This window comes from Nomascus leucogenys, chromosome 10, assembly GCF_006542625.1.
Source record: "Nomascus leucogenys isolate Asia chromosome 10, Asia_NLE_v1, whole genome shotgun sequence".
In the NCBI taxonomy this organism is placed as follows: domain Eukaryota; kingdom Metazoa; phylum Chordata; class Mammalia; order Primates; family Hylobatidae; genus Nomascus; species Nomascus leucogenys.
Window position 1 is genome coordinate 88,144,479 of NC_044390.1, and position 69,402 is coordinate 88,213,880.

Here is a 69,402-nt window from a genome sequence, read left to right on the forward strand (position 1 = left end):
AAATACATTTGCACCTGGGGCAAGTGCCACACTCATGTCAACTCAGTCTCACCTTGCATGTTTTGTGCCTTGCTGGCTGTATGACCCTGGACAAGTTACTTAACCGTGCAGAGCCTCGATTTCCTCCTCTATAAAATGGGGATAATCTCTGTACCTACTCACAGTTGGTAGCAGAATGCAATGAAGTGAATTTGCCCTTACAGAGCCAGCACTGTTCTTGACACATGGTAATCTTAACATATTTTTTCCTACAGGGAGGCCTGGTGTCAGGCCGGGAGTGGGGTGGAAGGGTCCCAAAATGGATGGAAGCGTCCCAAAATGGCCGTGAGCGTCCTCTGCCCTTGAGAAGAGCTAGCCCAGCTGTCTAGAGCTCCCTGCTGCTGCTGCTCTCGTAAGCAGCAAGCATTTTTGGCTCTCCTGTCTCAGCATGATGCCCCTACAAGGTTCTTTCGGGGGAGGGACCCAATGCTGCACTCCTGATGGCCTCCCTGGCTCCCAGCACCTTCCATCCCAGCTGCTCAGGGCCCCTCACCTGCGCCTCCCCCACTCTCCCCTCTGCCCACTCCCATCGCAGGCCATAGCTCCCTGTCCCTCTCTGCTGCCATGAGGCCTGCACTTTGCAGGGCTGAAGTCCAAAGTTCAGTCCCTTCGCTAAGCACACGGATAAATATGAACCTTGGAGAATTTCCCCAGCTCCAATGTAAACAGAGCAGGCAGGGGCCCTGATTCACGGGCCGCTGGGGCCAGGGTTGGGGGTTGGGGGTGCCCACAGGGCTTGGCTAGTGGGGTTTTGGGGGGGCAGTGGGTGCAAGGAGTTTGGTTTGTGTCTGCCGGCTGGCAGGCAAACGCAACCCACGCGGTGGGGGAGGCTGCTAGCGTGGTGGACCCAGGCCGCGTGGCCCTGTGGCAGCCGAGCCATGGTTTCTAAACTGAGCCAGCTGCAGACGGAGCTCCTGGCGGCCCTGCTCGAGTCAGGGCTGAGCAAAGAGACACTGATCCAGGCACTGGGTGAGCCGGGGCCCTACCTCCTGGCTGGAGAAGGCCCCCTGGACAAGGGGGAGTCCTGCAGCGGCGGTCGAGGGGATCTGGCTGAGCTGCCCAATGGGCTAGGGGAGACTCGGGGCTCCGAGGATGAGACGGACGACGATGGGGAAGACTTCACGCCACCCATCCTCAAAGAGCTGGAGAACCTCAGCCCTGAGGAGGCGGCCCACCAGAAAGCCGTGGTGGAGACCCTTCTGCAGTAAGGAGCCCTTCCCCGTCCCAGCTCCCAGGAAGAGCCTAGAGGGGCCCCTAACGAGCCCCCCTTCTGAGTTGAGTCCCCATGAGCTTTGGCCTTTAGCCTAGTTGCTGGGAAGGGGGACAGGGCCCATGAGAGCCCAGGGGTCCTTGCTTGGAGGTTTGATCCTCCAGCCCCTGAACTGCTCCTCTGCAGAGTCCCAAATCCCATGAGCCGAGGCCTTTAACCCAGTCCTTGGGCAGGGGGGACATTTCCCAGGGGGGTCCAAGACGGGAGAAAAAGCAGGTGAGTTCACAACTCAAATGCCTGGAGAACTGGGCGGGGGGTGGGGTGGAAATTTTTAGCCACTATGATCATTTATACTCTCCAGACCCTAACTCCTGCACTGAGTCCTCAGTGGGTAGGCCCTGGGGGCCAGGAAGCACTGCCAGGGAAGAGGGCCGGAAGCTGGGGTTTGGGGGCTTTCCTGGCCTCCTAGGGACTCATGCATTTAGCCAGGGAAGCCCAGGTCTTTCTTACCTGAGGCAGACAGAGCCTCGAGGTGGGAGCTGCTCCCCTTTCCTGTATGGCCACAGGCACCCCACCTCACCAGCAGGTGCCATTAGAGGCTCCCCATTCTACATCCCTATCCGCTGGCGGACTCCCCGTCTCCTGGAGAACTGGGTGGGTCCTGAGCTCGATGCCTCCCCTCTCCTCAGCAGAGCAGACCTAGTTACTAATTACCCATGTGCTTTATTATTTCTCTTTTGTTTTATAAATTTATAAACGGCAAAAGGCTCTGATAAGGTCTGTGATCATTAACTTGTAGGAATGGTGGCCTGGAAAGATCTGGGCCAACCCACCTCCCAGCTAGTGGGGGTGGGGGATGGGGGTGCGGGGGAGAAGGAAGGATGGCCTGGGGGCTGCAGGGGCCACCCCTCTCCAGCGGCTCCCTGACCTCCACCCTACAGCACCTGCTTGAGGAGGTTCACTACTTCCTGGGCACTGTGCTGAGGTTTCACGGGAATAATTTTCCTTCATGGTGACGAGTCCTGGGCAGAAGCTATGGGTGACTCTGCTTCACAAATGGGGAAACTGGGGCTTAGAGCCGGGAAGGAGCTGGACTAAGTTCACCCAACTGAGGCCCCAAACCTACTCTGTCTGGTGCTCTCCATTGCTATGACCGGGGACCAGAGGCCTGCAGGGGGTGGCCAGGGAGTCAGAGAGAGATCGAGCCCCAGAGATGCTCCAAAGGGGCCCATCTCTTTTCTGTCCAAGGTCCTGATCCCAGCTGGGGTGGGGGAGGGCTGATGAATTCCTGCTTTCCCAGAGGCCTCAGGGAGCCTCCCGAGGGCCTGGACAGGGGGCAGGGGAGCAGTCAGGGCCCCCTGACTTGGCAGGAAGAGGAGGGCAAAGGACTCCAGAGCTGCAGGGGAGGGGCAAAGAGTCAGGCATCCCAGACCCAGGGCAAAGGCAACCCGACGGGGTGGGGCTGGGCCTGACCTGCCCAGGGCCCCAGATGGGATTGGGGGCTTTGGGGTGAGGGTGGAGGCAGGGGATGCTTTCTTACCTGGCTGAGTGAGCTCTCTCGGTCAGCAGCCCCCTTTGGTGGGATGGTGGGGTTGGGGGAGGCTTCATCCACAGCATTTGAAGGGGAAGCAGAGGTCAAAGTGCTTCCTAGGGACCAGCAGAGACCTGGAAGCTGAGGCAGAGAGTGTAGAGAGAGGCCATTGGGGGAGATGGAGAGAGAAGCTGGGAGAAGCAGAACGGAGGAGCCAGGGGGCGGGGGGCTCAGACCCAGCTGGGAGAAGGGGCACGGGAGAGAATGAGGCGCCCCAAGCTTGCAAGGAGGCTGGAGTGCTTCCCGCCTGCCCGGATTGGGTTTTCTTTAATGCTAACAGCATGCTATTTACTTTCCATTTAAATTTGAGATGTTGCTATAAATTATCAACCAGCTCCTTGTTCCTGCAGAGTTTATAACTAACTACCTGGGTTACTTATTGTTCAGGTAACAAAAGGGATCGGAAAACGCCCTGAGTGAAGAAAGTGGGGCCTCCAGCGTCAGGGTCGGGGAAGGAGCCAGGGAGAGAGGGGCGGGGGACCCCTATTGAAGGCCCGGGCCATCGGGGAGGTTGAGGCTGGGAAGACGGTACAGAGGCAGAATGTCTAGTAGAAGCTGTTTCCCGGGAGAAGTCAGTGTCTGGGAAGAAGCCGGGGTGGGTCCTGGGTCCCAGGCCTTCCTGGGGTGCCCCATGTTTGGGGCCACAGCAGGAACCTGAGCTCTTTCTTCAGATCTCCCCCTTAGTTCCCTGAGTGACCTTGGGCAAGTCTGTTCCTCTCCTTCTGCCTCAGTTTCCCACCCTGGCCAAGGAATAAAATCCAAACTCCCTGCCATGGTTTCGTTCCCCTCCCTCCACCCCACCAAATTCCCAGATCTCTTCCCAGGTCTTTCTCTTCCTTGCTGCCTTTGCTGCAGTCATTGTGGCTTTGCTGTTCCTCAGCACCCCAAGCCAATTCCCACCCCAGGGCCTTTGCATTTGCTCTTCCTGCTGCTCAGAACCCCTTTTCAGATCTTCCCATGGCCGGTTCCTTCTCCTTCAGCTCCCTGATTGCTCCATCCAAAAGGGGGCCCCACTCCCCATCACTCTCTTCCACTGCTGTCATTTACTTTCTCCGGTTCCCTGTCATGACTTGTGATCATCTGATTTATCTGTTTGTTTTCTATCTCCTGCCATGAAAACAGAAGCTCTTCAAGGACAAGGCCTGCGTTGCCTTATTTACCACTTGTACCCACATCCTGCCTAGTGGCTGATGCGCAGCAGGAATGAGTGAGTGACTGGGATACTCTGACGCCCTGAAGACATCTGCTGCCCTGTTGGTCAGGGCCCAGCAGCCTGAGACGTGGCCAAGGGACAAACTGGGACCCAGGTTTCCTTCCTGGGTGTCCTCCCGGGTCCTTTCTGTCCCTGATCAGCTCAAATCCCAACCTGTTTCTTTGTTGTTGTTGTTGTTATTTTTGAGACGGAATCTCGCTCTGTCGCCCAGGCTGGACTGCAGTGGCGCGATCTCGGCTCGCTGCAACCTCTGCCTCCCGGGTTCAAGTGATTCTCCCGCCTCAGCCTCCTGAGTAGCTGGGATTACAGGCATGCACCACCATGCCTGGCTGATTTTTTGTATTTTAGTAGAGATGGGGTTTCACTATGTTGGCCAGGCTGTTCTCGAACTCCTGACCTCAGGTGATCCACCCGCCTCGGCCTCCCAAAGTGCTGGGATTACAGGCGTGAGCCACTGCCCCCGGCCTTCAAACCCCAACGTTGAAGTGCTCTGATCCTGCCCATCAGGCAGGATCAGTGCACTGAGACTCAGGAAGCCAGTAGCCAAGGGAGGACAGAGGATCTGACGTCCCCGACAAAAGCCAGACTGCCTGCATCCTAATCCCAGCTCTGCCCCTTTTTAGCTCGAGCACATGATGATTTTATTTTTCTGAGCCTCAGTTTTGTCTGCAGGGTAGAGATGACAATAACCCTTGTCCACAGGGTTAAGTGGCACGGCACATGTAGAGTACACATGTAGTAAGTGCAATACATAGCAGTTATTATTAGTGATCCCATTTTACAGATGAGCAAATTAAGGCTGAGAGAGGCAGTGCCTTACCAAACGAAACTCTTCCAAAAGACTGAAGGCAGGCCAAGACTTAGACCTGCATCCTCCTACCTCACGCTCCATACAGCAACCTCGAGGTCGCACTTTCCCCTCCCCAGTCATTCCTGCTGTTCAACTTGACCATCAACTTACTTCCATACAGTGCTTCAGAGTTCACAAAGGGCTTACAAAATGGGCTAAGCTCATTTTTCTCTCCCCATCTCTGAAGTCTGAAATATCATTAGCCCCATTTCACAGATGAGGAAACTGAGGCACACGAAGGTTAACCAAAGAATCAAGGCCAGATCTAAAGCCCCCACACTGAGAAGTCAGTTCCCCCTCCAGAAGTGGAGAGGAACACCACAACCTTGCATGCCCTGAAACCCCAGGGGCCAGAGGGCAAGAGGCTCAAAGCCTTGGACATCCAATTGATGCCGGAATGGGTAGGAGAGAGAGGAGGAAGATGTGGGTGGGTCTTCACTTCTCCTGCGCTCTGCTGTGTGGGGCCAAGGGTCTCCAGGGCTGCATTGTTAAAATGATGATGATGACAATATTATTGCATAAATTCAGCACTTACTGTGCACCAGGCATTGCCCAAAGTTCATCCTCCCTATGTGAAGCTCATTTAATTTTCCCAGTAGCGGTGTGAGGTAGGGGTGGATTTACCCCACGTTACAGGGCAGATGTGGGTCATGCAAGAGCACGCGTGGCTAGGTTGCAGTGGTGGGATTTGAACCCACGTTGGTTTGACTCAAACCCCTTAGAGTCAAAGCAGGAGATGCCTGGAGACTTGTCCTCTTAGTTCTTTTTTCTTTCTTTTTTTTTTTTTTTTTTTGAGACGGAGTCTTACTCTGTTGCTGGGGCTGGAGTGCAGTGGCACAATCTTGGCTCATTGCAACCTCCGCCTCTCGGGTTCAAGTGATCCTCCTGCCTCAGCCTCCTGAGTAGCTGGGACCACAGGCATATGACACCACACCCAGCTAATTTTTGTATTTTTAGTAGAGAAAGGGTTTCACTATGTTGGCCAGGGTGGTCTCTAACTCCTGACCTCATGTGATCCACCTGCTTCGGCCTCCCAAAGTGCTGGGATTACAGGCATGAACCACCGCGCCCAGCCTTGGCCTCTTAGTTCTGAGCTAGGACAGTTAGAGAAGCTGCCCTCAAAAAGAGTCAGGCCCTTGGAGACTCTGTGTGTGTGTGTGTGTGTGTGTGTGTGTAAGAGACACACAGAGAGACAGACAGAAGAGAGAGAGTGATAGCAAGGGAATGGGGGGTGGGGAGAGAGAGAGAGACATCGATTCAGTAGGTTCTAGCAAAAAGTGGCACAGGTGGCTTCTCCCAGAAAAGAGAAAGACATGCCCTCTTGGTTCTCTGTCTCCTAACTGGCATTTAAAATTCACTTTTTTGTTGTGGATTTTTTGCCCAACTCTACTAGGAATTGTTTAAAAGTGGAACATTCGTATCAGTTGACTTTAACAGTTTGCTTTCCATTTTCACATTCAAAAGCCTGTCTTCTGTTTCTAAGGGTTGCACATGTATTTGTGCAGGGTGGCTGCCCTTTGTTTTATTTTCAAGTTCAGCTTAAATTTGACCTGGCATGGGAGAATGAGAGAGAGAGAGAGAGAGAGAGAGAGAGAGAGAGAAACAGACAGATGTGGAATCAGAGGGACAGGGGCACATAGCAAATCTTTGGTTTGAGCCCAGAAGAGGCTCTCAAAAGGTGAGAGGAAGACTGACCCTATTCTCTTTGTGGGAGAGAGAAAGGAAGGAGGGAGGAAGGGAGGACACGGCACAGGAGGGTGGTGGCTACAGATGGGGGAGGGGAGGCATCGGGCAGCCTGGCTCTAGGATCAGATAAACATGTTTGCCACAGAGCACCAGGCTGGACTTTGTACCGCCCTTTCCCTCTGAGCTCTGACTGGCACTCAGCGAAGCGGGGAGGTGAAGGAGAGAGGATCCTAGGAGCCCCGGAAGGAAGGGAGAGAGAGAAGCTGGGGAGAGGCCTGGTGGGGGGTGGTCCTGGCAACATGAAATGTTTTTGAGTCCCAGCTAGATCACCTTGCACAAGTGACTGAGCCTTTCTGAGCCTCAGTTTTCTCTCTGCAAAATGGGCACAGCGTCTACTTCCTAGGGTTATAAGATGTAAGTGGCCAGCCCTTAGCACGGTAGCTGGCTCAAAGTAAACTTGAGTAAATCTCAAGTAAAATTTCAGAACTTTTTTTTTTTTCAGACAGGGTTTCACTCTGTCGCCAAGGCTGGAGTGCCGTGGCGCGATCACCACTCATTGTAGCCCCGGCCTCTCGGGCTCTAGAGATTCTCTTGTCTCAGCCTTCTGAGTAGCTGGGACTACAGGCTTGTGCCACCACACCTGGCTAATTTCTCTATTTTTTGTAGAAACAGAGTCCCATTATGTTGTCCCAGGCTGGTCTCAAACTCCTGGGCTCAAGGAATTCTCCCACCTCAGCCTCCTGAGAAGCTGGGACTACAGGTGTGCACCACCATGCCTGGCTAATTTTTTTTTTTTTTTTTTTTTTTATAGAGACAGAGTCTCGCTATGTTGTCCAGGCCGGTCTTGAACTACAGGACTCAAGTGATCCTCCCACCTCGGCCTTTCAAAGAGCTGGGATTACCAGCGTGAGCCATCATACCTGGTTTACAATTCAGTTTTAAATATTATATATGCCAAGGTGGGAGGATCGCTTGAGCCCAGGAGTTTGAGACCAGCCTGGCCAACATAGTGAGACCCTGTCTCTACCAAAAAAAAAAAAAAGTACAAAAATTAGCTGGGCATGTTGGCATGTGTCTGTGGTCCCAAGTACTTGGGAGTCTGAGGTGGGAGGACCAGTTGAGCCCAGGAGTCTGAGGCTACAGTGAGCTGTGATCATGCCACTGCACTCCAGCCTGGGAGACAGAGCAAGTAGCCTCTAAAAAGAAAAATAAATAAATAAAAATAAATATTGTCTGGGCGCGGTGGCTCACACCTGTAATCCCAGCACTTTGGGAGGCCAAGGTGGGTGGATCATCTGAGGTCAGGAGTTTGAGACCGGCCTGGCCAACATGGTGAAACCCTGTCTCTACTAAAAATATAAAAATTAGCTGGGTGTGGTAGTGTGCACCCGTAATCCCAGCTACTTGAGAGGCTGAGGCAGGAGAATCGCTTGAAGCTGGGAATCGGAGGTTGTAGTGAGCTGAGCTCGCGCCACTGCACTCCAGCCTGGCCACACAGCAAGGCTTTGTCTCAAAAAAAACTAAATAAAAATAAAATATTATGTATGCATATATAGTATATTATATATTACATAATTTACAAAGTACACAAGGACAACAGAGAAAACTGTCCTTCTCACTCCTGTCCCCAGCACCCCGTTCTCCTCTGGAAGGAACCAGAGTCCCCAGTTCCTTGCGTGCCCTCCGGTATTTTACACGTGCACAGATATGTAGAAATCCTCTTTTACCTCACTTCAAATTTTTCATAAATAGCAGCACAGCAGACACACCAGATAAACTCCGCTCCATCTGGGCACATAGAGCTTCCTCAGTGGGGTTTTTTCAGTGGTTGCATTGAACAGATGCACCTCCATTTAGTTAATCAGTATCCTTTTGCTGGGCTCCTTGGTCGCTTCCAATCTTTTGCTATGGCAAGCAACGTGGCAAGGAATTGCCTTCTACTTGTGCCATTTGTCACCTGTGCCGATATTAGAAGCCTCAAATTCTAGAGGCGAATTGCTCAGTGAGGCAGGGGAGAGCACAGGCTGTGGAATCACGCAGACCCAGGTTCAAATCCCAGTATGCCTGTTTCAGTGCTGCTGTATTGAGCTGTATTTATCTGTAACTTTTTTTGTTTGTTTGTTTTTTGAGACAGAGTCTCGCTCTGTCGCCCAGGCTGGAATGCAGTGGCACAATCTCTGCTCACTGCAACCTCTGCCTCCTAGGTTCAAGCAATTCTCTTGCCTCAGCCTCCCGAGTAGCCAGGATTACAGGCACCTGCCACAATACCTGACTTATTTTTTATTTTTATTTTTTTTGTAGAGATGTGTTTCTCCATGTTGGCCAGGCTGGTCTCGAACTCCCGACCTCAGGAGACCCGCCCACCTTGGCCTCCCAAAGTGCTGGGATTAGAGGCGTGAGTCACTGCACCCAGGCTATCTGTGACATATTGGTAATACAAGTTCAGGAGAGGGAGAGAGAAAGAGGCGGGGATTGAGACAGAGCAGCAGAGGAGGAGAGAAAATTTATATGGCTCAGACAGTCTGATCCCTTCTGTTCCCCCATGGGGAGACCCACAGTGAGCAGAGACATGAGTCGCAGGTGGCATCAGGTCCCTTGAGTCTCTCCGGTGGGAGAATCTCAGCCCACAGAGTAGGATTCCAGTGTTCATATGCATTTTTGGTACTATGAGGCTTCTGAATGTCAACCCTGTCACCTGGGACTCTGTTGAAAAACCAGCCGCAGCCAGGCGCGGTGGCTCACACCTGTAATCCCAGCACTTTGGGAGGCCGAGGCGGGCGGATCACGAGATCAGGAGATTGAGACCATCCTGGCTAACATGGTGAAACCCTGTCTCTACTAAAAATACAAAAAAATTAGCTGGGCATGGTGGCGGGCGCCTGTAGTCCCAGCTACTCAGGAGGCTGAGACAGGAGAATGGCGTGAACCCGGGAGGCGGAGCTTGCAATGAGCCAACATCGCACCACTGCAGTCCAGTGTGGGCGACAGAGTGAGACTCTGTCTCAAAAAAAGAAAAGAAAAGAAAAACCAGCCGCCTGTTCTGGTGCTGTGGGGAAACTGGCCTGGCCATAGCCAAGGGTACAGATTTTCAGGAAGCTTTTTTTTTTTTTTTTTTTTTAAAGATAGAGTCTCACTCTATCACCCAGGCTGGAGTGCAGTGGTGAGATTTAGGCTCACTGCAACCTCCACCTCCCACGTTCAAGCAATTCTCCTGCCTCAGCCCCCCAAGTAGCTGGGATTACAGGCTCCCACCACCATGCCCAGCTAATTTTTGTATTTTTACTAGAGACAGAGTTTCACCATGTTGGCCAGGTTGGTATCGAACTCCTGACCTCAGGTGATCCGCCCACCTCAGGCTCCTAAAGTGCTGGAATTACATACAGGTGGGAGCCACCGCACCCAGCCTCAGGAAGCATTTTAACTTTGTGATTTTTTGCCCGAAAGGCTGTCTTAGAACTGAATCCTTTCAGGTGGATGGGACTCTGCTTGCCCTGTGACCTTGGGCAAGGGATAAAATGATGCAAATTCTGTGGGCCTCAGTGGCTTCTCTCTCTCTATATATATATATGTGTGTGTGTGTGTGTGTGTGTGTGTGTGCGTGTGTATGTGTGTGTACATATATGTGTGTGTATATATGTGTGCGTGTGTGTATACATATGTATATATATATGTTTGTGCCCTAATCACTGGCAGTAAATGCACTTTTTTTCTTTTCTTTTTTTGAGACAGGGTCTTGTGCTGTCACCCAGGCTGGAGTGGGTGTAAAATTGGAGAATCCATATTTCTTTCCTTGTTTCCAGATTCAATGCTTTCCTTTTTCCAGCAAGTCTCCTTCATCCATCCATCCATCATCCATCCACCCACCCATCCACCAATCCATCCATCCATTCATCCAACCAACCATATATCCATCCATCATCCATCCACCCATCTGTCCATCCACTCTACCCTACCATCCATCCACCAGTCCATCCATCTACCAATTCATCCACCCATCTGCTCATCCATCCATTCACCCATCCATCCATCCATTCACCCATCCATCCATTTACCCATCCATCCATCCATCCGTCCGTCCACCCATCCATCCATTCACCCATCCATCCATCTATGCACATATCTTCATCTGTGTTGTGTGTCTGTGTATCCATATTTCTAAACCTTCATCTGTTCCAGTGTCTGTGTCCATAGACCTGTGTCCACATGTTTGTCATGTGTGTGTGTCTAGAAGTCTCTGTCCTCATGACCATGTGTCTGTGTCCCTGTGTCCTGGCATAAATGACCATACCTCCCTGTCCCTGAGTCCAAGTGTAGGCCCCTGGGCTCCATAACTGCTTTCATGTACAGTCCCCACCCTCAGGGCTGACAAGGTTCCAGCACCCAGGACCCCAGCCCCACCTATGGGGAGAGACACCCCTTGCTGAGCAGACCCTGTCCTTGCCCTCCTCCCAGGGAGGACCCGTGGCGTGTGGCAAAGATGGTCAAGTCCTACCTGCAGCAGCACAACATCCCACAGCGGGAGGTGGTCGACACCACTGGCCTCAACCAGTCCCACCTGTCCCAACACCTCAACAAGGGCACTCCCATGAAGACGCAGAAGAGGGCTGCCCTGTACACCTGGTACGTCCGCAAGCAGCGAGAGGTGGCGCAGCGTAAGTAATGACCCTACCCTGTGTCTTCCCTGGGAGGGCCCAGGACTCTCCCCTAACTCATAGGTGGGGGCTGGAAGCTTCACCATCCCCATTACATAGACAGGTAGATGGAAAGGAAGTCAGTGGGATTCAACCGGCATTTATTACCTATTCCGCACCAGGCACTCTGTGGGACGGGAGTAGGCTTGGTCCTGAACATCCAAAGATGAATGAACTGGGTCCCTGCTTTCTTTTACTTTTTCTTTTTTTTTTTTTTTGAGACAGAGTTTTGCTCTTACTGCCCAGGCTGGAGTTCAGTGGCGCGACCTCAGCTCACTGTGACCTCCTCCTCCCAGGTTCAAGCATGGTGGTGTGCCACAATCTCAGCTACTGGGGAGGCTGAGGTGGGAGGACTGTTTGAGCCCAGGGGTTCGGGTCCAACCTGGACAACATGGCAAGGTTCCTCCTCTAAAAAAGAAAGAAAGGAAATATAGGAAAGGGAGGAAGGGAGGATGGAAGGAAGGAAGGAAGGAAGGAAAAGAAAAGAAGGAAAAGAAAGAAAAAGGACGAGAGAAAGAAAGAAAGGCAATACACATTCAGTTTAAAAAAAGGAAGAAAAACAGAGTTTATAAGAAAAATTAGATGCCTTTCCCCTAAAACAGCCACTGGAATTCCCAGACTCTTGTGTATCCTTCCAGAGAGATTTTCTGCACATAGTAGCAATAGATATGTTATTTTCTTGCACTTTTTCTGATTAATGGGAACATACTAGACACACTATTTTACACGTTGTGTTTTGTCTCTTGGCAATAAATCCTGTACATCTTTTCATCTCAGCACTGAGAGATTGATGGATCTCATTTTTATAAGGGCTGCTGGCTGTTATTTGTTTAACTGGCCACCTACTGAAGGACTTTTAGGGATTTTGCAATCTGCAAATACAACCAACTGCAGCAAAAAACATCCTTCTTTATATAAGTGTGTGTTCACATGTGACTATGTCTGTAGGATAAATTCCTAGAAGTGGAATGCTGGAACACAGAGTAGCTGCTTTAAAATCTTGGGTACATATTGGCATAGTTCCTTCCAAAGAAGTTATATCAATTTACACTTCCACCAACAGTAAAAATCACTGTTGAAAAAAAAAATGTATGCAGGCCGGGTGTGGTGGCTCATACCTGTAATCCCAGCACTTTGGGAGGCTGAGGCGGATGGATCACTTGAGGGCAGGAGTTTGAGACCAGCCTGGCCAACATGGTGAAACCCCGTCTTAACTAAAAATACAAAAATGAGCTGGACATAGTGGCACACGCCTGTAATCCCAGCTACTTGGGAGGCCAAGGCAAGGGAATCCCTTGAACCCAGGAGGCAGAGGTTGCAGTGAGCCAAGATCACGCCACTGCACTCCAGCCTGGGTGATAGAGGGAGACTCTGTCAAATAAATAAATGCATGTATGTATGTATGTATGTATGCATGCATGCAATAGACAGCTCTAGTCCTTACTCTATAGCTACCCCTCATCCCAATTATTGGGGTGTTCACACTCTACTGTGCTGTAATACACACTTGGAAAAACAGTACATTTTAATACTATTTTAATTTGTATGAGAAGAAACAATAAAGATTTATTTTGAAAATCTGTTAGAACTAGATTTAGTTTCTGAGAGAAATCGTGTTCTCCTAAAACCATCACTAGATGAAATTTTACAATATTCGATAAAATGCATTAAAAAATTTCTAACAGTTAGAAATGTCATCAAGGACTTCAGCCTAGAGCTGAGAAGAGATGCAAACTGTGGCCCAAATAGCTTTCCCTGGGGGATTTTTAACTTTTAAGGAGAAATTGGAGAATTTGAGATGCAGAGTCAATATATGACTGAAGTATTAGGACTCTTTCAGTAACAGGGGACAGAACCCCAACTCAAATGGATTTAAACAGAAAAGAGAATGTATCAACTGAAGCAATGTGAGGAGTCCAGGGCTGCTTCAGGCATGGCTGGATCAAGGGGCTCAAATGAGGTTCCCACAGCATTTCTTGACTCTTTTCTTTTTTGTTAGCTTCATTCTCAGACTCTCCTCATATAGGCAAAGATGGGTTCTGGAAGCCCTGGGCTGCCGTCCTACCAGCTTAGTAACCTCGGAAGGAAAAGAGCTCTTCTTTTCAGCTACTTTCAGTTGAATGACTCTTTTTATACTTAATAATGTAAACTTTTATTTATTTTATTTTTTGAGATGAGGTCTTGCCATGTTGCCCAGGCTAGTTTTGAACTTCTGGACTCAAGTGATCCCTGCCTCAACCTCTTAAGTAGCTGGAATGGCAGGCACGCACCACCGTGTCTGCTATAACAGAAACTTTTAAATGACGTCTAACATAAAAAGTGCACAAATCCAAAGCATACAGCTCAATGAATTTTCACAAAGTGAACACACGAATACAGATAAAAAATAGAATACTGCCAGCTCCCAGCCTGGTGTGGTTGTACCCACCTGTAATCCCAGCACATTTGGGAGGCAAAGGTGGGAGGATCACTTGAGCCCAAGAGTTCAAGACCAGCCTGGGCAACAGAAGGAGACCCCATCTCTACAAACAATAAAAATAAAAATAAATGAGCCAGGTGTGGTGCACCAGGTGTGTAGTCCTAGCCACTTGTGCCTGCTGCTGCTTCTTGGCACTGAGATGGTGAGGGCCCTGCTGCTGCTGCTGCTGTGCTTCTGATTCAGAATCTACCTTCCTCTCTTCTCATAAAGTGCTGTCCTAGCACTTGTGTGTCCCAGTCCTTCGGTGGCCTGCTCAGGGATAATCCAGTAGACTCGTTTCCAGTAAAGTGATACCAGCCGATGGCGGCTGGCTGGGTCTCTTCCTCTAGCTAACATTTGCATTTTAAGCCTGATTTTCAAGTCTGGAAAGCTGATTATAATTCTGAATCTACTGAGGACATATGGCTAAAGTTTTTGCTCTCCTGCATGACCCTGGAAAAATATGTAAGCTCTCTGAGCCTCAGCTTCCTCATCTGTAAAATGGGGATAGTAAATGTGCCAAATCAGAACAAAGGCTAATGCTTACCTGCAGTCTTGTATTGAGAAGGACGGTGAGATCATATCTTGGGTTGGTAGGAAAGCATTCAGGGATTGATTAGTGATGTTTGCCTTGAACACAGATTAAGAAAGTGATGGCATGTGTGCTGTGTGTTTGTCATCACTGGATTAGATGATTTCTAAGTTCTAGCTGTGAGCTCCTCTGGTTCAGCACCCTGGCAATGAGAAAAAGTCAAGGGCAAGGTCAGGGGAACAGACCTGGGAAGGTGAGAGTGGCCAGTACCCCACTCATGGCTTTCTGTGCCTGCAGAGTTCACCCATGCAGGGCAGGGAGGGCTGATTGAAGAGCCCACAGGTGATGAGCTACCAACCAAGAAGGGGCGGAGGAACCGTTTCAAGTGGGGCCCAGCATCCCAGCAGATCCTGTTCCAGGCCTATGAGAGGCAGAAGAACCCCAGCAAGGAAGAGCGAGAGACGCTGGTGGAGGAGTGCAATAGGTACAGCAGCGGGTGGGAAACAGTGCTGGTTTGGTCTGGGCTGCGGCAAGGCCAGGAAAGGGGAAGGTGACTCTAGGTCCTGTAAAACGCTGTCCAGTCGCCAAGAACTCCTGATGTTGGCTTAGCCTGGCCCAGAAAATTGAGAATACTTGAACCTAAACCCATTCCTCGCAGCCCCCTTGCACCCTGGACACCAAGCAACCCCTTCCATGGATGCTCACCTGATTGATTCCCTCCACAATCCTATGGCTCTTTTGCCCACTTTATTAATGGAGATACTGAGGTCAGAGAGACTGTCACTTGCCCAAGGTCACACAGCAGACCTGGCATTGGAACCCAGATCTACCAGCCTCAAACCCTCCAGCAGAGCTCAACTTCTCAGAACACTCCCCCTCATGCCCAGGACAGGGTTCCTCTGAGCCTGGCCTGGAGGCTTATGGGTGGCTATTTCTGCAGGGCAGAATGTATCCAGAGGGGGGTGTCCCCATCACAGGCACAGGGACTGGGCTCCAACCTCGTCACAGAGGTGCGTGTCTACAACTGGTTTGCCAACCGGCGCAAAGAAGAAGCCTTCCGGCACAAGCTGGCCATGGACACATACAGCGGGCCCCCACCAGGGCCAGGCCCGGGACCTGCGCTGCCCGCTCACAGCTCCCCTGGCCTGCCCCCACCTGCCCTCTCCCCCAGTAAGGTCCACGGTGAGTGGTATGTGGGGACAAGGGACACGTGAGAAGGTGGGAGGGTTGGGGAGGACTGTCCCAGTGACAGCAGTCACCTAAACCTCTTACTCTTAGCACTTCAGTTTGGTCCCATTCCATTCACGCCACTCCTTATCACTCTACTTCACTCTGTTCATTCATCCATTCCACTCTATCTCCATTCCATTCACTCTACTCCTTTCCACTCTATTCAATCCATCCACTACAATTAACCCCATTCCATCCACTCCATTCACCTCCACTCCATCCACTATCTTCGACTCCACTCCATCCATTCTACTCCATCCACTCCACTCAACTCCACTCCATCCACTCCACTCCATCCTTCCATCCAACTTTATCCCATCCACTATATTCAACTCCACTCCATCCACTCTACTCCTACTACCTTCAACTCTACCCCATCCACTCCACTCCATCCATTCCATCCAACTTCATCCCATCTACTACATGCAACTTCACTCCATCCTTCCACCCAACTTCATTCCATCCACTACATTCAACTCCACTCCATCCACTCTACTCCATCTACTACCTTCAACTCTACCCCATCCACTCCACTCCACCCATTCCAGCCAACTTCATCCCATCTACTACATGCAACTCCACACCGTCCACTCCACGTCATATCATTCCACTCAACTCAACCTAAGTTGATTTGGGTTAATTCAATTCAATTCATTCATTTCAGATTGTATCAATTCAATTCATTTCAATTCAACTAAATTCAGTCAAATTCAGTTCAGTTGTCTTCTACTGAGCACCTACTGCATGTCAGGTATAGCACTAGGCAGTGGGGGGAATGGAGCTAATAAATGCAGTCCTAGCCTTCAAGGAACTGGGAGCAGCTGACGCAGGGCTTGGTAAAAGGTAGAAACACAGGCGGATTTGCTGGCTGCATAAAGGCAGACAGGCAGCTGGCCTAAGCAAACCAATGGAGTTTGAAGTGATGAGGGCTACGGAGGCAGGGGAGGGCAGGGCAGTGGGGTGCTGAGGCAGGACACTGCTTCTCTCTCCAGGTGTGCGCTATGGACAGCCTGCAACCAGTGAGACTGCAGAAGTGCCCTCAAGCAGCGGTGGTCCCTTAGTGACAGTGTCTACACCCCTGCACCAAGTGTCCCCCACAGGCCTGGAGCCCAGCCACAGCCTGCTGAGCACAGAAGCCAAGCTGGTGAGCGTCCCTGCTTGTAAGGAAAACCCAACCTCATCTTTCCTTGGCAGGGAGATTCTGCGGCAGTCCCTAGGGAGGCCCTGTGGGGACCCTGGCCCCCCACTCCCCGACTCAGCTTGGCTTCCCCTCGTAGGTCTCAGCAGCTGGGGGCCCCCTCCCCCCTGTCAGCACCCTGACAGCACTGCACAGCTTGGAGCAGACATCCCCAGGCCTCAACCAGCAGCCCCAGAACCTTATCATGGCCTCACTTCCTGGGGTCATGACCATCGGGCCTGGTGAGCCTGCCTCCCTGGGTCCTACGTTCACCAACACAGGTGCCTCCACCCTGGTCATCGGTAAGCTGGTGGGGATGGGTGGGCACCTGGGTGGGAGGCTCATGGGGCAACCACAGAATCCAGGAGCTGGAAGAGCCACTGGGACTCACTCATTCATTCATTCATACAACATGTATTTATCCAGTGCCTACTCTGGACCAGTCACTGTGCTACATCAGTGACACGTGGGTGAACCAGACAGACCAAAATCTCAGCAACTCAAGCAGGGAGGCAGGCACTAAGCAGAATACATCAATTCTGTGACACCTCAGAAGGTGAAGGGTCTATGGGCAAATTACAGCAGGGTAAGGGGGACTGATGTTTTCTAAGTGTTTTATGAAGAAAAATTAAACCCAGAAAGCCCTTATTTGCAGGTACAATTATGCAGAAGCCCAGTACATAAGATAGATAGGGAGCTGCTAGGAGAGGGGAGCAGAGAGCTAACCCCAGGGCCTTTGCACTGCTGTGGGACCCCAGGGCTCCAGGGAACCTCAGTTTGACAACTTTTGAACAAGTCACTGCCTGCCTCTCCCACTAGCCTAGATAAAGAGCTAAAGGCTCAGAGAGGCGGAATGACTTGCCAGAGCCACTTAAATTAGTGGCAGGTCCCAGTGGAGGGCTGTTTCCTGACCACCCTGCCCCCTCCTCCAAACCACGGGCTCTAGGAAGGAGAGGTGGTGCCCTTGGGAGGTCTTGGGCGGGGGTGGGATATAACTGGGGTGCCCAGCTGATTCCCACCCCTTCCACTCCAGGCCTGGCCTCCACGCAGGCACAGAGTGTACCAGTCATCAACAGCATGGGCAGCAGCCTGACCACCCTGCAGCCCGTCCAGTTCTCCCAGCCGCTGCACCCCTCCTACCAGCAGCCACTCATGCCACCTGTGCAGAGCCATGTGACCCAGAGCCCCTTCATGGCCACCATGGCTCAGCTGCAGAGCCCCCACGGTGAGCGCCCTGTGCCCCCCACAGCGGGAGATGATGATAGAGGTTGGCTGTCAATGGATGCAGGGGAAAGGGGTGCCTGGCAGGCACTGCAGTCTGAGTGTGTCTCCGGGACAAGTGTGTTTCCGTGACTGAGGGTGTCTGCAGGCCACAGTGTGTTCCCATGTGAATGCACGTATCCGTGTGTGTGCACATGACTGCTTGTGTGAGCAGATCCCTAGTGCGCGTCTGGGTGTGTATCGGTTGTGCATGCGTTTGTGTGTGCGTGCCTGTGTTTCTCTGAAACTCTTAGGGCCGTACGAATTTCTAAAATCTATTCAGATTTTAGAAAGGTAATCTGGGGCCAGGGGTTGTGGCTCACGCCTGTAATCCCAGTACTTTGGGAGGCCAAGGTGGGCGGATCACTTGAGGTCAGGAGTTCAAGACCAGCTTGGCCAACACGGTGAAACCCCGTCTCTACTAAAAGTACAAAAATTAGCCAGGTGTGGAGGCACGTGCCTGTAGCCCCAGCTACTTGAGAGGCTGAGGCAGGAGAATCGCTTGAACCTGGGAGGCGGAGGTTGCAGTGAGCTGAGATTGTGCCACTGCACTGCAGCCTGGGCAACAGATATGCCAGCTATCACAGAACACTCCCAGCTGGATTTGAGACAGCCCCCTGTGATCAAAGCACTGCTATTTCTGCAGCCAAAGGTAGGATTTCTACAAGGCAGTTTAAACACTCATAACCTCATGTCAGGTTCAGGCTGGGTTTTGCCACCAAATGAGCTCTAGTGCCAATCTTGAGGAAATCTTTTGGTTTCAGACCTTTTTGGAATCTGGGAGTGGGTTAAGAGATTTGGGGCATGTATATGTCTGTGTGTATGTGGTTGGGAGTGTGTGTGTTACATTTTTATCTGAGTCACTGTGAGAATATGTGGTTTATGTGCATTTTCCTAGCGTGTGTGTGTCTCTTGTGGGGTCTATGTGTCTCCTGCGGGGTGGGTGGAGGTGCTGTAGGCAAAACGTGGGGTTATATTTGGAAAGGTGGCCTGGAGATGGAAGTACTGCTGTCCTCTGCCTTGCTCTTTGACAGGAGCCACCTGAACTTAGTACATAGCACCTGTGTTTAGTATAGTAGCACCTGTGCTTAGTACACAGCACCTGAGTTTAGTATAGTAGCACCTGTGCTTAGTACATAGCGCCTGTGTTTAGTACAGTAGCACCTGTGCTTAGTACATAGCGCCTGTGTTTAGTACAGTAGCACCTGTGCTTAGTACGTAGCACCTGTGCTTAGTACAGTAGCCCTGCACCCGCACCTCCCGTTCCCTTTCATACCTGCTGTCTCCAGGTGACAAGAGAAGCTGGAGTTGGTTTCTGGCCTCCTCTAGGCTCCCCTGCTTCAATCCCAGCTGAGCAGTTCCCTGTAATGAGGAGAGGGTCTGTTCCTCTATCCGGAGCCCCCACTTTTCAAAGTCAGCCCTGGATCTCCAACTGCTGCCCAGCCTGGCTGTTCAGCAGGCCCCATGCCCCCCTTTCCCCAGTCTTGAGGCCTGGGACTGGGGCTGTCAGGCACGTCTGCCACGTCTGCCCCTCTCTCCCCTGCGGCCAGCCCTCTACAGCCACAAGCCCGAGGTGGCCCAGTACACCCACACGGGCCTGCTCCCGCAGACTATGCTCATCACCGACACCACCAACCTGAGCGCCCTGGCCAGCCTCACGCCCACCAAGCAGGTAAGGTCCAGGCCTGCTGGCCCTCCCTCGGCCTGTGACAGAGCCCCTCACCCCCACATCCCCCGGGTTCAGGAGGCTGCTCTGCTCCCCCAGGTCTTCACCTCAGACACTGAGGCCTCCAGTGAGTCTGGGCTTCACACGCCGGCCTCTCAGGCCACCACCCTCCACGTCCCCAGCCAGGACCCTGCCGGCATCCAGCACCTGCAGCCGGCCCACCGGCTCAGCGCCAGCCCCACGGGTGAGAGGCCCTGGCTCCGCCCCCTCCCTTACTGTCCCTGCCCCCTTCCACGTTGGTCCCACCCCTTTTGTTGCTGTCCGTCACTGTGGGGCTGTGCATGCAGCAGGCCTAGGGCTGCTGCGAGGAAGCACTGGCAGGCATGGCGGTGGGGGGAGGGGGCCTGGGGTTCCCCGCCTCCCAGACACCGCCTATGTGCCCATGAAGCCCAAGAGGCACAGACGACCCCAGGAAGATGGGGCCCACCTTACAAGAACATCTCAGGGACTGGATTGAGGAAAAAGATGAAGTACTCATTAGAGGCAGTGGAGGGTAATGATAAGGACCAGGTCTGTGAGCCAGAAGCGACTCTTGCACGTGTTTGGTTTGGCTTGGCTCAGGGTTGAACATTCTTTGAATTTGTTGCCAACATTTCAAAATCAGGAATTTTCACATATAAATCCGGATTTCTGGCATCTTTTGGAAAATTGGAAAAATTCATATTCCCATGTAACAGTGCACCAGGCCTCACTGCATCCACTCACATCGGCTCCAATGACCCCTGGCGGTGGGGCAGTCACCTCAGTTTGTAATCCATGATGTCATTGGCAGGAGTGGGCACTTTGGAGTCAGGTGGCTGGGCTTTGCAGCCTGCCTTTTTGCAAGTTGCCCCCTTTCTATAAGGTTCCTGGACCCGGCCCTGGCAGCTGTCATGACAGCCACTGAGGCCATTCTGTGTCCTGGCATTCACCCCAGGAGGCGTGTCCATGATCACCCCCATTTTACGGATGACAAAATGGACACTCAAGGAGGGGAGGGACTTGCCTCATCTCCCACAGCTACCAGATGGCAGGGCCAGAACTCGAACCCAGGTCCAACCTCAAAGCCCATTCTCTTAACCATTGCCATCAGTCAGGGTTCTCCAGGAACACAGAACCAACAGATTTATTTGAAGGACTTGGCTGGTGTCTGCGGGGGGTGGCAGACCTGAAATCTGTTGCTGGCAACTCTGCGGACTGAATTCTGCAGCCTTGAGGCAGAATTCCTTCTTCTCTGGGAAACCGGTTTTTGCTCTTACGGCCTTCCACTGATGCAGGAGGCCCACCCATATTTTCAGGGTGATCTCCTTTACTCAAAGCCAACTGATTGTGGCGTTAACCACATCTACAAAGCACCTGCATTCACAGCAGCGCCTAGATTGGCGTTAGGCTCAGCCTAGCCAAGCCAACACGTACAACTACCTACCTCGGCATCTCACCGGGGCTTCAGTATTCCCACTAAGAGGTACTGAGGCCACTCCCTGGGCGGCCCCGGACCCTGGCTGGGAGGCTCCCTTTGTTAAGAACCGAGGGTAGAGGTATGACTTTGGGTTCCTGTTATCTGCTGTGATCCAGGAGGTGTGGCCCTGCCTCCCCATCCCGAGTACCCCTAGGGACGGGCAGGTGCGGTGGGTGCCTGGTGGGTGGCCAGCAGCCTTGTTTGCCTCCACAGTGTCCTCCAGCAGCCTGGTGCTGTACCAGAGCTCAGACTCCAGCAACGGCCACAGCCACCTGCTGCCGTCCAACCACAGCGTCATTGAGACCTTCATCTCCACGCAGATGGCCTCTTCCTCCCAGTAACCACGGCATCTGGGCCCCACTGCCTGCTTGGGGGGGTGATAAGGGCAGCAGCCAGCCCTGCCTGGAGGACCTGAGCCTGCCAAGCTCCTGTGGCCCTTCCTGGACAGCTGTACCTTGCTCCCCACTCTGCTCTGATGCATCAGAAAGGGAGGGCTCTGAGGCGCCCCAACCAATGGAGGGCTGCTCGGGTTGCACAGGAGGGGGTCGTGGAGAGCTAAGAGCAAAGCCTGTTCCTGGCAGATGTAGGAGGGACTGTCACTGCTGCATGGGATACAGTCTTCTCACTTGGAACAGAAGAGGGCGGCCTATGACTTGGGCACCCCCAGCCTGGGCCTGTGGAGAGCCCTGGGACCGCTACACCACTCTGGCAGCCACACTTCTCAGGACACAGGCCTGTGTAGCTGTGACCTGCTGAGCTCTGAGAGGCCCCGGATCAGCGTAGCCTTGTTCTGTCACCAATGCACCCACCGGGCCACTCCATCCTGCCCCAACTCCTTCCAGCTAGTAATCCACATGCCATTTGTACTGACCCCATCACCTACCCACACAGGCACTTCCTGGGTGGCTACTCTGTGCCAGGGCCTGGGACTCCAATGCCTGAGCCCAGGGAGGCCAAAGCTAACAGGGAAGGCAGGCAGGGCTCTCCCGGCTTCCCCTGTCCCCAGCGATTCCCTCTCCCAGGCCCCATGACCTCCAGCTTTCCTGTATTTGTTCCCAAGAGCATCACACCTCTGAGACCAGCCTGGCCTCTTGCCTCTACTGGGAAGGCTGCTTCAGGGCTGGGAAGTCGGCCTTACTCCTGTGGGAGCCTTGCGACCGTGCTAAGTCCAGGTCCTGGTGGGGCAGCTCCTCTGTCTCGAGGGCCCTGCAGACCCTGCCCTTGTTTGGGGCAGGAGTAGCTGAGCTCAGAAGGCAGCAAGGCCCGAACAGCTGAGCAAGGCCCGAGCAGCTGGCCAAGCTGAGGTGCCCAGGAGAAGAGGTGACCCCAGGGCACAGAAGCTACCTGTGTGGACACGGCTAACACTCAGAAGCCTGGGGGCCTGGCTGGCTGAGGGCAGTTCGCAGCCACCCTGAGGAGTCTGAGGTCCTGAGCACCGCCAGGAGGGACAAAGGAGCCAGTGAACCCAGGGCAAGCATGGTCCCACATCCCTGGGCCTGCTGCTGAGAACCTGGCCGTCAGTGCACCGCGTCCACCCTGGGATTCGGGAAAAGGCCTGGGGTGACCCGGCACCCCCTACAGCTTGTAGCCCGCTGGGGCGAGTGGCACGTTTATTTAACTTTTAGTAAAGTCAGGGAGAAATGCGGTGGAAATTTCTTGCTTGTACACAAATCATTCAGATGGGGTTTGGGCAGGTAGAGGGAGGCTGGGGCAGGCCAGGGGCCTGCGAAGAGGAGATGGGCTCCAGCACCCACGGTCTCACACCCCACGTCTCTGCTTTTCTTGCTCTGCTGAGACTCTAATGACAAAGCCAGATTTCATCTTAACCTCAAGCTTCTACTTTTTAAAAAAATTTTGTTTTGGAGACAGGGTCTCACTGTCACCCAGGCTGGACTGCAGTGGCATTATACAGCTCACTGCAGCCTTGAACTCCTGGACTAAAGGGATCCTGCCACCTCAGCCTCACAAGCAGCTGGGACCACAGGCGCTCACTACCACGCCCAACTAATTTTTGTATTTTTTTTTTTTATAGAGATGAGGTTTCGCCACGTTGCCCAGGCTGGTCTGGAACTCGGCTCAAGTGATCCACCTGCCTTGGCCTCCCAAAGTGCTGGGATTACAGGTGTGAGCCACCATGCCTGGCCATGAGCTTCTACTTGGTTTTTTTTTTTTTTTTTTTTTTTTTTTTTGAGATAGGGTCTTGCTTCATTGCCTAGGCTGGAGTGCAGTGGCACAATCTCAGCTCACTGCAACCTCCACCTCCTAGGTTCAAGCGATTCTCCCGCCTCAGCCTCCTGAGTAGCTGGGATTACGGGCATGTGACAACATGCTCAGCTAATTTTTGTATTTTTAATAGAGATGGGGTCTCCCCATGTTGGCCAGGCTGGTCTCAAACTCCTGGCCTCAACTGATTCACCCTCCTTGGCCTCTCAAAATGCTTGGATTACAGGCATGAGCCACTGCACCCGGCCACACGCTTCTACTTCTTGCAGAATGCCTTTGTCCCATGAAACCTAGTCCATGAGTGCTATGATACTTCCTGAAGTCTTGGGTGGGGTGAATGCACAAATCCTGGGGGTGTAGAGAGGAGGAGGATGTTTACTTAAAATGTCTTAAGGTTCAGCATTGACAGGCAATATCCAAATCACTCTAAGTTTTGTTTTGGGTCCTCTGACAACTGAGTTTCCATAATCTGGTCGGCTCAGAGACACCATCATGTGTGGTATATTCACAAATGCAAAGAAAATTCTAGAAAGCCAGAGGTGAAAAAGCTCTCCTTTTTCAGACAATTCTGTGAAGTCTATGTGGGCTAAGGAGAGAAGAACAAAAGTTTCTTTGGGCCTTGGCCTCTTGGGGATCCCTTCTCTCATTTTCTAAAAACTGTTTCTCACACCAGGCTAAGGAGGTGGTGGGGAAGGTCTCCCTTCCCCTGCCCACCTCAGACAGTTCTAGGGGGATGGAGGTTTCACCACTTGGCCACTAGTCTCAAATAACCAGAAGGTTCCTTTTTTCCTGAGGTCATGAAATGTTCTGGAACCACAGCCCCCCCGCCAGCCCTCCGTGGGAGCACAGAGGAGCAGGCCTTGATTGGGCTTCTCACCCTACAGCCACTTTTTTGGCCCAACTCTCGAGCAAGCCCTCATCACCATCAGGGTCTCATGGGCAGTCTGGGTTTGCCAGCCCAGTCCTTGAACTTGGAGAGGGAGGTGGAGCTTGGAAATGCCTTGTCCCCGGGGGGCACCTTGTCCTTGGAGCTGGCTGAGCCCTGTGCCCACGGCTGAGTTCAGTTTGCAGGTACAGCTGTGGCACTCTTTGCTGGTGGGAATGGAGAGGACTCGCTGGGCTTCTTTGCCTTTTTCTTCTTTTTCTTTTTGGTCCCAAGCGACACCTGGTCCCCGTTGAGCTCGCCTGACTTCTTCTGCTTCTGGACTGTGGCCATGCTGGCGGGGGTGGTGGCGGCTACAGTTGAGTCGACACTGGCCACCTTCTTGGCTTTCTTTTTCAACTTCCTTTTCTTCTTTGCCTCCTTCTCCACCGTGCCAGGGCTGTGGATGGCTGACTCCTGCAGGATGTCGGACGCCGACACAGCTGCCTCCCGGCACCGCCGCCAATCCTCGTCACTGTCTTCACTGCTGCAACGAGAGGGCATCCTTGGTTAGCTGGAGTCAGGACACAGCCCCAGAGCCACCTCTCGCTGTCCTCCCTCGGTCCAGGTCACCAGAAGGCGGCCGCAGAGGGAGACAGGTAGCAAGTTCAGGCTTGGGAGTGGGGCCAACCTGGCTTCCAATACTGGCTTCTGGGTGTAGCAGCCTTGTGACCTCCTTAAGTGACTTAACCCCTCTGACTGTATCATCTATAAAATGGGGATCTTAACAGAGTCCAGGCCTCCCAGGGATGTCCCAGGAGGCAACTATGATCAAGTGAGGTGTCTGGCCCAAGACGGGTGCTCAAAAGCAGTAAACATCCAAAGCCGCCGCCAAGAGGGCTTTCCCTCCTGCTGAGCTCACGGTTTCTCCAGCTGCCTGACAGGGCCGCTGCCTTGGCCTGGTCCTGACTGGAGTCTGCTTGGCTATTCTGGGCAACCCACCAAGACAGAAGAGGAGAAAAAAGGAGGGGACGCGAGGAGAGGTGTGAGTTCTCACCTGGAGCTGGAGGGCTGTCGCTTTTGGCGGGGTTGGGGAGACTCTTCCTTCTCATGGCCTCCAGGGACAGACGTGAAGAAAAGGCGGAAACCTAAGATTCAAAGGGGCAGAGTCAAACAAAAACAAAACAAAAAGAAACAGAAAAGAAGTAAAAAATAAAACAAAAAAGAAAAAAATTTTAAAAAGAAAAACAAAAGAAACAAAGAAAAGATAAAGAGAAACAAAGCAGAAAAAAATTTTTAAAAGACACAAATTTAAAAATATTTAAAAAAGAAACAATAACAAAAAAACCCAAGCAACCAAACAAAAAAAACAAAGGGGCAGAGTCAGCACCCCCAGATGCCAGCCCCTCATCCCAGGTGCCAGGTGCTGAAGCTGCCCCACCTCTGCCCTCAGGAGCTCCTGGTCCAGAGGCAAAGACCCGGGAATCAGTCATCTAACTACAAAGTGATTCTGCATCTGCCAAGAGTCATGCTGATGCCTGATGGAGCCAGTGGAGGGTGCGCTGGAGCAGGAGCCAGCAGCCACATCAGCTCAGCAAGCCCTCAGAGGCTTCTGGAAGTCAGCACTTGAGTTCCTGACCTAAGGCAGCCTTCAAAGTGGCAAATGTGTTGGTACAGGACAGACGCAGATGGGCGAGGCTGTGGAGGGCAGCAGAAAAGTGCTCCTGCTCAGGGTGACACAGACGAGGCCACCTCAGGCAAATGACTTCGTTTCTCAGGGCCTCAGTCTCCTTGTCTGTACATGGGGTTCAATCATAATACCTGCCTCACCACAGGGGCTGAGCGGATGAAAGAACGGTGCGGTGGCTCATGCCTGTAACCCCAGCACTTTGGGAGTCTGCAGCGGGAGGACAGCTTGAGGCCAGGAGTTTAAGACCAGCCTGGGCAACATGGCAGAACCCTGTCTCTACAAAAAATACAAAAATTAGCCAGGTGTGGTGGTGCACGCCTGTAGTCCCAGCACTTTGGAAGGCCAAGGTGGGCAGATCGCTTGAGGCCAGGAGTTCAAGACCAGCCTGGGCAACATAGTGAGATCCTGTCTCTAAAAAAAATAAATAATTAGCCAGGGGTGGTGGTGTGTGTCTGTGGTCCCAGCTACTCAGGAAGCTGAGGTGGGAGGATTGCTTGGGTCTGGGAGGTTGAGGCTGCATTGAGCTATAATCGCTCCACTGCACTCCAGCCTAGGTGGCAGAGCGAGGCCCTATCTCCAAAAAAAAAAAAAAAAAAAGAATATACCTAAACTGTTTCTCCCAGCACCAGACACACATTAGGTGCTTAATAAATGATAGCTTCTATTAAGTATAACCACTCACCATCATCCTCTGAAGCGACTTTCTGCACCTTAGCTTTTGTTGGCTCCTTTGCTGCTTCTGAGATGGTAATGAAGCTACGGGGAGAGGAGATGGTTGATTTAAGATGAGATTTTTGGATAACAACAAAAACAACTAAAAAAAATTCTTTTTGAAATGGAGGGGATGGGGCATGTGATTGTAAATGCAAAAGTGAAAGTGTGCTGGCCTAGTAAGAGGGCTGATGGTCTGTTTATAACATGCTGACCAGCCTCTGCCACGCGAACTGCAGTGCTTCATTTCTTTAAAGCCCACTTTACTCCAGTAAGTGTTGAAGAAGTTTTAAAGACATAGTAAAACAAAATGAGGCCGGGCATGGTGGCTCACACCTGTAATCCTAGCACTTTGGGAGGCTGAGGCGGGCAGATCATGACCATCCTGGCTAAAAAGGTAAAACCCCATCTCTACTAAAAATACAAAAAATTAGCCGGGCGTGGTGGCGGGTGCCTGTAGTCCCAGCTACTCGGGAGGCTGAGGCAGGAGAATGGCGTGAACCCAGGAGGTGGAGCTTGCAGTGAGCTGAGATTGCGCCACTGCACTCCAGCCTGGGTGACAGAGCGAGACTCCATCTCCAAAAAAAAAAAAAAGAATTTAACAAAATGAATGCAATTTCAAAAGGGCAAAGAGATATAAGGCCAAGAGGAACAGAAAGACCTAGGATTATGGTCAGGAAGTCCTATACACTTGTTAGAGAGAGGGCATACATTTTGCTCTGAGCTTCCTAGCAGCAAGCATGAAAAGGGAAATATGATCAATCTAGAAAACTGGTTCAGAGGACAGCTTCTGGAGCAGGGCAGACCTGTTTAAAAAAATTTGTTTTTTAATTAAAAGAAATGGGAGATAATTGTAGACATGCAGTAGCAACAAATAATGCAGGGGTTCCATAGACCCTCCATCCATTTTCTCTCAATGGTAACGTTGTGCCTCACTATAGTACAATATCATAACTAGGAAACGGAAATTGATCCAATTCATGGACCTCATTTAGACTTCAGAGACCTGGGTTTTGAATCCTGGTTTTGTCACTTATTAGCTATGTCCCTTAAGCGAATGACTTTATCTCTCTGAGCCTCTGTTATCCACCTGTCAGTGGGAACGATGAAGGTCCCTACCTCTTAAGGTTGTCACAAGGATTGAAGGGGAAAATGGATATCAAGCACTTGTGGCACACGGCCTGGCCACAAGTAGCTGCTCAGTAAATGGTAGCTATGATGATGCAGATGATGACTGTCATCAAGAAAAGCTTCGGCCTTCACAGGATCTCTAACATAAAAATAAACCACATTTCTCTAGAGGCACAAGGCTAGGAAGCATGTGTCTGGTGGGTGCAGATGCAGATGCCACTGTGCATGGCAGAGAACAAGGCTCTCAGCAATGCCCTTGAGGCAGACGCAGCAATGCCCTGGGTGCTTTCCCTAACCTCCCTTCCTATATGCCAAAGGCACCCCCCAAGCCCTGTTCAGGAAAAGCCACCCGGGGAGAGGGAGTAGAGATGATGCCACCCAGGCACCTGTTCTTGACCCCACACAGTGGTTCAATGGTGGCCACCAGGGGCATTTGGCAATGTCTGGAGACATTTTTGGATGTCACAACTGGTGGGGTGAGTGCTACTATCATCTAGTAGGTAGAGGCCAAGGATGTTGGTAAACATCCTATAATGGGAGGAAGGATAGACCCCCACGACAAATGCTAGTCAAAGATGTCAACAGCGCCAAGGTTGAGAGACACTGACCTAACGCTAGGGACCAAATGCAGTATCATTTATATTTCTTTTTTTTTGAGATAGGGGTCTCACTCTGTCACCCAGGCTGGAGTGCAGTGGTACAATCTCAGCTCACTGCAACCTCTGCATCCTGGGTTCAAACGATTCTCCTACCTCAGCCTCCCAAGTAGCTGGGATAACAGGTGCACGCCACCATGCCCAGCTAATTTTTGCATTTTTAGTAGAGATGGGGTCTCACCATGTTGGCCAGGCTGGTCTCGAACTCCTGTCCTCAAATGATCCACCCGCTTCAGCCTCCCAAAGTGCTGGGATCAGAGGCATGAGCCACCACGCCTGGCCTAAGGTATCATTTAGATTTCTTTGGAGAAACATTAAAACGCTGCAGGGAATATTCTAACCATGGCTGTCTGGCATTTCTACTGCAGAAACATCTCTGTGGCTCAGTGCAATGCCAAGCAGGCCCTGTTCAGCCTGAAGCCAGAGAGTCACAAAGGAAAACTGCTCCCACAGGGTGAAATGCAGCTGCCTTCCTAAACACCTCCTCTACATTCTCCAATTGACGGGAACCCTGAGGGGTTCAGGCTGCGGGGCTCTGGCCCATCATTCTGTCTCAGGAGAATAGCTGGTTCACACCTTGGGAAGGCTCATTTGTCCTTTCTGATATCTACTTCGACTGGAATGACAATGGCCCCAAATCCTGCCTCATCTCCCTTTCAAAACCCTGCCAGGGCTCTGCCAGTCAGGAACAGATCTAGACCAGTGTATCCCCAGACCTGTTCCACAGGTTGTTGACTGGTCTTCCATGAAACAAAGGCACTGTGGCCAAACAAGTTTGGAAAATGCTGGGCTAAACAGTTACACAGGTCTCTTCACTACAGGAATTCTCAGAGCCTTGAATATACTACTATGGCTTGCAGTCTGCAAGGACATGTGGAGGTATGTAGACTGCGTGTTTCTCACACTTCTTTGCTGTTGGACATCCTTTTTTCTAGAGCCACGCTTTGGGCTAGTGCTAGAATCCAAATGTTTGTGTCCTACCCAAATTCTTATGGTGAAATCCTCACCCCAGCTGGGCATGGTGGCTTACACCTGCAATCCCAGCACTCTGGGAGGCCGAGCCAGGTGGATCACTTGAAGTCAGGAGTTTGAGACCAGCCTGGCCAACATAATGAAAACCCATTTCTACTGAAAATACAAAAAATACAAAAAATTAGCCAAGCGTGGTGGGTGCGCACCTGTAACCCCAGCTACTCAGGAGGCTGAGGCATGAAAATCGCTTGAACCCAGGAAGCGGAGGTTGCTATGAGCCGAGATTGCGCCACTGTGCTCCCGAGGGAGACTCTGTCTCCAAAAAAAGAAAAGAGAAAGAGAAATCCTCAACCCAAGGTATTAGGATTAGGAGATGGGGGCCTTTGAGAGGTGATTAGGTCGTGAGGGTGGAGCCTTCATGAATGAAATTGGTGCTCCTATGAAAAAGGTCTGAGAGAGAGCCCTTGCCCATTCCACTATGTGAGGACGCAGTAGGAAGGCACCATCTGCACTGGGAAAAGGGCTCTCCCCAGACACTGAATCTGCTGGTGCCTTGATCTTGGACTTCTCAGCCTCCAAAATGCGAGAAACCCATTTATTTTCTTTATAAGCTACCCAGTTTATGTTATTTTGTTATAGCATATAGACTCAGACAGGTTGTATTCCTTGACACCTACTTTAGGAATGCCAACCTGAATCCTTACCGACTGGGTTATCAACCAGTGCTGAGAATGTAAGACAGAGACCTGGCACAGTGTCTAGCACACAGAAGGCACCCATGAAATAGGAACACGGTCCTTCCTTGCCCTCTTGTGGCGGGAATGAGCTTCTCGATGTTCCTCTCTTACTCTCATGGTTGCAGGATAATGCAGGGGTTAAGAACCTGGCACAGTGGCTCACGCTTGTAATCCCAGCACTTTGGGAGGCCAAGGCAGGCGGATCACTCGAGGTGAGGAGTTCGAGATCAGCCTGGTCAACATGGTGAAACCCCGTCTCTACTAAAAATACAAAAATTAGCCTGGTGTGGTGGCGGGTGCCCGCAATCCCAGCTACTTGGGAGGCTGAGGCAGGAGAATCACTTGAACCCAGGAGGTGGAGGCTGCAGTGAGCCAAGATTGTGCCACTGCACTCCAGCCTGGGCGACAGAGCGAGACTCTGTCTCAAAAAAACAAAACAAAACAAAACAAAAAAATGTGGGCTTGAAGTCTGACGCACTTGGGTTTGAGGCCCAATTCTGTTCTCTCCTGGGTTCTGAATCCTGGCTTTGTCACTTAGTAGCGGCGTCCCCTGGGCAAATGACTTTGCCTCTCTGAGCCTCAGTTACCCATCTGTACAGTGGGAATGATAACAATCCCTACCTCTCAGGGTCATCAGAAGGATTAAATGAGGAAATGGACATCACGCACTTAGCACAGAGCCTGGCCACAAACAGTTGCTCAGTAAATGGTAGCTACGATGATGATGTGACTTCAAGCAAACATGTCTCCTTGCTGACAGCCTGTTTCCTCACCTGGAGAATAAAGGTAACAACGGGACCCACATGATAATGTTGTTTATGAATGCAGGGAGATGACATATGCCAGGTGCCTGCCACTGTGCCAGCATGGACACCGTGAGCTCCCAGCCAATGTGAGCCATTGCTGCTCATATTAACAAGGGCAGGAGAGGAGAAACTCCACCTTTGTTTACCTGTCCAGCAGGGCTCCCAGCTTCTTGGCTACGTGGGCTCGGAATTCAGGGGTGGTCTGAAGCTCGTTGCCATCTTGTTCATGCTCATCCACCTTATGCCTACGACACACACAAAGAGACCTCACTTTCTGTCCGCTCAGAAGCTGTCCCCATGAGTGCAGGGACCATGTGTGTCTTGTTCACCTGGAAATGCCAGGTGTGTAGCCTAGCATCTGGCATACGCAGGGGATCCGTATTTGTTGAATGAATAAGTGAAACTTGAACCCAAAGTGCATAGTACCTGAGGCTTGCTTGGGAGGTTGACAACTGGTTATTTGCAGCACCTGTGGAAAAAAGAAAATTAGGGCATTTATAGAGGAAACGATGACAGCAACAACAAATGCGTGCCAGGCACTATTTTCAGCAGCTTAAAATACATATAACTCATATATATACATACATATGTAACTCATATATATTATGTTTATATATAACTTAAAAGTTATATACCCATAACTTAAAATAGTTACAGATATAATTTAGTTATATATGTATTAATATAGTTACATATTTTATGTAAGTACATGTTATATATATATATAACTTAGTTATATAACAAAATAGTTCTATATATAACTTAGTTATATATACATAAAACTTAAAATAGTTATATATGTAACTTAAAATATATATAACACATATAACTCAGTGAATCTTCCCAACAACCCGATTGGAGGGGTTACAATTATCACATTTTGCATGTCAAAGAGATGTAAAATAACTTGGCCAGAGTCAAATACCTAATAAGTGACAGGGCTGGGCCGAGGGCCCAGGCCAGCTGACTCCTGAGCCCCCTCTTAACCACCACGCTGTGCTGAACAGGCAGGTCTAAGTGTGATATGACTGCACAGTGTAATGCCTGCCTGGCTGTGTGCTAAGTGCCGTGGAAGGGAGAGAAGATGGCTCTTTTGCGGATCACATTTTTCAAGCCAAAACAGTGGGGATACCTGGCCTTTTGGTCATTCCCTCAAACCAGATACTGAATGCCTTTTATTAACCAGGTGTTGTCATTGCTGAGCAACTTACTCGACTATCACCCTCTGCAGGAGCTTACATTCTAGTTGGTGGAGAGAGATGATAAACACCCATACCTAAACAAAATGTAAAGTTGGATAATGGTAAGTGTATGGAAAAAAACAGAAACAAAGTAGGTGAGAAAGGTGGGGAGTGTTAGGCTGGGGATTGTTATATAAAGGTGGGCAGAGAGGGCTTCATTGATAAGGCAATATTTGAACAGAAATTTGAGAGAGGAGAGTGAACCAAGTGGACATGCGGGACACAGCCTTCCAGGCAGAGGGCAAGCATCTGCAAAGGCCCTGAGACTGGAGCCTGCCTTGTGTGTTTAGAACCAGCAAGGAGGTCAGTGTGACCAGAGCCCAGCCAGTAAACCGGGAGCAGCAGAGATGGAGAACTCAGAGGGGCCAGATCATGAAGGGCCCTGATGTGGGCCAATGGGAGGACCTGGACTTTGAGGAGGAGGAGCTCTGGAACTGAGCAGAGGAAGGACATAAACTGATCTGGGTTTTAACAGAACATCTTTGCCTGCTGTGCAGCGTGAGACTGTTGGGGCAAAGGCAGGAACACGGAGTCTGCTGCAGTAATTGATGTGGTGAGAAGTGGCTGGACTCCAGATAGATGCACTTTTAAGATGAAGTCAAGGCCGGGTGCGGTGGCTCACACCTGTAATCCCAGCACTTTGGGAGGCTGAGGCAAGTGGATCACGAGGTCAAGAGATCAAGACCACCCTGGTCAACATGGTGAAACCCTGTCTCTACTAAAAAATACAAAAATTAGCTGGGTGTGGTGGCGCACACCTGTAGTCCCAGCTACTTGAGAAGCTGAGGCAGAAGAATCGCTTGAACTTGGGAGGCAGAGGTTGCAGTGAGCCAAGATCACGCCACTGCACTCCAGCCTGGCAACAGAGCAAGACTCCGTCTCAAAAAAAAAAAAAAAAAAGATGGAGTCATTAGGATTCACTGATGGACTGACTACAGGGTGTGAGAAATGAGTGAAAGTTAGCTCTGAGGTTGCTGACTTAACTAACAAGACAAAACGTGCTTGTATATTTAAGGGGCCAACTGAACGAAGTGGACACTTGGTAGCTCCGGGCCCAGTGGAGGGCCATGGTGTATGAAACAGCTCCACGGGGGCACTGCTGTGTGTATGTCATCACCCATACACATTGCATCTGTGTCCTAGTACCTTGCGGTCTATGTCACTGTACTCCAGAGCACAACACAGAATGCTAAACACGCCCCATGCTCCTGGAGGTGGGTAATGTGGGGGCCTGGATGGACACTCTTTAAAGACCTGGTCTTTCGTCTTCAGCACATCATCACTCGGAAGAAGAGCATCTCTTCCATCATGACTGCAGTGTGATGCAGGTGAGGTACCGCCAGGGGACGGAAACAGTATCACAGAGGAAGACAGTTCAGCTGAGTCCTGGCTCTGCCACCAAGCTGTGTGATGCTAGGCAGTCATTTTATCTCCCTGAGCCTTTGTTTTTCTCATCTATAAAATGAGAATACGATTACCAACCTTCTGGAGTCAGTTTTGTGGACACTGTTTCCATACCCATCCCCTTCCTGGATTTGTAAGCTACTTGAATACGTGGTCTGCCTCTTTTTATCTTTGTATCCCCAGATCCTGCCATAGTATCTTGGTTTGAATTAATTGTCGGAAAGAATAAATCAAAGTATATGCTACCTAAAATTAAAGTGGTTTGAGTGGCCAGTTCATCACTGGATTTAAGAGCTGTCTCTAGAGGTTACATAAATAAAACAGTGACCTATATTTCCACATAGTCATGGACCAAAGGGTGGAGGTTTTGACCACGATAGACACTTGTCCATGGCAGAGTGGCACAGCAGCAATGAAGAGCATGGACTTGGAGTCAGGCAGGCCTGGATTTACGCCTGGTTCTGCCACTCACAAATTGGACAACCTCGGCCAAGTTATTTCACCATTATGAGCACCAGTTTTCTGTAAAATGGGGCTAATACATCCTTTTGTGGCATTGCTGGGAAGATGAAAATAGACAACAAATACAAAGCGTTTAGAACAGGGGCAAAAAGTACATTCTCAACTCCTGGTAACTATTACTAGATGCACTCAAGAATGTAATCTAGGCTGGGTGTGGTGGTTTATGCCTGTAATCCCAGCACTTTGGGAGGCCAAGGTGGGTGGATCACCTGAGGTCATAAGTTCGAGACCAGCCTGGCCAACATGGTGAAACTCTGTCTCTAATAAAAATACAAAAAAAAAATTAGCTGGGCCTGGTGGCGGGTGCCTGTAATCCCAGCTACTTAGGAGGCTGAGGCAGGAGAATTGCTTGAGCCTGGGAGGCGGAGGCCCCTCCTTGAGCAGGGAGCCAAGATCGCACCATTGCACTCCAGCCTTGGTAACAGAGCGAGACTCCATCTCAAAAAGAAAAAAAAGACCAGGCGCGGTGGCTCACACCTGTAATCCCAGCACTTTGGAAGGCCGAGGCGGGTGGATTGCCTGAGGTCTGGGGTTCGAGACCAGCCTGGCCAACACGGTGAAACCCTGTCTGTACTAAAAACGCAAAAAATTAGCTGGGCGTGGTAGCAGGCGCCTGTAATCCCAGCTACTAGGGAGGCTGAGGCAGGAGAGTCACTTGAACCCAGGAGGCAGAGGTTGCAGTGAGCTGAGATCGTGCCATTGCACTGCAGCCTGGGCAACAAGAGTGAAACTCCATCTCAAAAAAAAAAAAAAAAAATGCAAAACAAACAAACAAAAAAAACTAGAAGCTGGGCACGGTGGCTCACACCTGTAATCTCAGCACTTTGAAGGTCGAGAAGGGAGGATCACTCGAGCCCAGGAGTTCGAGACCAGCCTGGGCAACATGGCAAAACCCCATCTCTACAAAAAATACAAAAAGTAGCTGGGACTATACATCTGTAGTCTCAGCTACTTGGGAGGCTGAGGAGGATCATCTGAGTAGGGGGAGGTCGAGGTTGCAGTGAGCCATGATTGTGTCAGCCTCGGTAACAGACTGAGACCTAGTCTTGAAAAAAAAAAGAGCAAGAACTAGGCAGGAGGAGGAAAGCAGTCCATGTGGAAAGACCAACCACATATTTGCCACCATGTATTGGGCCTTTAAGATGTGCCAAGCACTGTAGATTGCATTATCTCAGTTACTTCTCAACCTTATGGGGTGGGTACTATCGCTACCCGCACTGTACAGATGAGGAAATTTAGGTACAGTGAGATTCAAGTACTTTGCTCAAGTTCCCACTGCTAATGAGTGAGATGGAAAGGCAGATCTGTATATAGAACTTGCAGAGAAAACTGTGGTTATGGTACTAGGGGGTGAGGAGGGCAGACTATGGTCTGGAAGCTACCTACAGGAAGTGCAGTATGGCAGGAGGGAAGGAAGGGAGAGGAAGGCAATGGATCACCAAAGGGCTTGTAAGTAATTTTAAACAAATCCAGCGGTTCTTAACCTTGCTTTGCCATAGCCTTCTCTAACAGCCTGGTGAAGCCCGGTTCTCTTCTCAGAGTAATGTTTTAAATGCATGAAATGCAACATATAGGATTACAAAGAAAACCAATGATACTGAAATTTAATTATCATGATAATAAACAACCAAACTTGTGATGTATGTGCTTCTTACACCTTAGATCTAGAGATAGGTCTAAAAATTAGAGTGGCACATTTTAAATCAGGGATGAGTATAAATGACTGTTTTCCCAATATCTTATTATCAATAAAATGACATATTGATATCTGTATCTGCAAAGATTGTAATGAGATATGAAAATCTGTGACTTCTGTTGGGATAAAGTAACGGTATTGCCAAAACTACTGTGGCTTAGTGCTTGCATGACGGAAAGAGATGCTAAAATTCAGTCAGAGATGAATAGAAAGCAAAGATGCAACATTTTTTCATTCCAAATTCAAGAACCCTTGGGTTCTATCCATGATTAGGCCCCTTGATGTTGCGGGGTTCTGTATTTATTCCCAGGGGACTAGGGAGTCACGGTCAGAGTGACGTGCTGGGCACTGCTCTTGGCAACAACCTCCAGGATGGGAGAATGCGTTGGAGGTGGGGAAAGGCTGGGTGCGAGAATATCGGGAGGGGACTGTTGCAGTTATCTCGAAGAGACGGCGGCCTTCCCAGTGTGGGGCAGTGTGGATAGACCCAAGGAAGCAGAATCAAAAGACATTTGGGTACCTCAGTTTCCCCAACTGGGATAATGAAATACCCTCCCTACTGCACCTGCCCATGCTTTCAATCTGCACTACACCCAGTCCCTGGAGCTCTCTCGGGGGAGGAAGTCGAGTCCCAGTGACTCTCTCCTCAACATCCATCCTCTCAGGCTCCAGGGGAAGATCCCACGCCCCTCAGCCAGTCTCCCCAAACATAGTACCCTACCGGCTCTTGGCTTCACTGCCACGTACGGGCGTTGCTCCAAGCCCCAGGCCGGCATTGCCGCCTCGCGGCATCGCTCCAGCTCCTCCGCATCGTTACTGCTTTCCGAATCGCTCACAGTGCCAGTGGGCGCCGCCATCTTGAACCACCGCAAAGGATTATGGAGAACACCGCCGTTATCAAGCCTCCTGCGCGACCTCACGTGAGAGGAGAGGCGCGAGGCATTGTGGGGATTGTAGTTCCAACGCTTGGACCGCCATTGGCCATGAACTGTACTGGGTTGGGGATACCAGGTGGGAATGGGGAGGTGGGCGGTTCTCAAAGGCAAGAGCTAGAAGGGCCTAAGAGATTGCCTTCTCCAATCATTTCTTGATGAAGAGATCTCCAGAAGGGAAGGGAATCTCCTAAGGAGTTAATGACAGACCCAGGATTAGTTCCCAGGTTTTGATTCGATGTCATTTATTCTAGTAATTTCCCAGTCCAGCTGGGCCTAAGAAACACCTTAAGAGAGCTGGTTAAACTGCAGACTTTTGGGTCTTACAAAAAATACTAACAGAATCAGAATCTCTGATAGGTGGAATCCAGGAATCTGTATTTCCTTTAATAGCCTAGGGCCTTACTACTTAAGAGTGTAGTCCATGAGCCAGCAGCATTGGTAACACCTGGGAGCTCGTTAGAAATGCAGAATCCAGGTCGGGCACGGTGGCTCACGCCTGTAATCCCAACACTTTGGGAGGCTGAGGTGGGCAGATCACAAGGTCAGGAGTTTGAGACCAGCCTGGCCAACACAGTGAAACCCCATCTCTACTAAAAATACAAAAATTAGCTGGGCATGGTGGCGTGCACCTGTAGTCCCAGCTACTCGGGAGGCTGAGGCAGGAAAATCACTTGAACCTGGGAGGTGGAGGTTGAGGTGAGCTGAGATCGTGCCACTGCACTCCAGCCTGGGCAACAGAGTGAGACTCCATCTCAAAAAAAAAAAAAAAAGAAAGAAATGCAGAATCCTGTCCGGGCATGGTGGCTCACATCTGTAATCCCAACACTTTGGGAGGCCGAGGTGGGCAGATCATGAAGTCAGGAGTTCAAGACTAGCCTGACCAACATGGTGAAACCCCATCTCTACTAAAAATACAAAAATTAGCCAGGTGTGGTGGCTTCCGCCTGTAATCCCAGCTACTCTGGAGGCTGAGGCAGGAGAATTGCTTGAACCTGGGAGGCAGAGGTTGCAGTGAGCCGAGATAGCACCATTGCACTCCAGCCTGGGTGACAGAGCAAGACTCTATCTCAAAAAAAAAAAAAAAAAAAAAAAAAAGAAATGCAGAATCCTTGGTGGTATGCACCTTGTAGTCCTAGTTTCTCTGGAGGCTAAGGCAGGAGGATAGCCTGAGTCCAGGAGTTCAAGGTTGCGGTGACCTCTGATGGTGCCACTGCACCCTGCCTGGGCTACAGAGCCAGACCTTGTCTCTAAAAAAAAGAAAGAAAGAAAAAAAGAAATGCAGAATCCTGGGCTCCACAAACCCACTGAATCAGAATTTGCATTTTAACAAGATCTCTTGGTGATTTGTGTGCGTATTAAAGTTTCAGAGGCACTGTCCTGGGTGATTCAGATGCATGGTTTGGTCTGAAAAACACCCTAGTTTTCTAGGTGTTTACGTTCTAGGCAACTTAAAAATACTGACTCCCAGGACCCATCCAAGATCAAAAAATTAGAATCTCTGTGGTTAAAATACCTCACAGTGAAGGATGAACAAAATCACTCTACTTTTGTCTGTGGAATGCTGTTTCATGTTTTATCTTTGAAGACAGGTATGTCAAAACTTTACTAAAATAAACTCTCTGGCCTTGAGCTTTTCTATTTCAAAAAAGAGGAAGGTGACTGATATGGTCTGAATGTTTTTGTTCCTCCAAAATTCATATGTTAAAATTGATACCCTAAAATAAATAACAGAGAGACTGACTCTCCAAAATAAAGCGTTTATTCAAGAATTGCAAGGAATTGCAACTTGAGATATGCACGCTATAGTGGACTATAGGCACATTAAAAGAGGTTGTGGCAAGGAGAAAAGACCAAGTCCACGTAAGCTTCTTTGAAACAAGTACCGTTGATTACAGGATCCTGTTGCAGGAGTTGGCATTAGCTTATTGTGGAGACGCCCACTGTTAGGCAAATATTCTTGTGCAAGTGGCTTATCTATAATACTGCGGATTTGAGGAGCTTCTTGAGATAATTTTTGTGACAGGCATTTGTTAGGGTTTGACATAAGTGACTCCATTTTGATACTGATAATTTCCAAAAAGTCCTCACTCCCAAGGTGATGGTATTAGGAGGTGGGACCTTTGGGAAGTAATTAGTGAAAGGGTCTTGTATTGGTTCGAACCCCGAGAGCGCGGCCAACAGACAACACGAGGCAGTGTGGAGCAACACGCTCTTTTAATGAGCACCTGTGTGCAGGTGGGCTGAGGCTTAAAATGGCATCAGCACCAAATGAGGACGGGAGAGGGGTTTTATAGTCTCCTGTAAACAGGAAGTGTCTCAGTCTGATGTAACGTCTATGCTGTACCTGGACGACCTCTCTCTCAGTCTTCAGTGGGTACGTGTCTTCCGGCCAGCTCTCTTCCTGCTTCTGCTATCTTGCTGACGCGTGCTGCTGGCGCAAGTGGCCTTGCGCCTTGGGACTGGGCCCAAGGAGGGAGGGGTCATTCATTCTCTTAAGCTTTCAGGCCCCACGGAGAATCTTTCAGTTACATAGGGTCTTGAGCCCTCATGAACTGGATCAATGCCCTCATAAAAGAGACCCCAGAGGCCGGGCGCAGTGGCTCACACCTGTAATCCCAGCACTGTGGGAGGCTGAGACGGGTGGATCACAAGGTCAGGAGTTTGAGACTAGCCTGGCCAAGATGGTGAAACCCCGTCTGTATTAAAAATAAAAAAAAATTAGCCGGGCACAGTGGTAGGTGCCTGTGGTCCCAGCTACTTGGGAGGCTGAGGCAGGAGAATCGCTTGAACCTGGGAGGTGGAGGTTGCAGTGAGCTGAGATCATGCCACTGCACTCTAGCCTGGGTGACAGAGTGAGACTCCATCTCCAAAAAAAAAAAAAGCGACCCCAGAGACACCTTTGCCCCTTCTACCATGGGAAGACTCAGTGAGAAGCTGCCATCTATGAATCAGGAAGAGGCCCTCACCAGACACCAAATCTGCCAGCGTCTTGACTTGGACTTCCCAGCCTCCAGAGCTGTGATAAATAAATGGTTATTGTTTATGAGCCATCCAGTGTATGGTATTTTGTTTTAGCAGCCCAGATGGACTAAGACATTGAATTTTTAATTCTTTTTTTTATTTTAAACAAGAATTTTCCCACCACCTACAATGTGGGCTGTGCTGGGCATTATGAAGGACACAAAGACGGGGACTGGAACAGCCTGTCTACCTCCTGGGAAGGAGGCACTTTTTCTGTCCCTGAAGGCAAACAGAGGTGGGAAATACACAGATTATGATTGCTAAATTGACCAGAGGCTGTTGATAACCAATTGCAGTGTGCATTTTCTATGCTGTGGTAGGTGAGTAGCCCACCAGAAAACTAGGCAAAACGGAGGGGCAAAAGGAAACTTCTTATTGCCTGGAGTAAACCTGATCACATGACGTCCTTTGATAATAAAGATGCTATTATTTTCCCACAGTTTCCTGACTATTATATACTGTTTGTCTATGGGTTTTAGGAGTCGAGGTGATTTTTTTTTACACTGCATCATCCTCAATCTCCCATTCTTTGTCTCTTTTTGCCTCAGTTTCCCCAGTCCTCATTTCTTAGAGTTGAGAAGCTCAAATGATCAAGCAATAACCATTAGGACAGCATTAGGCCCTGTGGAAATAAAGAGCCCTCAAATGAGAACTAACAAAGGCGATTTATTCCCAACTTCCTATAGCAAAGGAACCAGCCACCCATCTCTTGCTTTTGACAGAGATTTAAAGACAGGCAAGAAAATGGGAAGGCTTCAGGGATGCCCTGATTGAGGCTGTTGGTATGGGGAAGCTGGAAGTGCACTCACCAGAAGCGGGGCTAACCATGTGATTGGTCTGGGGAGCTTATTTGGGTTTCTTGGGTTGGTCATAAACAGGAAGCAGGATGGGAGTGGGGCAGGGAGTTAGAGACGCTGCCAGTTATTGACCAAGTCCTGATAGTTTGGGGTTGATTGCTGCAGAAGGTTGTGGGTCAGAATTCTATTGTTGTACGTCATGTGACCTCTGTCTATTTGTATATTTAGTCTCTCACACCCCTCCTCATCCTCCTCCTGGCAGGGCTGGGATAATTCTTTTTTTAAACAGATTTACTTATTTTTATGTTTTAGTTTTTAGACACGGGGTCTTGCTCTGTTGCCTGGGCAGGAGTGTAGTGGCGTGATCACAGCTCACTGCAGCTTCAACCTCCTGGGCTCAAGTGATTCTTCTGCCTCAGCTTCTCGTGTGCCTGAGACTACAAACGTGCACAACCACACCCAATGAATTATTTTTTATTTGGTAGAGACGGGGTCTCCCTATGATACCCAGGCTGGTCTTGAACTCCTCGGCTCAAGCGTTCCTCCCACCTCGGCCTCCCAAAGTTCTGGGATTACAGATGTGAGCTACCACGTCCGGCCTGGGATAACTCATTGTAAAACTGGTGAAGACCTGGGACCTTCCCAGTAGACAATAGGACAGAGTGATTGCCAGGATGAGTTCTGGAGTAGATGGCAGAAATGTATAGAGAAGTTTCCCAGAGAAAACTAACTGGCTGGAAACAGAGCCTCTCCTTTCTTCTTAGAGAGGATGAGAGTGTCACTGTCTTGAATGCCGTAGCTCCCCAGACCCAACCAGTCCTGCAGGACTTGGCCTTGGAATTCCAGCTGCTGCTGCTTTTTAGGAAGCCCCTGCTGGTCTTCAATCTGCTGCTTCAGACCCAGGATGAAGCTGTTGGGGTCGATGGCATAGGCGTAGCTCCCACCATCAGGATTCTTCACGAAGACCTGGATCTCGGGGGGGATGGTCTCCAGCAGATAGATGTGAGTGTGGGAGAAGATCCCATATTTGGCTAAGGAGCACCTGCTGCTGAGAAGCTGCCTCTCACTGCCAGCAACCTGGAAGGACAGACGCTGCAGGCCAGAGTAGCCCCTTGTCCTCTGGATTTTCTCTTTAACCTTCCTTATGGGCTCATAAGGGTTCACGATGAGGTTGAAATCTGGGTAACCCCTCTGCTCCACTGTCAAATGGATGTCTCGTGCCCTCTGGAAGGGAGAGGGAGAAGGAGGGGTGTTAAGTCCACACTTCTCTGTCTGATGTGCAAACGTTCCCTTCATCTGTCCTTATCTTTACAATAGTAGCAGCAGCAGTGGCAGCAGCAAATGTTTAGGGAGAGGTAAGCACTTTCCAGGCTGTATACTGAGCACCTTCCATACCCTTAATGCATTTTATTCTCAGAGCATCTCTATTAGTTGGTTGGTTCTACTGTTATCCTCATGTTATTGATGAGGAAACTGTTTGAGCAGGGTTAGGTAATTTACTGAACACCAATCACATACGTAGTAAGGAGCAGGGCAGATATGTGAAGTGAGGTTGGTCAGACTCCAGAGTCTGTGTTCTCACCACCTCCAGAGGCTACACTCCAGGGCCTGAGAGCCCCAGGTGGCTGGAGAGCACCTGGAAAATGCTGGAGAGGGTCAGGCCTCTAGCTGATTCTTTCCAGAAGAAATATAAGCCTCGGCTGGGTGCAGTGGCTCATGCCCGTATTCCCAGCACTTTGGGAGGCCGAGGCGGGCAGATCACTTGAGGTCAGGAGTTTGAGACTAGCCTGGCCAACATGGCAAAACCCATCTCTACTAAAAAATGCAAAAATTAGCCGGGTGTGGTGGCGTATGCCTGTAGTCCAAGCTACTCGAAAGGCTGAAGTGGGAGAATCTCTTGAACACAGGAGGTGGAGGTTGCAGTGAGCTGAGATCGCCCCACTGCACTCCAGCCTGGGCAACAGAGGGAGACTCTGTCTCAAAAGAAAAAAAACAGAAAAAGAAATATAAGCCTGGCATTGCCAAGTTTTCTGATTTGTCAAGATAAAAAATATTTGCACAATGTTTTATGTGTTTTTTTTTTTTTTTTTTTTGAGACAGGGCCTTGCTCTGTCACCTCAGGCTGCAGTGCAGTGGCGCAATCTTGACCTCCCAAGCTGAGGCGATCCTCCCACCTCAGTCTCCTGAGTAGCTGGGACCACAGGTGCGTGCCACCACATCTGGCTAAGTTTTTGTTTGTTTGTTTGTTTGTTTGAGACGGAGTCTCATTCTGTTGCCAGGCTGGAGTGCAGTGGCACGATCTTGGCTCACTGCAACCTCCGCCTCCCAGGTTCAAGCGATTCTCCTGCCTCAGCCTCCCTAGTAGCTGGGACTACGGGCACATGCCACCACACCCAGCTAATTTTTGTATTTTTAATAGAGATGAGGTTTTACCATGTTGGCCAGGATGGTTTCGATCTCTTGACCTCGTGATCTACCCGCCTCGGCCTCCCAAAGTGCTGGGATTACAGGTGTGAGCCACCGCGCCCGGCCAAGTTTTGTATTTTTAGTAGAGACGGGGTTTCACCATGTTGCCTAGGCTGGTCTTGAACTCTTGGGCTCAAGGGATCCACCCACTTCAGCCTCCCAAAGTGCTGTGATTACAGGCGTGAGCCACCACCCCCAGTCTACAATGGCTTTTATATTCAGGAAAAATCCAGAGGCGTATATGTTCCAGCCCATGGGTGGGCCTCCTCATTTGGCCGGTGGGTCCCTGTTTATACTCCCTGTACCTTACTGGAGCCTCTGATTCTGCTTCTGCCTTCTGCTCCAAGCAGGTCTCCTGTTCCTGTACACATCTTGCTCATCCAGCCTCCCATTCTTTGCCCCTCATCATCCTTTGTCCTCTGTTCTGAGTGTCTATATCTCCCCCTGGCCTTTAGGGCTCATTTCAACTCCTAACTTTTTTAAGGAATCTTCTCTGGTGACTTCAGTTAACATTTATTCTGCTTCCAGACCCCCAGAGCCCCTGGTTCTGCTGTCTGTTAGCAGAGTGACCTTAGTTAATTAACCTCTCTGAGCCTCAGTTTTCTCTTCTGTAAAATGGCAATAATAGTAATGATGATAATAAAGATAGTGATAATACTCGATCTTCTTACCTTACAGAATTGCCCGTGAGGATCAACTGAGACAGACCTTGGACAAGAGCTTTGCAAACTAGAAAGTGTGACGTTGATAAAATAGATTTTTGTGATCTCTGCCTATACTATAGGTTTGGCATCACATAATAATATGACTCAGTATTTTTTGTTTGTTTGTTTTCAGAGTATCTTGTCTCCTCTGGTAATTCTAGCAGTTTTGTGTGAGTTTGTTTCATGCACTTGCTTCCTAACAACATAGGGTGAGTTCTTTGAGAGTGAGAGTGGTGTCTTTTTTCTTTTCTTTTTTTTTTTTGAGGCAGAGTTTCCCTCTTGTTGTCCAGGCTGGAGTGCAATGGCACGATCTCAGCTCACTGCAGCCCCCGGCTCCCAGGTTCAAGCAATTCACCTGCCTCTGCCTCCGGAGTAGCAGGGATTATAGGCACCTGCCACCACGTCTGGCTAATTTTGTATTTTTTTAGTAGAGATGGGTTTTTTCCATGTTGGCCGGGCTGGTCTTGAACTCCTGACCTCAAGTGATCCACCTGCCTTGGCCCCCCAAAGTGCTGGGATTACAGGCATGAATCACTGCACCTGGCCAAGTGTCGGGGTCATGTCTTATTTCTGTGCTTGTGTTGTCCCCCAGCCCACATCCCCTACCCCATCCCTGAGCACAGCACTGGCACAGAATGGCTGATTGAGCTGACTTGGCTGGACCCAACTCATGCAAAGGATGATCAGGAACACGGAACTGATTCTCCCGTAGATTACGGGAAAAAGAAAGGAAAGGAGAACAAGAATTTGAAGGTAAGAAACCCGAGGCTCTGAGAGCCAAAGAATTTGTCCAAGTTCACAGAGCCCGTGGGTGGTGCAGCTGGCCCTTAAACGGTGACTGTAAAGTTCTGTTCTCTGTCGGCACAGAATTGAATGAGTAAATACTGAGTAGTTTATCTATCGTTCTGAGCTTCAAGCCCTTGACAGCCCAGAGAGGAGCCATTACCTTCACGTTCCAGCTGGAGACGGGGTTCTCCCTGTTGTCATAGCAACAGTCCTGTTTCAGGCACTGGCAGGCCCTCTGAGCGACGATGTCCCATCTGTACCCTTCTGCCACATTGTGGGTGGGGTCGGCCGGATCCAGGATGATGGGCCTGTAACACAGGAAAAGGGTGCCCAGGCTCGTAATGGTTTGGAGGCCTTCAAGCCAGAAAAAAACCTTCTCAGCAATTATTTAGTCCAGCCACTGAGAATCGTGATGTCCACATCCCGGGGATGTTCAAGAGGGCCCCAAAACACCGCAGGAGAGTAACAGGATGGAGACAATGCTATTTCCAAGAATTCCTATCTGGGCCAGGCACGGTGGCTCACGCCTGTAATCCCAGCACTTTGGGAGGCTGAGGCGGGAGGATCAGTTGAGGTCAGGAGTTCAAGACCAGCCTGGCCAACACGGTGAAACCCTGTCTCTACTAAAAATACAAAAAATTAGCCAGGTGTGGTGGCATGCACCTGTCATCCCAGTTACTCGGGAGGCTGAGGCAGGAGAATTGCTTGAACCCAGGAGGTGGAGGTCGCAGTGAGCCAAGATCACGCCACCATCCTCCAGTCTGGGCAACCAAGTGAGACTATCTCAAAAAAAAAAAAAAAAAAGAATTCCTCCTTGGGAGAGTGCTTTAGCTGTTTGCAAGGAATATGTGGGGGAGAATGAGGCCCCAAGAGGCATGCTAGAGGAATAACAGATGCCCTTTCAGGAAGGCGGGCCCTGTACATTCGGAGCAGGCTTTGCAAGTTTAAGGTTACAGCTGCTGAATTGCTTTGGGTAATAGAAACACCACCGCCACCAACTACTGACATTTATTGAAGCACAAGGCCAAACCCTATGCAGATTAACCTATTTTAATCCTTACAGCAGTTCTATAAGGTAGGGACTGTTATTTTTATTGTTGTGGTTGTCCCTGATTTACAGATCTCCCTAAGTTCTTTTTTTTTTTTTTGAGACAGAGTCTCACTATGTCACCCAGGCTGAAGTGCAGTTGTGCAGTCTCGGCTCACTGCAACCTCCCCCTCCCGGGTTCAGCCAATTCTCTGCCTCAGCCTCTTGAGTAGCTGGGATTACAGGTACCCACCACCACGCCCAGCTAATTTTTGTATTTTTAGTAGAGATGGGGTTTCACCATCTTGGCCAGGCTGGTCTTGAACTGCTGACCTCGTGATCCACCTGCCCCCACTTTCCAAAGTGCTGGGATTACAGGCATGAGCCACCGTCCTTGGCCTAGATCGCCCTAAGTTCTTACAGCCAGTAGGTGGGGCTCTTACCCATCTACCTCCTCAACAGAGCAGAGGTTCGGCTGCCCCCAAAAGTCTCTCCTTTCTATAAATATTGAATAAATATTTTAAAGAATATTGGCTTGAAGGGGATCTTGGGCTCGCTTATTAACTTGGGGTGACTGCAAGTCCATGATTAAGACCAGCTCTTTGAGCGGGGCACAGTGGCTCACGCCTGTAATCTCAGCACTTTGGGGGGCCGAGGTGGGCAGATCACTTGAGGTCAGGAGTTCAAGACCAGGCTGGCCAACATGGTGAAACCGTGTCTCTACTAAAAATACAAAAATTAGGGCATGGTGGCAGGCGCCTGTAGTCCCAGTTACTTGGGTGGCTGAGGTGGGAGGATAGCTTGAACCCAGATGGTGGTGGTTGCAGTGAGCCAAGATCATGCCACTGAACTCCAGCCTAGGTGACAGAGCAAGATTCCATAAAAACAAACAAACAAACAAACAAAAAAACAGCCCTTTGTACCCCAGGGCTTGGGAGGGAGCTGCGACTTTATCTGTGTAATAGAATGTGACACAGGCTACTGGAATGAACTGGACTTTGGGCTCCAGGCTGGCTCCTCCCAACACTGACTGCACCCTAAAACAGTCCTGCCTGAAAGTGCCAGGCTGTCCTATAGGGTGGGGTCACTGACCTAAAGTGGCTCATTCTGTTAGCTGGCAGGTGACCCAACACACGGGGCCTGTGTTCTGTGACCAGTAATCAGAATGGTTCTCTCTGGGGTTTGGACATGGGAATGATGGAGATCCCTTATACTGGGAGGCAGAGGGGAGAAGGACAGGTGTGGAGAGAGAAGCAGAGGCTGAGGGGAGAAGTGCTGTGGTTCATGAGAGAGAGTCACAGAGAGAGAGGGAGTCTCAGGTCCTGATGCTTTCTCGATTTTTCTGGGCATGGTTATAATAAATCCTCTTTTCATGAGCAGACCTGGCTTTCCTTCCTTACAAAAGAGACCCAATACTACATAACAGAACACTAAATACTGTGATGTTGCTTACACAGGCCCAGAGCTTCTAACACAGGGAGTTGTCTGGGTTGGGCTTCCCCTGAAGCAGATCCCCAGATAAGGATTTGGCTTATTTAGAAAGTGATCCCAGGAAGCACGAATAAGGGAGTGAGACAGTGAGACAGATAAGCGAAGGCAGACAACAAAGGGTGGGTATTGAAGTAATTACTACTGTGGTCAACTGGAGGCGATCCTTGGGAAAGAGTATGGAATGGGGCCCAGTGCGGTGGCTCACACCTGTAAGCCCAGTACTTTGGGAGGCCAAGGCAGGCGCATCACCTGAGGTCAGGAGTTTGAGACCAGCCTGGCCAACATGGCAAAGCACTGTCTCTATAAAAATACAAAAATTAGCTGGGTGTGGGTGGTGGGCGCCTGTAATCCCAGCTACTCAGAAGCCTGAGGGAGGGGAATCGCTCGAACCCAGGAGGCAGAGGTTGCAGTGAGTGGAGATTGCGCCACTGCACTCCACCCTGGGTGACAGAGCAAAACTCTGTCTTAACAAAAAAGGTATGGAATGAGACCCAGATTCCTTCCATCTTTTGGGTGAGGGAGCTGTGGTATTTACCCACCAACTCCCACCAGATCTGGTGGAGGGCTGTTCTCAGAGTGGGTCTGCTGGCAAAGGGATGCAGGTGCTGACAGCTGGAAGTGGAACCAACCTTCCCTAGAACAGTAAAGGCCGAGAGGATATGAATGGGACGCTGACAGCACACGCTCCAATATAAGCATTTACTCAGCATGTGCCAGATGCTAGATATTGTGGATCCTTAACACAGATTTTCTCCAACCCTTACATCAATCCTGTATCGTAGGTTCCAGTTTACTCCTGTCTTATGGATAAGGGATTGAGGCTCAGAGTGGTAGGAAAATGGCTGAGCTGGGATTTAAACTGGAATCTGCAAGATTCTTTCCATTTTCCCATGCTAGCTCCTTCAAAGCACTGAAATGGTCTTCAGAGAGCAAGAGGGCCAAGCTAAGGTGGAGGGTGGCTTAGGAAACAAGGAACAGGCTTATACCTGCCCCATGGCCCCCAGTGACTTTGATAAGCCACCAACTTGAGATGCCAGCTGTGTTGGTGTGGGAGGTCAATGCTCAACTATGGTGGCAGCCTTACTGCTTAATACATAAAACTCTATGCCACGTTACGCTGGCCCATCTCTCTTTTTTTCTGTAAGATTTGGTGGGCAAACAGTGGTCCAGTACCTCTCTTTTTTGAGCTGTTTTCTGACACAATCCTCAATGATTGCATTCTGGAGTGTGTAGTACTTGGTCCAGTAGATACAGATGACTTCATACTCCAGGAGCAGCTCCATCACAGTGGTGAAGCCTTCATCCAGCATGAAATTCTCATCTTCTTCAGTACCCATTTCCCAGGCATAGATGGTTAGAAGTTCAAGAGCATAGAGAGGGGGCAGATTGGCCCTGGGGGACCTGGCTTTCACATACTGTTGAAAGAGATGGGAAGACAGAGAGAGAGACCCTAAGATTCTGTGTAAGGATGGTGTTGGACCAGAAGCTGAGAAATCCAAGTTCTAGTCCTGGCTCTGCTGCCTACTGGCTGTGTGACCTTGGCCACGTCACATTCCATCTCTAGACATAGGTTTCACCATTTTAGAATTAAAGGGCTGAGTTAGTCCATTGGGCTTCAATATGTGCTAAACAGATGTAACTCCTGGAATGAAGTGATGAACAGGTACGAGCAGATTGTGATCGGTCACAAACATTCTAGCCTAAGCAGTCCCATTTAAATCTATTTTAATGTATTGAGCTGCTGAGAAATGTTTCTTTAAAGAAAGGAAAGATTTCCTTAGATAGAGGGAAAAAATGGTAATAGGTGAGATTCTGTAGTGAAGATTGGGGTTGCCTCTCTAGCAGACATTCTTTCCTTCCCCATTGCATGGTGGCCATGATGTTTGGAAGGGGTTGACCCCCACCCGCAGCCCCAGGATGGGCCCTGACTGGCACAGGCCTGTCAGCATAAACCTTTCCCACTTGCAAGTGATTGCTTCAAGACAGGGCATGCCATCTAAGTTGGCGCAACTGGAGTAAAGCCTAGTTCTTTTGTTCAGTGGTTGAAAGAAGAGAAGTCCTGCCATGTGTGAATATGAGGGCAGGAACGGTTGTGGCCATTTTGCCACCAAGAGGGAAACAAGCCAAAAGACCAAGCTGACATATAGAGGAATGAGAAGCTGAGAGAATTCCAGAGAAACAGAGCCAGTGCCCTTACCAGTGCCTGAAGCTCCCCCACCCCTGCTACTGTTTAGGGGTTTTCATACATGAGCTGATAATTCCCTTTATTGTTTAAGCCAGTTTGAGTTGGTTTTTGTGTTTTTCTCTTACTTGCAAAAGGAAGCATCTTAACTGACACTGTTCACTTCCTGTGTTAAGAATCTCACTGAGGCCGGGCACAGTGGCTCCTGCCTGTAATCCCAGCACCTTGGGACACCGAGGCGGGTGGATCACTTGAGGCCAGGAGTTCGAGACCAGCCTGGCCAACATGGTGAAACCCTGTCTCTACTAAAAATACAAAAAATTAGCTGGGCGTGGTGGCGGGTACCTGTAGTCCCAGCTACTTGGGAGGCTGAGGCAGGAGAATGGCGTGAACCTGGGAGGCGGAGCTTGCAGTGAGCCGAGATCGCGCCACTGCACTCCAGCCTGGGCGACAGAGCAAGACTCTGTCTCAAAAAAAGAAAAAAAATTATAAGTTAATTAATTTGTTTTGTAACTTTTTGCGAATTCATCCTTAACACTCAATTTTGCAAACCATAACTAATAACATTATAATTTTGTTAGAAATTTAAACTCATGGTAATATAACTTATTTTCTTCAATATTAGTGAAATGTTATATTCTTAAAACTTAGATGATGTATAAAATGTAGGACGCCTGTAATCAGTAAGATGTAAGCCTTAGTGAATGGATAAAAAAAAAGACCCAGCTCAACTTGCTTCACCTCCTGGGCTCAAGTGATCCTTCCTCCTCAGCCTCCTGAGCAGCTGAGACTACAGGAACCCACCAGCACCCCCAGCTAATTTTTGTATTTTTGTATTTTTTGTGTAGAGACGGGGATTCACTATGTTGCTCAGGCTGGTCTTGAACCCTTGGGCTCAAGTGATCCTCCTACCTCAGCCTCCTAAAGTGCTGAAATTACAGGTGTGAGCTACCACATTTGGCCGGTAATTGTTTTTTCTTTAAATCCCTGTTATATTTTATTTTATTTTTATTTTTATTTTTTGAGACAGAGTCTCGCTGTCTTGCCCAGGCTGGAGTGCAGTGGCGTGATCTCGGCTCACTGCAAGCTCTGCCTCCCGGGTTCACACCATTCTCCTGCCTCAGCCTCCCAAGTAGCTGGGACTACAGGCACCCGCCACCACGCCTGGCTAATTTTTTGTATTTTTAGTAGAGATGGGGTTTCACTGTGTTAGCCAGGATGGTCTCGATCTCCTGACCTCGTGATCTGCCCCCCTCGGCCTCCCAAAGTGCTGGGATTACAAGCGTGAGCCATCGCTCCCGGCCTATTTTATATTTATTGGATCAAATCTTTCCTTCTGCCGTCTGATTCCCTTGTAACTTCTCTGCAAGTTTTCTATAATAAATGATTTTTGTCTCTGAGTTCTGTTTTGCAGTTGGAGTTTCCGTTATCTCGGGGGAAGATTTTGTTTCCAAAACTGACTGAGCTGCTGCCTGAGAAATGTCCCTGAGGGCTGTTTACACTCACACATGCCCTCTTTTCGACTCCTGGGATGGAATTAAAGAAATCCTTCCTCTTGTTAGTCCTTAACCTGCTGTGACGAATGGCCACAGTACCCAGCGAAGTTGACATCTGCCAGGCCTAGACTGTAATTGAAGGGTAACAAGAACTTGTGGGGTGGGTGTGGTGGCTCATGCCTGTAATCCCAGCACTTTGGGAGCAAGGGTGGGAGGATCGCTTGAGACCACTTCGAAACCAGGCTGGTCAATATAGTGAGACCCTGTCTCTACAAAAGAAAAATAAAAAAATTAGCTGGGCATGATTGTGCATGCCTGTAGTCCTGGTTACTTAGGAGGCTAAGGTGGGAGGATCGCTTGAGCCAGGGAGGTCTTGATCCAGGGAGGTGGAGGCTACAGTGAGTGGTGATCACACCACCGCACTGCAGCCTGGGCAACAAAGCAAGATCCTGTCTCAAAAAAATAATAATAAAATAAAATAAAAATAACTAGTTTAGTGTAGAGTACCTATTTTTCTCCTTCCTTCTCTGTTTCTTTCTCCTCTTCCTCCTCCTCTCCTCCTTTTCCACCTTCTTCACTGACGGTTTCACTTTATATTTCAAAAGACTAGCATTCTCTCTCTCTCTACCTGCTTCCATTTCCCCTGGGTGCAGTTTCCTGACATGAAAATCAGGACCTGCCTTTCCTCCCCACCCTCTTCCCTCTCCTTGCCCCTGCCATCCCGGCAGCCCCCTCACCTGCTGGTACCAGTGTTTCACCAGGCGCAGGAGGCTCTTCAGCTTGGTTGGCCGACGTTTCACGAAATTTCTCTGCAGCTCGCTGAAGGATGGGGAGAAATTTCCAGGACCACCGCAGGCCTCGATCAGGCTCACATAGACCTCAGGGGGTGGCTGGGAGTTGGGAAGAGAAGGCCCTGAGGAGTGAGGGAGTAGAGGGAGAGATTGGGGATTGAGGAAGCCAGAGGGTGGTAAGTAGTATTTTGGCGAGAGCCTGCCTTTACATTGGAATTATCCCTCCAGGGACACTTGAGACCTCATATCTTCAGAAACCAAAGGTTTGCCTTGTCTAATTGTCCTTCTTGTGAAATTCTTACTCTGGAGAACCAACATTGGGCTTTCTATGCATCAGGGCCCTCCCTGGATGTCCTCAATGTCCCTCATTTTCTTTTTTTTTTTATTTTTATTATTATTATACTTTAGGTTTTAGGGTACATGTGCACAATGTGCAGGTTTGTTCCATATGTATCCATGTGCCATGTTGGTGTGCTGCACCCATTAACTCGTCATTTAGCATTAGGTATATCTCCTAATGCTGTCCCTCCCCACTCCCCCACCCCACAACAGTCCCTGGGGTGTGATGTTCCCCTTCCTGTGTCCATGTGTTCTCACTGTTCAATTCCCACCTATGAGTGAGAACATGCGGTCAGGGAAGCCTTCCTTCTTAATAAAATTAAAAAAAAAAGGCACATATACACCATGGAATACTATGCAGCCATAAAAAAGGATGAGTTCATGTCCTTTGTAGGGACATGGATGAAACTGGAAATCATCATTCTCAGTAAACTATCGCAAGGACAAATGTCCCTCATTTTCTTTAATGTCTGTTTTGGATCTCTTTCAATACTCATAGGGAGGCCGGGTGGGGTGGCTCAAGCCTGTAATCCCAGCACTTTGGGAGGCCGAGGTGGGCGGATCACCTGAGGTTAGGAGTTTGAAATCAGCCTGGGCAACATGGTGAAACCCTATCTCTACTAAAAATAGAAAAATTAGCCAGGCATGGCATGGTGGCGGGCTGTAATCCCACCTACTCGGGAGGCTGAAGCTGGAGGATCACTTGAATCCTGGAGGTGGAGGTTGCAGTGAGCCGAGATCACGCCACTGCACTCCAGCCTGGGCGACAGAGTGAGACTCCGTCTCAAAATGTATATATATATATAAACTCATGGGGAGAACCAGTTCCATGGTACACATCACTGAGACATCCCAGCACTCCCTTCCTTGCTAAAATCAGATCCTGTCTCTTATACCTTCTCCAAAGAACAACTCCAAGTAGCCAGTCACTACAGCTGATAGGAGTTAGCACATGAGATGAAACCTCTAGGATCTGGACTTGCAGCATATAGGTTTTACCTCAAACACCTAGGACTCTGCCCGAGGACAAACAACAGGGGCCAGTGAGTTAGTGCTCCCAAAGCAGCCCCCAAGGCTGGGAAGCTGGTGAGTAAGCACGCCAGCATCCCACTTGGGATCCCGAAGAGGCTTGCTCCATAATGGGACTGCGAATTCTCCCAGGACATGAAGCTCAGGGTGGTGACTTGCCCACGGATGCAGGCTGTATTGAATTCTTGCCTTTCCCATCTCAATTCCATACTTTCTTACCAGTGTTTCCTGGGATGAATACCCAAATAAACTGCTTGTCCTCACATCCATGTCTTAGGATCTGCTTCTATAAAACGCAGTGACAGACCCCCACTCCCACTTTTAGCTCCTTCCCCTCACTGGGTGTCAGAGCCTCCTGAATGTTCTCTCCCGAGAAAGTCACTTCCTGAACACCCTTTCTGTGGTTACCCAGGCCACCCCATGCTTTTTCTGTGCACATTTACACCATTTGCAATCATGGTTTTTTTTTGTTTTTTTTGGGTTTTTTTTTTGAGACAGAGTCTTGCTCTGTTGCCCAGGCTGGAGGGTAATGGTGTGATCTTGGCTCACTGCAACCTCTGCCTCCTGGGTTCAAGTGATTCTCTGCCTCAGCCTCCTGAGTAGCTGGGATTACAGGTGCCCACCACCACACCCAGCTAATTTTTTGTATTTTTAGTAGAGGTGGTGTTTCACCATCTTGGCCAGGCTGGTCTTAAACCCCTGACCTCATGATCCACCTGCCTCGGCCTCCCAAAGTGCTGGGATTACAGGTGTGAGCCACCACGCCCAGGCTGCAATCATGTATTTAACTCTGCAATTCTTTGGTCAATATCTGTATTCCAAGTTGAGCGATATGATAGCCAGAGTTGGGTTAATCCTGTGCACTGCAGTAACCCAGCCCCAAGCATAGGACACAGATGGAATGAATAAATGTGGGTGTGTGCACATGGCCATGAGTAAAGGTGAGACATTGGGAAGTCTCCTGGGGTGGGCAAGTGTGTGAGTCGGGTGAGCTTCCCCTCCCCTTACCCAGGGCTCTGTAGGCAGGCACAATGGTGACTGTGATGGGCTCCGCAGTCCCCCTGGTCTGGATGGTGAGGACGAGAGCATCGGGGACTCTCTGCTCCACCCTCAGGTCCTCGAGCCCGAGGTCCAGCAGGTCCTGGCTTTGCCACATGGTTTTCCATATCAGCCTCAGAACATCTTGGTGATGCTTGGCTGCCTCCTGGAAGCTGTGGAAACAGCTCAGAAACGCCACCAGCTCCACCTCTCTGGTGCTCCTGAGAATCGTGCCATTCCCGAAGGAGCCCACCTGCAGAACACAGAGCCCCGTCACCCTGAGGCCCACTGCCATGTGCCAGGCAACCCCTGCGGCCCTTCACATGCACGGTCTTACTGAATGCTCACCACCCGCTGAGGGATGGGTTGTGGGTAGTACTAATACCCACACTTTACAGGTGAGAAAACTGAGATGTCTGGAGGATCTCGAGACATGGGACCGAGAAATGGGGCAGCCTGAAAAAGATCTTGACTCTTCCCTGTTTCTTAGCTGGGTAAACATTCTGACTTCTAAGACCTTCATCTCTAAAATGAAAGCAATGGTGGAACATGAGTCACTGGGCTACTGGGAGGATCAGATGAAATAATGTATGCTAAGGGTTTGGTGGGGTGCCTGGCACACAGGAAGTCAGCAACACATTTGTCTTTCTCCTCATTAGTCACTTGCCCCAGGTCTTGCAGTTTGCAGCCCTCAGAGCCCAGCCTCTCTTTTTTTTGAGACAACTCCTGTTGCCCAAGCTGGACTGCAGTGGCTTGATCTTGGCTCAAGCGATCCTCCCACCTCAGCCTCCCAAGTAGCTAGGACTACAGGCCTGCGCCACCATGCCTGGCTGATTTTTGTATTTTTGTAGTGACAGGGTTTTGGCGTGTTGCCCAGGCTGGTCTCGAACTCCTGGACTCAAGCGATTTGCCCTCTTGGCCTCCCCAAATGCCCAGCTTCTTATCTACTACACTGCATTGCTTCTGAGACCCAGTCTTCTTATCCACAGGGTAAGGCCAACTCCAGAGGAATGGCAGCGTCTACTCCGTAGGGTTGTTTGAGGATTTTGGGGGTGGTGGTGGGGCTGAATGATTTCATGACATTATAAAGCAAGGAGCAAATTTGCCTGGTGGATTTAAGAGCCATAGGCTGTGAAATGGAGCAGCCTGAAAAAGATCTTGACTCTTCCCTGTTTCTTAGCTGGGTAAACATTCTGACTTCTAAGACCTTCATCTGTAAAATGAAAGTAATGGTGGAACAAGAGTCACTGGGCTACTGGGAGGATCAGATGAAATAATATACGCCAAGCGTTTGGTGGGGTGCCTGGCACACAGGAAGTCAGCAACACATTTCTCTTTCTCCTCATTATCCAGCTGACTTAGACAATCCCTTCTGCTGCCGGGGGGTCAGTTTCCCCGTTAGTAATGGAAGGAGGTCGAGAAGGGATTTTTTGATGTTTTGAGATTCTAGATGAGCTCTCCAGGCCCTGTTGCCTCTGGTATGCAAAGCCCTACAACTCTCTGGCCTCCTCTCCTCATTCTGTATCGGGAGGTGGAATTGCTAGGGAGGAATCAGACTCCCAGTAGATTACTTTTCCTGGTGGATGGAGTCAGATTCCAGCTGTTCCCTGATGATATAACACGCCCTGTGTGACATGAGCACGGATGCTGGATGACACAGGGTGCCCTGTGTCTGCCACCCCTGACAGCCCTGTATACCTATTATTCCTTTTAATCTTTACTTCCCAGCCAGGCACGATGGCTCATGCCTGTAATCGCAGGACTTTGGGAGGCCAAGGTGGGCAGATTATGAGGTCAGGAGTTCGAAACCAGCCTGGGCAACATGGTGAAACCCCATCTCTACTAAAAATACAAAAATTAGCCAGGTGTGGTGGTGTGTGCCTGTAATCCAAGCTACTGGGGAGGCTAAGGCAGGAGAATCTCTTGAACCCAGGAGGCAGAGGTTCTGGTGAGCTGAGATCTCGCCACTACACTCCAGCCTGGGCGACACAGCGAGACTCCATCTAAAAAAAAAAAACCCTTCACTTCCTGTATTGAGGTGGGTACTAGGAGAATTATCTCCAATGTACAGATGAGAAGACTGAGGCAACGAGGAGCTTGCCATGGTCTCCCAGCCAGGAGGCAGCGGAGTCAGAGAAAGGCCAGAACTCAAGTAGTGGGTGGTTCTTCCGCCTCCTTCTTCCTCGTGACCCAAGGCTGTAAGCCAGGCCCTGCTTCCAAGGGACCATGGGCATTCAGACCCAGCACCTTCACCCCCTGGGAGAGGGTTGGAGATGGCACCCTGTGTGTGAATGAAGGACACATTCCCCCTGAAGGCCAGTCTAGACTTCCTTTTCTTTTTGAGACAGGGTCTTGCTCTGTTGCCCAGGTTGGAGTGCAATGGCACGATCTTCACTCACTGAAGTCTCGACCTCCTGGGCTTAAGCAATCCTCCCACCTCAGCCTCCAGAGTAGCTGGAACTACAGGCATGCACCACCATGCCCAGCTAATTTTTTATATATTTTTTGTAGAGTCGGGGGTCTCACCATTTTGCCCAGGCTCGTCTCGAATTCCTGGGCTCAAGCAATCTTCCCACCTTGGCCTCCCAAAGTGCTGGGATTACAGGCGTGAGCCACTGTACCTGGTATAGACTTCCCTTTCTGCCTTTCCCACTGGTAAGATCCAGGCAGAGAGAAAAGAACACATCCAGAACAGGCTTCCTGATTTGCTTCGGTTTTAAACCTATTTAAGCACAATTCATTTGAAGACGAGCATTCGCTTACATGGAACAGCTCCGCTCACTAGATTTTCAGAGGGTGGGGAAAGGGAGGGTTTAGACTCTAAATAAGATACGTTGTTCCTCATTAGTCATGGCTCACTGGGGTTTGCTACCATTTAGTGGTTTCAAGAGGAAAAGTGGCTATGATGTGCAGGAAGAATTTGAGGCTTGGGTAAATAGCATTTCCTGCCGTAAAAACTCATTCTTGGCCGGGCGTGGTGGTTCACATCTGTAATCCCAGCATCTGGGGAGGCCGAAGTGGGTGGATCACTTGAGGTCAGGAGTTCGAGACCAGCCTGGCCAACATGGTGAAACCCAGTCTCTACTAAAAATACAAAGATTAGCCAGGCATGGTGGAACACACACACACACACACACACACACACACACACACACACACACAATAAATTTATTCTTGTAGTATCCTCCTCTTACCAGACATTCCTTATTCCCTCCACTTTATTCTCAAGGTTGTTGGGGAGGGGGTGGTCTGGGAGGGTCTGCCAGAGTCAGATTTGAGTCCCAGGCCCAGAAGAAAGCTTGGCAAGAATTATAATGATGCTTCTGTTTCTGAGCATTCACCATGCATGAATCATTCAGCCTGCATTGCACCACTGGCTTGGTGAGGGAGAGATGATGATGATGCCCCAATCACAGATGAAAAGCTTGTGGGTTTGAGAAATAAGAGTGGGAAGGTCAAAACCACACAGCTGGTAAGGGAAGAAGCGAAGAGTCTGTCTAATATCAAAATTTGTGGTTTCTCACTTATAAATTGTATGGCCTCAGGCTTCATATGCTGGGGATAGGTGCAAAGAACGGATAGGGGCCCAGGGCTTCTAGATCCCTCTGTGAGTTGGTTGCCCCTAGAGAGAGAACTTGAGCACTGGGCTGGGAGTCAGGGGTCCTAATTCTAGTCTTGCCTTTATCACCAACTCACTGTGTGACGTTGGGGTATCTCTCACCCTCTCTGTGCCTCAGTTTACTTAATTATTTAAGTGAGTCACTGGTGAGACTGTCTGATTCTCCAGAGTATTTCTAGCTCTGACTCTCTTGAATTTTGATCTTAGCTAGCACAGGAGGTGGCATGAAACAGCTGGAGGAAGGGCTTGGGGAAAAATCTCAGTGAGGGGGACTTGGGTCCCTTGAGTCAAGTTCAAATCCCAGCTTCAACACTGTGTGACCTTGGGCAAGTCACCTCACCTCTCTGAGCCTCCATTAAAAAATCATTTTAGGCCAGGTGCAGTGGCTCACTGTAATCCCAGTGCTTTGGGATCATGAGATCAGGAGATCAAGACCATCTTAGCCAACACGGTGAAACCCCGTCTCTACTAAAATACAAAAAATTAGCCAGGTGTGGTGGTGGGCGCTTGTCGTCCCAGCTACTCGGGAGACTGAGGCAGGGGAATTGCTTGAACCTGGGAGGCGGAGGTTGCAGTGAGCTGAGATTGTGCCACTGCACTCCAGCCTGGTGACTCTGTCTCAAAAAAAAAAAAAAAAAATCATTTTATTGGCCGGCCAGACATGGTGGCTCACACCTGTAATCCCAGCACTTTGGGAGGCCAAGGTGGGCATTTTCTTGATCCCAGGAGTTCGAGGCCAGCATGGGCAACATGGGTGAAACCCTATCTCTACAAAAAATACAAAAATTAGCTGAGCATGGTGGTGCATGCCTGTAATCCCAAGCTATTTAGGAGGCTGAGGATCACCTGAGCCCAGTTAGACTGAGGCTACAGTGAGTGGTGATTGTGCCACAGCACTCCAGCCTGGGTGACAGAGCGAGACCGTCTCTAAAAAAAAAAAAGTCATTTTATAATCAAAAAGTTAAAACATATAGAAAAATAGATGATACAACTAACACTCATATACCCAACTAGTTGATTCGACAAGTCTAAATTCCTGGCTGCATTTGCTTAATCTAAGCCACATTAAAGTAAATTACAGGCACTAAGGAACTTTGTCCCTAAAATACTTCAATGTGCGTGTCCAAACAAAAGAGAACATTCTCTCTGATAACCACAAAACTACTGTTACACCTAACAAAATCAACAATGATTTCCTATATCAGATATACATATACTCTCTGATATCCAGGCCAGTTGTACCCAAACTGTATTTTACAGATGGTTCATTCACACCAGGATCCAACCAAGGACCTTGCATTGTATTGGTTCTAAGCCTCCATTTTGCTAATCTGTAAACTGGGAAAAGAATAGTACCTATCTCACAGGGTACAAGAATTAGAGATAGTGTATGTTAAGAGGTTAGGCCAGTGAGCCCCCAGATGTGAGCTATTATCACTAGACTCATTCTACTCAAGGCAGTGGTGCAGTGGGGTGTAGACAGCTAGGTGAGATGGGGTATTCTGAGATGTCATCAGCATGGGCTAGGAATAAGGAGGACAGGGGTCCCCAGCATCCTCAGGGACGTGGACTCTGATACTGGGTTTTGTCTTGCATGGGGGCTGGAGGAGCCCAGTCTTACCTTGATTACCTTCAGCACCCGCACATCCTGGTCCAGCCCATGCTTCCCCTGGAAATGCTCCTGCCTCAGAAACTCCTCCACGGTCCGCACAGCGTCTAGCACCTCTTCCTTCCACTCCCGGTGGGGCTGCAGCCACTGAGCCACGAAGGAGTCCAGCCTGGAGGCTGGTGTGCTATACAGTTCCTGCATCAGTGCCATCTCTGTCCCGAGAGTACCGCTGCTGGGCAGATATATAGCCAGGCTCCTACCCAGCTCCCTGGCACACACCTCCTTTTTTAAGGTAGCTCCTCCTCAGCCGCCCTCCAGTGCCCTGTGGGATGAAGGACACTAGCAGAGAGGAAACCAGGTGTGATGGGCTGACTCCGGGTCCCCCTTCTTGGAGACCCCCTTGCTGCAGTAGGGGCACAGGAGGACTCTGGGCTGAGGCTGGAATGTCTGGGGCCACCTTAACAGGCCGGCCGTCTAGTCAATCTCTCTGTCATCAGTTTCGATTCTTAACTTTTAGAGTTTCCTTTTATGATGTTGGGAAACTGAAATTGGATAGCGTTTGACCCCAGAGGAGGCAACTTGCCCAGTAGGTTGGGGTTGGATAGTTGTTAGTCAATTCAACTGCTTAAATCTGTCTAAGGAAATTGAGACTTGGGAACGGAAGGGACTCACTCACGTTCAGGTGGAGGAGTGAGAATCTGGAGCCCAAGAGAACAGACTGGGAATTCTAGTCTACCTGTGCCAGACTCTAGCCTCTCTGACCCTCACTATTCATAGAGTGGGTTTTTTGTTTTTTTTTTTTTTTTGTTTTTTTTTTTTAGACAGGGTCTTGCTCTGTTGCCCAGGCTGGAGTGCAGTGGTGCAATCTCAGCTCACTGCAACCTCCGCCTCACAGGTTCAAGAGATTCTCCTGCCTCAGACTCCCTAGTAGCTGGGACTACAGACATGCGCCACCACGCCCAGTTAATTTTTTTTTTTTTTTTTGTATTTTTAGTAGAGACGGGGTCTCACCATGTTGGTCAGGCTGGTCTCAAACTCCTGACTTCAAATGATCCGCCCACCTTGGCCTCCCACAGTGCTGGGATTACAGTGCGAGTCACCACGCCCGGCCCATAGAGTGGGTTTAACAGGTATTATGATTCACGCACTGAACCAAGAAGTTCATGCATTGAGCCAAGAAGACAAAATAAGATGAGGTTCCTGTTCCAAGGGGACTCCCAGAACAGCAGAGGAGACACAGAAAAAAGAGACTCCAAAAGTCCAGTGCGATGAGTTAAGTAGGAAAAAAGCATGAAAACATGAAGCCAGCAGATGAGTTTCATTTGGTGTTAGCAGACACCTGCTTGAGAGGACTCTTAAAGACCAGGGATCCGGGCCGGGCATGGTGGCTCATGCTTGTAGTCCCAGCACTTTGGGAGGTCAAGGTGAGAGGATCACTTGAGGCCAGGAGTTCAAGGCCAGCCTGGGCAACATAGCTGGACGCCTGCAACTCCCCAAACTCTGAATGATATTAAGTGCTCCAGGGCTTAGTCCTGGGTCCTTTTCTCTTCTTGCTCTAGACTTACTCCCTTGGTGATTTCAACCAGTGTTTAAATGTTTTTACTCTGGCAACTCCCACATTTTAATTTTATTTTTATTTGTTTGTTTATTTTTGAGATGGAGTCTCACTCTGTCACCTAGACTGGAGTGCAGTGGCACAATCTCGGCTCACTGCAACCTCTGCCTCCTGGGTTCAGGAGATTCTTTTGCATCAGCCTCCCAAGGAGCTGGGATTACAGGATCCCGCTACCGTGCTTGGCTAATTTTTTGTATTTTTAGTAGAGACAGGGTTTCACCATGTTGCCCAGACTGGTCTTGAACTCCTGATCTGCCTTCCTTGGCCTCCCAAAGTGCTGGGATTACAGGCGTGAGCCACCACACCCAGTGACTCTCACATTTGTATCTTAAATCCATACTTCTTCTCTGAAATCCAGACTCATGTATCCAACTCCCCACTCCACATTGGCTTTGAATTCCGGTCTGCCCTTTGCCACTTGTAACTTCTCTGCTTCTGTGGTGAGGATGATTGCAAGGGCAAGAACAGATGTAGGGAGATGGTCAGGACACTGCGCAGTGGTGCAGGTGAGAGGCAGTGGTGGCCTGGAGCAGTCGCTACAAAAAGTTTTTTTTAAAAATAGCTAGGTGTGGTGGTGTGCACCTGTAGCCCCAGCTGCTTGGGAGGCTGAGGTGGGAGGACCACTTGAGTCTAGGAGTTTCAGGCTGCAGTGAACTGTCATGGCGCCACTGCACTCCAGCCTGGGTGACAGCATGAGACTCTGTCTCCAAATAAAAAATAAAAAAGACTAGCACTCCAGCCAGGAGGATGAGTGTGTAAATAATGCTAGGATATGCCAGGGACTCAAGTGTCCTGTGTGCCTTGGCATGAAAGGGTGAGATGGGAGAGGTTAGAAATGTACCCGGACAGGTGGGCAGGATTGAATCTTGGAGTGCCATTCACTCATTCAACAGATACTTATTGAGCACCTACTCTGTGCCAGGCAGGTGCTGTGGATACAACAGTGAACAAACAGTAGTGACAAATCCCTACCTGCAGATAGTTTTCTTTCTGGTAGTGGAGACAAACAACAAATAGGATAAATAGGTAAAATTATAGTAAAGAAGATGGTGATAAGTGCTAAGCAGAAAAACAAAGCAAGGGAAGGGATTAAGAGGTCGTGTGTGTGTGTGTGTGTGTGTGTGTGTGTGTGTGTGTTGGGGGCGTGTATTTAGGTGTTCAGTCTTACATAAGGTAAGTAGGGAAGGCCTCCCTGAAAAGGAGACATCTGAGCAAAGACATAAGAAGGTGAAGAGTTTGGGAGGCCGAGATGGGCGGATCACAAGGTCAGGAGATCGAGACCATCCTGGCTAATATGGTGAAACCCCATCTCTACTAAAAATACAAAAAATCAGCCGGGCGTGGTGGCAGGCGCCTGTAGTCCCAGCTATTTGGGAGGCTGAGGCAGGAGAATGGTGTGAACCCGGGAGGCGGAGCTTGCAGTGAGCCAAGATCGCACCACTGTACTTACTCCAGCCTGGGGGACAGGGCGAGACTCCATCTCAAAAAAAAAAAAAAAAAAAGAAAGAAAATAGAAGGTGAAGAGTGAGCCGCGTGTGTAACAGAAGGAAGAGGACTCTTCATGGCAGAAGGAGAAGGAGTGGAAAGTGCAAGGACCCCGTGGTGGTACTGCCCGGTGGCAAGTATAGGGAACATCAGTGTGCCCGGAATGGAGTGATCAAGAGCAGAAAGTGGAAGGGAATGCAGTTTAAGTAGTAAAGCGTGGTAAGGCAAATAGATACAGGATCTTTTTTTTTTTTTTTTTTTTTTTTTGAGACGGAGTTTCACCCTTGTTGCCCAGGCTGGAGTGCAATGGCACAATCTCGGCTCACTGCAACCTCCGCCTCCCGGGTTCAAGCGATTCTCCTGCCTCAGCCTCCTGAGCAGCTGGGACTAAAGGTGCCTGCTGCCAACACCCAGCTGATTTTTGTACTTTTAGTAGAGACTGTGTTTCACCATGTTGGCCAGGCTGATCTCTAACTCCCGACCTCAGGTGATCCACCTGCCTTGGCCTCTCAAAGTGCTGGGATTACAAGCGTGAGCCACCGCGCCCGGCCATAAGATCTTTTTAAAAAGATTTATTCCATAAACAAGGAGCAGGAGTGGATAGGATCTTGAGGACGACTGTTAGGAGTTTGGCTTTACTCTGAATGAAATGGGGAACCACTGGGGAGCATTTTTTGTTGTTCTGTAGGAGTCTGACACCATACATTGGAGAGTTTTGAGTGGAGGAGTGACATGGTCTTTCATTTTAATGGGATTAATCACATTGGCTGCTGGGAGGAAATTGAATTAGAAGCAGAGGATGGAGTGGAGGTGAAAGTGGAGGCAGAGTATGGTTAGGAGGCTACTGCAACAGTGCAGACAAGAGGTCAGTTGACGGATCAGAGCGGTAGCAGTGAAATAGCATGTTTTAATTTTTCTGATTTTGTAAAATTTCAAACAAACAAAGTGGAATAATACAATGAATGAACCTCCATGTACCGTCACCAGTTTCAACAATGATCAACTTATAGACAATCCGGTTTCAATTCTACCCCTATCGCTAGATTCCCTACTGTGTTATTTGGAAGTGAATCTGGACATCATGTCATTCCGCTGGATATGTTTTGACTCTAAGGCTGACAGGTCTTGCTAATGGGTAGAGTATGATGAGAGAGAAAGATCAGAGTCAAGCAAGGTCTAAGTCCGGGGCTTTTGGCCTTAGCAACAGAAAGGTTGAATTGCCCTTAACTGAGGTGGGATAGGCTGGGCATGGAGATCAGGAAGGAACTCAGTTTGGGAACTGAAGTTTGGGGTGTCTGTCAGAGACCCAGGTGGAGATGTGTGGTGAGGAGTTGGATATGCGAGTCTGTATTACAGGGAGGAGGTCTGGACCTGAGATACAAATGTGGGGGTCACCGGCATAGGGATGTTTAAAGCCATGACACTGAATGAGATCACCAAGGGAGTGATGACACAGCAGGAAGAGGAAAAGACCCAGGACTGAGCCCCAGAGCACTTAATATTATTCGGAGTTTAGGGAGTTGCACGAGTCCAGCAAAGAAGAAGGAAAAGAAGTAGCTAGTGAGGTGGAAGAGAAATCAGGAGTGATGGTTTGAAGGCCACGTGAAGATATTGTTTTAAGAAAGAGGAAATGGGATGGGCATGGTGGCTCACACCGGAAATCCTAGCACTTTGAAAGTCAAGGTGGGAGGATTGCTTGAGCCCAGGAGTTCAAGATCAGCCTGGGCAACATGGCAAAACCCCATCTCTACAAAAAATACAAAAATTAGCCAGGTATGATGGTGAGTGCCCATAGTCCCAGCTACTCAGGAGGCTGAGGTAGGAGGATCGCCTCAGTCCAGGGAGGTTGAGGCTGCAGTGAGCCATGATCATGCCACTGCACTCCAGCCTGGGTGACAGAGTGAGACCCTGTTTCAAAAAAAAAAAAAAAAAAAAAGAAGAAGAAGAAATGGAAATGATCCACTGGGTTACATGAATGCCAGATGAATCTGCTTTTTGTCCTGAGGGCAGTGGCAAATTTAGGGGAGTGGCATGTAGTGGAGTTAAGATTGGTCTGGCTGCTTCCGTGGTGAGGATGAACCGCAGAGGGCAAGGGCAGATGCAGGGAAATGCACCAGGACGCTTCGCAGGGGTGCACGTGATAAGCAGTGAGGCCCAAGACAAGGCTGGAAGCAGTGCAGGTGGAGAGGAGGGGCTGGATTCTAGGTCTATTTTGGAAGAAGGGTGGGCAGGACTTCTTGTTGACTATAGGTGAGGGGCAGGGAGAAGACAGGGAGACTCCCAGCTCTCTGGCTTGCGTCCTTGAGTAACTGTTGGGGCCACCATTCCCACAGAGAGAAGGAGGAGTAGGTATGGCTGTGGGGAGTTCGAGGGGTGCATTTTGGATGATGATTTGGTAGTACCCAAGGATGAGAGGCGAGTGACCTGCTCCATGTGAAGACTGTGAAGACATATTTGATTTCCCTCAGTATACACGTGGTCACTGGTACCTTGGGGAAGAACGAATCACACCAAAATGAACTAACATAGCGACAGAGTCTCATTCTGTCTCCCAGGCTGGAGTGCAGTGATGCAATCATAGCTCACTGCAGCCTCGAACTCCTGGGCTCAAGCGATCCTCCCACCTCAGCATCCCAAAGTGCTGGGATTGCAGGCATGAACTGCTATGCCTGGCCAAGCCCCAAATTTAAGTGATGAGCAGAGGAAGAGAAATTTAGGCGGTACCTGCTGGGGTGACCAAAGAGGTGAGCACAAAACCAGAGTTAGAAAAAGTCACCCACATTGCTGAATGCTTCTGAGAAGTTAAGAAATATAGATCCGAGAAGTACCCAAGAAAACCACTGGTGATCAAGGTGGGTGCAGTTTTAGGGGAGAGAAGGGAGCTGAAGCTGGATTAGGCTGGATGGGTGGGGGCCATGAAGACCAGAAGTGAAGACGATTCTTTCAAGGAGTTTGTCCATCATGACATATTCCATTTTAACATTTCAAACTGGCTAACCCCAAGTGGAAAGCATCATGTATTTTAATAACATAAATTCTAAAAGTTCTTATATTTCCAATGTTTGGTAGTACCTGATCCTTGAGCAATACCATATTATGAGGATTTAAAGAGCAGTGACAATTTCACAAAGCTAAGTCAACAATCGGTTAAGACCCCAAACATTTGCCATATGGTTATGATGACTGACAATGAACTTCAAGGCAATATAGAAGTTATTCAAACAATAAACATTCAGACCTTAACCTATTCGTTTTTTATTCGACTTCGTGAAATCTCTGAGGGTTACATAGCTTTCAATTATTTGATCATTAATATGTTGGATGACATTTGAGGATTTCTTTTTTTTTTTTTTTGAGACTGAGTCTCGCTCTGTCACCCAGGCTGGAGTGCAGTGGTGCGATCTCAGCTCACTGCAAGCTCCGCCTCCTGGGTTCACGCCATTCTCCTGCCTCAGCCTCCCGAGTAGCTGGGACTACAGGCGCCCGCCACCACGCCCGGCTAATTTTTTTGTATTTTTAGTAGAAACGGGGTTTCACCGTGGTCTCGATCTCCTGACCTCGTGATCCGCCCGCCTCGGCCTCCCAAAGTGCTGGGATTACAAGCGTGAGCCACCTCGCCCGGCCGACATTTGAGGATTTCAAAAGGGAACATGAAATCAGTAATGTGTTGGTTTTACGGTTTGTTAAAATACCACTCAGTTGAGCAGGCATCTGCAGGGAGGGAGAAGAGCCAGTGGATAGGAAGGGGCTGAGCTAGGTTTTGAGCAGGAGAAAGAGACACAAAGATGAGTATTGTCTTAGCTTGCATTCCCCTCAATGCAGAGCATGAGACAAGGGGTTGCATGAAGGTGGTTTTTTCTGGGAAATGATCTCAAGGGGTAAGTGCGGGGGATTAGGAAGCAGAGAAGGCCAATCTGAGGAACTCTTCTCTTCCCTCCCTTCCCTTCCCTTCCCTTCCCTTCCCTTCCCTTCCCTTCCCTTCCCTTCCTTCCCTTCCCTTCCCTTCCCTTCCCTTCCCTTCCCTTCCCTTCTCTTCTCTTCTCTTCTTCTTCTTCTCTCTCTCTCTCCTTCTTTTCTTTTCTTTTTGACGTTGTCTTGCTCATTCGCCCAGGCTGGAGTGCAGTGACATGATCACAACTCACTGTAGCCTCGACCTCTTGGGCTTAAGTGATCCTCCCACCTCAGCCTCCTGAGTAGCTGGGACTACAGGCACAAGCCACCATACCTGGCTAATTTTAAATTTTTGTTGTTGTTGTTGTTGAGACAGGGTCTCACTGTGTTGCCCAAGCTGGTGTCGAACTCCTAGGCTCAAGTGATCCTCCCACCTCAGCCTCCTGAGTAGGTAGAACTACAGTCACCATGCCTGGTTAATTTTCAGAAAATTGTTTGTGGAGACGGGGTCTTACTATGTTGCCCAGGCTGGTGTCGAACTTTGGGGCCAAGTGATCCTCTCACCTTGGTCTTCCAAAGTGCTGGATTACAGGAATGAGCCACTGCACTTGGTCTCAAGGAACATTAAATTGATTACACCGTGGGCATCTGGGGCTTGAGCCCACTCGGGATCCTCCTAGGAACTGTGTAGAATGTGCCTTAAAATTGTCCATCTAGGGCAGGCACAGTGGCTCATGCCTGAAATCCCAGCACTTTGGGAGGCCGAGGCGGGCAGATCACTTGAGGCCAGGAGTTTAAGACCAGCCTGGCCAACACAGTGAAACCCCGTCTCTACCAAAAATGTTACAGGCGTGGTGGTGAACACCTGTAATCCCAGCTACTTGGGAGGCTGAGGCAGGAGCATAGCTTGAACCCGGGAGGCAGAGGCTGCAGTAAGCCAAGATTGTGCCACCACACTCTCCAGCCTGGGTGACAGAGCGAGACTCCATCTCAAAATAATAATAATAATAACAACAACAATAATAATAATAATAATTGTCCATCTAGGCCAGGTGCAGTGGCTCATGCCTGTAATTCCTAGCACTTTGGGAAGCTGAGGCAGGAGGATTGCTTGAGCCCAGGAGTTCGAGACCAGCCTGGGCAATGTAGGGAGATCCCTTCCCTGCAAAATATTTAAAAGTTAGCTGGGTGTGGTGGCATGTGCTTGTTGTTCCAGCTACTTGGGCAGGGTGGAGGGCGGGGCTGAGGTAGGAGGATCTCCTGAATGTGGGAAGTCAAGGCTGCCCTGAGCCCTGTTCGCTCCACTGCACTCCAGCCTGGGCAAGGGAGTGAGACCCTGTTTTAAAAAAAAAAAAAATTGTCCATCTGAGAGGTAGAATAGGGGCCACTGGTTCTGGCCTTCTCCTTGGTTACGGGTTGCTCCATGGGGTGTTAACTCCCTTGAACTTGCAGGTTTGCTCATGCATCCTAATGGGTGAGTGGGCACCCACAGATGTTTCTTACGAGGTGGGGGAGAATGCCTTGATAGAAAGCAGGGCCATGTTTCCTATTCGTGGAGAGAGACTATAGAAGAAAATGGCTCACAGGCTGTGTGTGGTGGCTCATGCCTGTAATCCCAGCACTTTGGGAGGCTGAGACGGGCAGATCACCTGAGAGGTCAGGAGTTCGAGATCAGCCTGGCCAAATGGTGAAACTCTGTCTCTACTAAAAATACAAAAAATTAACAGGGCGCAGTGACGTGTGCCTGTAATCCCAGCAACTAGGGAGGCTGAGATGGGAGAATTGCTTGAATCAGGAGGCGGAGCTTGCGGTGAACCGAGATTGCACCACTGCACTACAGCATGGGCAACAGAGCGAGACTCAATCTCGAAAAAAAAAAGGCTAACAACGCATAGCATAATGCTGCCAATTTCCTCTCCTCCCTGTATACACACTCCTCTGCAAGGCTGGCTTTGCAGCTCCTCCCCACAAGAGGTGGAGTTTACTTCTCTATTTCCTTCAAATCAAGGCTTGGCCATGTGACTCGTTTTGGCCAGTGGGACGTTAGCAAACGCGATGCAAGCAGATGCTTAAAAAGTGCTGGCCTAGGGGGACTTGCCCTTTCTTTTGCTCCTGTCAGAGCCCAGTGACCACATGCACAAGCTCAAGTCGACCTATTGGGTAAGGAGAAACCTATGGTGAAGGCAGCCCTATTTTCCCAGCTGAGATATATATATATATATATATATATACACACACACACACACATATATATATACACATATACATATATATACATATATACACATATACATATAGACATATATACATATACACATATACATAGATATACATATACACACACACACACACACACATATATACATAGTTTGTTTTTTCTTTAGACGGAGTTTCGCTCTTGTTGCCCAGGCTGGAGTGCAGTGGCACGATCTCAGCTCATAGCAACCTCTGCCTCCTTGGTTCAAGTGATTCTCCTGCCTCAGTCTCCCGAGTAGCTGGGAGTATAGGTGCCCGCCACCACATCCAGCTATTTTTTTGTGTGTTTAGTAGAGACGGGGTTCCACCATGTTGGCCAGGCTGGTCTCAAACTCCTGACCTCAGGTGATCCACCCGCCTCAGCCTCCAAAGTGCTGAGATTACAAGCGTGAGCCACCGCACCCAGCCTTCCCAGTTGATATTGAACCAACTGCCAGACATGTGGGTGGAGCTGGTGTAGCTCTCCTGCGGCAGGTGAGCCAGATCAGACCAGGAAAACTGCTCAGCCAAGTCACAGAATCATTGAACAGAAAAATGGGTGTCGTGGAGTGATTCACTATGCCCAGAACCAAGCCGGGTCCAGCTGCATTTTCTCGAGGCCCAATAACGAGAAGCAGAGAAACTAGAAAAGAAGAGAATTTATTGCTGTAACCAGATACAGGGAGATAATTCCACCAGACCAACTCAAAGTGTTACCATTTTCTTGGTGCTTGTATAGGTTGGGGTTATGTGCCTATGTGCCTATGTGCCATATGGCATTCACCTAAGTCTATTGGTAACTAATTTTGTTTCAACTAGAAGGTCAGAGGCCAAAAAAAAAAAAAAAAAAAAGACTTGCTAAGTTCGATTAACCTGTGAGAACCCCGGTACCTTTTATTTTTTGAGATGGAGTCTTGCTCTCTTGCCCAGGCTGGAGTGCAGTGGCATGATTTCGCCTCACTGCAACCTCCGCCTCCCGGGTTCAAGAAATTCTCTTGTCTCAGGCTCTTGAGTTGCCAGGACCACAGGTGCATACCACCATGCCTGGCTAATTTTTGTATTTTTAGTAGAGATAGGGTTTCACCATATTGGTC

General features: G+C 49.6%; 3 protein-coding genes across 10 annotated transcripts; 1 reads left to right on the top strand and 2 right to left on the bottom strand.

Annotated features, from left to right (window-relative positions):
- The first annotated feature begins 691 nt into the window (after positions 1-691).
- On the top strand, positions 692-22,753 carry HNF1A (HNF1 homeobox A). Of its 3 annotated transcripts, none has more exons than XM_030821511.1 (10): positions 692-1,243; positions 11,042-11,241; positions 14,568-14,754; positions 15,211-15,452; positions 16,493-16,644; positions 16,778-16,979; positions 17,711-17,902; positions 19,488-19,609; positions 19,682-19,847; positions 21,315-22,753. In XM_030821511.1, exons 1-10 carry the CDS (start codon positions 918-920, stop codon positions 21,440-21,442), a joined length of 1,917 nt encoding a protein of 638 aa, XP_030677371.1. In that variant the 5' UTR covers positions 692-917; the 3' UTR covers positions 21,443-22,753. The 3 variants fall into 3 exon arrangements, with proteins under 3 accessions (XP_030677371.1, XP_030677372.1, XP_030677370.1); XM_030821512.1 differs by having other exon boundaries at positions 723-1,243; positions 19,703-19,847; XM_030821510.1 differs by having other exon boundaries at positions 918-1,243; positions 19,488-19,847; positions 21,315-21,442.
- C10H12orf43 (chromosome 10 C12orf43 homolog) lies at positions 22,663-36,637 on the bottom strand. Of its 4 annotated transcripts, none has more exons than XM_030821513.1 (6): positions 36,474-36,629; positions 31,316-31,358; positions 31,036-31,134; positions 26,559-26,632; positions 25,244-25,334; positions 22,663-24,733 (listed from the first exon to the last, which is right to left on the bottom strand). In XM_030821513.1, exons 1-6 carry the CDS (start codon positions 36,607-36,609, stop codon positions 24,385-24,387), a joined length of 792 nt encoding a protein of 263 aa, XP_030677373.1. In that variant the 5' UTR covers positions 36,610-36,629; the 3' UTR covers positions 22,663-24,384. The 4 variants fall into 4 exon arrangements, with proteins under 4 accessions (XP_030677373.1, XP_030677374.1, XP_030677375.1 ...); XM_030821514.1 differs by having other exon boundaries at positions 22,663-24,730; positions 36,474-36,624; XM_030821515.1 differs by having other exon boundaries at positions 22,663-24,730; positions 25,244-25,301; positions 36,474-36,616.
- Positions 36,638-40,963: 4,326 nt separating this feature from the next.
- OASL (2'-5'-oligoadenylate synthetase like) lies at positions 40,964-59,563 on the bottom strand. 3 transcript variants are annotated; one of them, XM_003280294.2, is made up of 6 exons: positions 59,095-59,563; positions 53,825-54,107; positions 51,395-51,570; positions 48,153-48,394; positions 44,622-44,769; positions 40,964-41,729 (listed from the first exon to the last, which is right to left on the bottom strand). In XM_003280294.2, exons 1-6 carry the CDS (start codon positions 59,290-59,292, stop codon positions 41,232-41,234), a joined length of 1,545 nt encoding a protein of 514 aa, XP_003280342.1. In that variant the 5' UTR covers positions 59,293-59,563; the 3' UTR covers positions 40,964-41,231. The 3 variants fall into 3 exon arrangements, with proteins under 3 accessions (XP_003280342.1, XP_003280343.1, XP_004089505.1); XM_003280295.2 differs by lacking the exon at positions 48,153-48,394; XM_004089457.2 differs by lacking the exons at positions 44,622-44,769; positions 48,153-48,394.
- Positions 59,564-69,402: the final 9,839 nt, after the last annotated feature.

Bases quoted from the DNA above. Each gene is read 5' to 3' on its own strand.
- HNF1A (XM_030821510.1), top strand. From the start codon at position 918: ATGGTTTCTAAACTGAGCCAGCTGCAGACGGAGCTCCTGGCGGCCCTG. The intron at 14,755-15,210 runs GTACAGCAGCGG...CTATTTCTGCAG, and splicing joins CTGGTGGAGGAGTGCAATAG to GGCAGAATGTATCCAGAGGG. The intron at 17,903-19,487 runs GTGAGCGCCCTG...CCCTGCGGCCAG, and splicing joins TCAGCTGCAGAGCCCCCACG to CCCTCTACAGCCACAAGCCC.
- C10H12orf43 (XM_030821513.1), bottom strand. From the start codon at position 36,609: ATGGCGGCGCCCACTGGCACTGTGAGCGATTCGGAAAGCAGTAACGAT. The intron at 31,359-36,473 runs GTAGGGTACTAT...TTTTTTCCACAG, and splicing joins GGCAGTGAAGCCAAGAGCCG to GTGCTGCAAATAACCAGTTG. The intron at 31,135-31,315 runs GTACTATGCACT...TGTGTGTCGTAG, and splicing joins ACCTCCCAAGCAAGCCTCAG to GCATAAGGTGGATGAGCATG.
- OASL (XM_003280294.2), bottom strand. From the start codon at position 59,292: ATGGCACTGATGCAGGAACTGTATAGCACACCAGCCTCCAGGCTGGAC. The intron at 51,571-53,824 runs GTAAGGGGAGGG...CTCACTCCTCAG, and splicing joins GCCTGCCTACAGAGCCCTGG to GGCCTTCTCTTCCCAACTCC. The intron at 44,770-48,152 runs GTACTGGACCAC...CCTGTGTTACAG, and splicing joins AAACAGCTCAAAAAAGAGAG to GCCCATCATCCTGGATCCGG.